This window comes from Cryptomeria japonica, chromosome 1 (assembly GCF_030272615.1).
Source record: "Cryptomeria japonica chromosome 1, Sugi_1.0, whole genome shotgun sequence".
Taxonomy (NCBI): domain Eukaryota; kingdom Viridiplantae; phylum Streptophyta; class Pinopsida; order Cupressales; family Cupressaceae; genus Cryptomeria; species Cryptomeria japonica.
In genome coordinates, this window is record NC_081405.1 from 12,289,871 (window position 1) to 12,361,959 (window position 72,089).

Consider the following 72,089-nt stretch of genomic DNA (forward strand, 5'->3'; position numbering starts at 1 on the left):
AGCACAATTCTTATGGCTGGCCAAGACAATAGTTGTTGATCCCACATGGGGTTTTACCCCCGAGGCTACGCTATTCAGAGCGGATACTTAGATGCTTGACCTCACTGGCTCCACCCTCGACACTCACTTCTCGGGTCAGCCAAGCATCAGTCCCCACGAAAACTCCCTGTGGTGAACTTTGTATCTCTACTAAGAACCATATGTGTGTGGGCCGCTACCAGAGGTCCGACCTCCTGCCTCAACAACTAGAAGGATTTGGGCTTCTAAAACAAAAAGGTGCTAGTAAGGGCATCCGCTCGTGTGGCCATACATGCGGCACTTTCAGCTCTGTAAATACAGAAGGCTCCCAGCCAGTAGGGGTTACGCCCTACAACTGATCAAATAAATTTGATCAAATGAGTTTATGGGGAGACATAGTGTTGGTATGAACTAATCAGCACACGTTATTCATAGTTTTCACCATGAATACAGTTATTTATAGTGGTTTGGAAGAAGATGGCTTTTCTTTTGCTACCACTTGGGTCATTCTCTTCTCACTAGTAGTCCTAATGACCACACGGGAAGACAGGCCCTATAAAGATTAAACAAAAAGAGCCTATTGCTCAAAACACAAAAGAAAATGATTCAATTTTAGTGCACCAATTGAAGTGTTTGCTAGTCTTTGAAAACAAAGCACACAATAAAAATCCAAAAACCCTTGCCAAGGTCCTGCAACAAAGATTTGTTAGTAGTTTGGATTGTTTGAAATAATCACCCCTTCCTGCAAGCACACAAGCTATGTAAATTTTAAACCCAAAAGACTTTGTGAAAATAGGGGCCTTCAACAAAACGATTTTGCTTTCAAAACAAGCTGCACCAATTTCATTAGCTAGATCTGAAAATGTTAGCTCAAAATAAACCGAATCTGAAACCTTGAATGCAAAACCCAAAACCAAATCAATAAACCCAAAAAAAAAAAGAAACCAGTGCACACAGACGCGGTTACCTTCGACACAGACGTGACTTCCTGACGCAGACGCGGTTCTGTGAGACACAGACACGGCTCCAGAACCCAGACGCGACTTCTGGACACAAACGAGTCTAAAAACACCATAGATGCGACTGAGGAACACAAAACTACAAAATAAAATACTGTCGATAACATAGACACGATTCCTGATGTCGCAGACGTGCTAGAAAATCAAAAACGCGATCCGAAAGTACGCAGACGCGAAAATATCAAAATGCTGTCAAAAATGTCAGATCTGCAACTTCAAAACACAAAATCTGCAACAAGGATGTTAAATGCAAAAAGGGACAAGAGTCCCACCGGGCGTGCCAAAATGTATATGGTGTAAATGGATAACAATAATAACGATATTGAAAGGCCAAATGAATTCAACCACAAAACCCTAGCCTAACAACAACAAAGATCCACCATAACATATGAAGATTATCTAAGACAATGCGAATCAAATGAAATCACAAAGATTACACCATCACATGTCCAATAGGGTTTGGATTTCCATTCTTCTTATCTCCATTGATCTTACTTGATATATTTGCTCTCAGATTTTATGTGCACAAGAGCTCAACAAAGAACGGAATGTGGTTGCAAGTAGGATCGCATATGCCAAGTAGTCAATTGATCAAATAGTCAGGTAGTTAGGATGATTGATTAGGGTTTGATAATGAAGGAAGCATCTCCTTATATAGAAAACACTATAAGAAATGGAGGGATAAGATTGAGAGGTGTAAAAGGAGGTCGGCTATGATTAGAGGGTAGGTAAAGGAAATAATAAAATAATGAAAGGGGTAGGTAGTGTATGAATTAAGAGATGAATGACATGTGTCATGGGTAGAAAAGGTTAATGAATTAATTAAATAAATAAAGATTCATTTAATTAATAGTAGAAGTGAGATCAATTAAATAAATAAGATATTTATTTAATTTAGGAAAAGGATAATTTAAATAAATAAGATATTTATTTAATTTAGGAAAAGGATAATTTAAATAAATAAAGGTATTTATTTAAATGAGAAATAAGGTTAGAAGAAGATAAATGAATTAATTAAATAAATAAATATTTATTTAATTAATAGAAGAATTAAGCTTAGATAATTAAATTTATTTAATTAGACTGGACAATTTTGGGTGTCTACACAAACAAATCCTTGTTTGTGAGCATGCTTCTTGATCTCCAATTTTGGTGGAATGAAAGATAATATTGAATTTCTCAAGCCTTTTGGATGCTTCGAAACCACCAAAAAAAAGCTACTTTGATCATTGAAATGTTGTAGTGACTTGGATAAAAAAAGAAAACTAAGTCTAAACTTTAGAAGTTAGTTTTTTCTTGTCAAGTTGTTTTCAATTTTCAAATCATCCATGGATGCAAGAGGAGTATATTTTGTTATGACAAGATAAAAAAAACTTAGAATCTTTTGAAACCATTGAAACATGGGGACCCCTTCCCCCCCTCCAAAATCCCTATTTTTTCAGGATGCAATACTGAGGGGAAACATCCCCTTGCCACACCACTTAGGGACTCCAAGGAGTCTCTTGACCATCTTGAGGATGCCTATGAGTCTCCCATGGCCCCTAATTAGAAACTCCAATTCTAAACAAAAATGGTGAAATTATTGTGAAAATGTCATCCGTATTAAAGGTTTGGCAATGCCCCCCTAACCTTGATGGGGGCTCTACCCCAAACCCCCCACAAGGGGCACTACCCATTGACCCCAAACCTCTACCCACCATTCTTATTTTTAATGCAATCGTTTCCATTTTTTTTATGTTGACTAGTTTAAACACTTAGTATGCCAAAGTTTCATCTGCAATTCTTATACTTATTCTTAGTTTGTTCCCAAAGTTCCAAAACTCTACCACCATTATTAATGTTCAAATTTCAATGCAATCATTGACATATTTTTAATGTTTATTGTAAAATTTACATAGTGTGGCAAAGTTTTATTTACAGTTGTTATACTTATTCTATACACATCCTTTTATAATTAATTTTTTAAGTTGTATATATATTTGCATCCCACCCCGCCCCCTTCGTCATCCCCCTGTTGTCCCCAAACTTAAGCCCTTGGTATGTTAAGATATGAAAGCTCACAATAGTTTCATTTGATATGTTAATTGAGGAAAAACCTACAATATATAGCTTCCAAGATTCCAAATCCATGAGGATCATGAAGAGGTAGAAAACCAAAAAAAGAAATTACTTATCCAAGTTTCCAAATTTGTGACAAGGAAAAAGTAGAATCTCAATCAAAGAAGGAGAATGTGCAACTCATTATCTTATTCTACCTAAGTAAAAATATTACCTAATTAAGCTTTTTAATAGTGGAATATCACACTTAGGATAAAACATATCCAAAGTAAATAAAATATTACATTGATAGGCTTCTTTGGTTTCTCTAAAAGTGGTGCCTTATGAATTATGTTCTTGGATACTAAAGTTTCCAAATTCTAGGCACTCTTGATAGCTTCTCGTAGAGATTATGATTCGAAGGCTTTAACCAAATCTTTCAATGGTTTCTATTGATGTGTTTTTTATGCACTATGCAACACAAAATAAAATACTAAGTATTCTATCCTCTCTTGAACAAAATCCTCCCAAGTGCTAAACTACGTGATCAAATGGGATGACTCCAAGATTCCAATAGTCAGGTCTTGACTTTATATTGCAGATAGACTCAATGATTGTGATGTGATATCTGTTGGAATCACAAGGGGGACTTACGTTGCTTGGGTCAAGACCTATCTATTCTCATGTTTCATGATTGATTTACACTCCATGATTTAGGTCATCCTTGAGCAACATCTCAACTTAGCCAAATTTTGTTTTTTGTACCCTAATTCTTTAATTTTGACCCCTTACTAGCATTTCCTTAGGTTTTATTGGAATTCTTGCTTCTCTAGCATGGGCACATTTCTAGGGTTCATTCACACAAATTGCTCTTGATGAGCAAGCTAGTATCATGACCATGACTTAAACAAAATTTTAACTTAGTCAAATTATCTCCTCCAAACTTCTATGAGTTCATCGCCTTCATTATTCATCATTTGGATGTCTTTTGTCATTGGAAGGTAATTCTTGACCACCATACCTCAATCTTGACCTATGCTACCCTAAAACCCTAGAACCTAGTCATGTTTACAATTGAGATCTTGGTGACTTGATCACTTAATACAGCTTAATCATGCAGGTCTCGTCTAACTCCGACTCCAACACTTAAGCAAATCAACCCTAGAAACCAAGTACTTTGGGAAATATCTTGCAACTTGACAACATGGGTAATGATGGAGGAATGGAAGGTGAGACCTATAGAGGTGAGAGAGAGAGAGAGAGAGAGGGTGAGAGGAAGAGATAATGACCTAGAGAGGGTAGAGAAAGAGAAGTAGAGAGGGAGAGAAGAAGAGAGGGATGGAGAAAGAGACCTAGAGAGGGGAGAGAGAAGAGAGATAGTAGAGAGGGATAGAGAAGAGAGATAGAAGAGAGATACCAATGTCAATCTTTTTCTATAAAAAAAAAAATTCTGAAAAATTGGTCTATCGTCGGAATTCTGACTCCAAAGGGTAAAATTCCGACAGAGGAGTGTCGTCGGATGCACAGCATCCTCATCAGAACTCTCCTGGAGGTCACCATATGATGGCCTCCAGGAGAGTTCCAATGAGGATGATGTGCATCCGATGGCACTCCTCTGTCAGAATTTACGACAGCCTCCAGGAGAGTTCCGAGCACTTCTCTGTCGGAATTTTACCCTTTGGAGTCGGAATTCTGACAATAGGCCGAGATCGCGACAGTATTCTTTCGGGGTATGAGCATCCATGGTAGTCGTCAGAAAGGTTGGAGGTGATGTCAGAATTGCGATGACCACAAGGATAGTCAGAACTTCTGACACAAATTTTTCGACGACTTTTTTTGTCGGTAGTGCAACGAAATTGTGTCGGAATTCCGACGATTTGCCGTCGAAATTTTGACCCGAATGTACTAGTGACATATCAACATGTGTTATTTTGATAAACTTACCAAGGGGTCTTCTCTTCATTTTCCTCTATCGAAATAGCTTGCTCTATCTAGATAACATTTTTTATTTGTCCTGATCTTGTATGTAATCCCGATAGTGTCTGCATCGCCATAGGGTATCCTAATAGGAGGATGTTAGAATATTTTAGTTCTATGACCATTGTAAGAATTTGTCATTCCACCTTCAATAGTTATTTTGATAGGTATCCTCGATTTTCTAGTCGCCATAGATATTCTAATACAATGATATCAAAGTAGTTTACTCTACTGGCATAACACAAACTTGTTACACTGCTTTTATTAGCTATTTCGATATGTGTCTCTGCTTTGGTATTCAACATTGTTATCCCGATCTGGAAAAACACAAAAGAGACTCCTCATGACCCGACATCAGCCTAACTTATGTCGATCGCACATACTGATGCCTAGCTTCTTCATCAAACGAGTTATCCCAATATCAACACTTGTTTCTCTGCATCCTCTTGGCATCCCTGCAGTACTTGTTGACATCAATGACAATAATGCCAACACAATATTGATATGATTAGTGAAGATCTCCTGAAGGTGTATTAGGAATTTGTTGTCAAGGGTTCTCTTGGTCCAAATATAAACAAGGGGGTTATAAAGATTCTTTCTAAAGAGGGGGATAAATCATTGATAAAGAATTGGAGGCCAATTACTCTCCTGAATGTTTTGTACAAGTTCCTTGCCAAGATTATGGCCCTCAGACTTGTGGATATTTTGCCTAGATTTATAAGCTCTACATAGATAGGATTCATTTTCTTATCAAGATGATATGAGATTCCCAAAAATTCCATTTCAATCATCTTTGACAAGCATTTCACAATTGTATAAGAGATGTAAAGAACTATAAATAAAAACTGAAAAATAGTGAATAAAATTTAATTATATATTTGTCATGATGGTGTGTGCAGATGAAAGAATCACAAGGGAAGGTGACCTAGATGCACTGTGCAACATGAGAATGACGTCCATGTATAGAATAGAAGCCAATGAGGATGGCTACTTCAACAATGGGTTGACATTCACTAGGAATCCCGTTGTGGGATTCAACCACCTCATGCAATCCATGAGAGGTTGTCAGACGTACGGATGCAAGTAGGAGAATGACAACGCTTGCATGGTTGATAGAATCATTGGATCAAACAATTCCATATGCGAGTGAGATTGGTGAGTATGTGGCATGGTTGATAAAATTTATATATTAAAAAAATCTTATAATTAAAATATTCAGATATAATATTTTTTTAATAGAAAAAATAGACTCAAAAGTGGATAGAAGAAGAACAAAAAATATGATATTACAAAATATAGATAGTAAAGTGCACGCACAAAATGTTAATGTTTATTGTTGTCAACATATGTAAGCACTTTTTATTTTCCTTTCATCATCGCCGTCTATTGTGCATATAGTGTATGCAATATGCATGACTTTCATCCATGTTTGTAACTTGACATGATATGTACTCTCGATTTCTACTTCAAGCTTCTAAGTTTAATTTCACTACCACTTGTTACTACTTATCAAGTTGCCATTAGTTTTATGTTCAAAGTTATTCTATATACTCTAGTCAATTACTACTACCGAGATATTTAGTCGGTATGCACAGTCTAGTCAGTTATTGAAGAAAGTAGTCTCAGAACGTAGTATACACTGATTTGTCTACCGAGTATCATTTCATGTCTTCCGAGCAGCAAAGATGACACACCGAGTGAAACGTGTTACCCAATACATTGAACTTGGACATACATATGAAACCGTGTTACAAGATCGAAGAACATCTAACCGTTATCACATTGGAAATTGCACTTAAAGATTGTGTATGATTTTGAGGTCATCTAACCAATGAAATATCTTGCATGGTTATTCATTCGATAAAACGTATTTGTAAGATCAAAGCAATGAATGGATCACCGACATAAGAGATCTATTTATACAACATGAGTTAAGAAGAAAAAGTGTGTGTGCATAAGTGTAAGAAGACTGTTACAGAGACACAAAGGTCACCGAGAAAGTTTTCAGAGAACAGTCGAAGAACGGAGTAAACAGAAGGGTTTACCAAGTTACTATATGGGTTATCGAGGTATTCTATAATCAAGGTAATCTATTCTGAGCACATAGAATTGCTATAACATTTCAGATGTAAAGTTGCAAATATTTGTAATGATTTATTGTAATATTTTGAAGTTGTAAGAGAAACCTTTAACAGGGTAAAAGACTCTAATCAAGTCTATAAATTGTAAAGCCTCTAACCAGGTGCAGCATTTAAATTAAGTGTTGTAAAATCCTTTAGCAAGGTAGATGATGCCCTCCTAAATGACACAAGATTAGTTCTTGATCAAACAACACAAAACACACAAACCATTAGTGTTAGTCAATCGAAAACTAATCTAAAAAGGCATACCAAAAGAGAGACTAAAAGCATGCAAGCATATTTAACTATCAAAGCAAACATGATGAGGCATCTCCAAATACCTCCTAACATACTCCTAGTTCCTTCTCCCTTGTTCCTCTCCTCTCCAAGTTCCAAAATAGTGTAGCTCTCAGCAGCTTTTTGCACTATGGATGCTTATGGAGGATTGAGATTTATAGAATAGCTCTAAACATGAAATGAAAAGCTATTTTTATGTTAAAATGATGTGTTTTAACCAAAAAGACAATATTTAGTTATGCTATTGCTAAATGCTCTCTAAAATGGCTATAGTCTAAATGCATACAAGTTTTCAGGATCTGGATTATGAAGGAATGGGCTCTATTTATAGGGAAAATGGAGCAATGGATGGCCAGGATTAAAAGGTTTAATCAAGGGTCAAGCTTGAAAGTTGGGGATCCATGTGCACAATTGGCACCAATAAAATAGTGACCAGTGTCAACACAGGATTGGGTTGAAAGAAAGGGGTTGGAGGCATTGAATGCCTGAGAAGACTTCATGGTTATCCAAAGGCTAAGGGTCAAGCCTAAATTAGGATTACCCACTGAATTAGGAGTTAATCCCAGGATAAACCTTTGTGTAAATGATTAAGAGATAATCATGGTCAAAGCATTAATGACCTGATGAGACCCTTGGGTTGGGTAGAGGTTGAGTCAAAACAAATGTTTTAACCATGTGGGAGGGTTGAATTAACCATTAATGGTTATTGGAGACTTTGGGGGATTAAGTGGTTGAAAGTTGGAAGCCTTTAATGGTTTTCAAAGACTTTGGGGTTTTTGGTGGTTGAAGGTTGAAAACCTTCAATGGTTATCCAAGACTTTGGGCCATTTGAGAAGTGACTCCATTTTGCTTAGGAATGTGACAATATTTAGGAAATGGTTTAGGCTAATTAGGAAGGGGTTAGAAGAATCTAGAAGGGGATTAGATTTTGCAAGTGGATTTGGTGGGTGAGGGAAAATAGGATTTTATTAAAATAAAAATTCATTTATTTCAAAATGTGTGCAAGTTGCATTTGTAGGAAAATGCAAGTGGGGTGGGGATAATGATTTAAATAAATGTTTTTATTTAATTTATTTAAAAGAGGAATAGGGGGATTTAATTAAATAAATAGATTTTATTTATTTAATTAATGGGAATTGGATTTAATGAATTAATTAAAATAAATTGAATAATTTATTTAATTAATAGAAGAATGTTTGGGGATGAATTAATTAAATATTAATTTAATTAATTGATGGCTAGTGGATTTTTAATCAAATAAATACGAAATATTCATTTAATTAAAATGGACAGATTTATGTGACTACATTTGCCCCTCTTTGAGACGGTGCAGTTTATCGCGTCGTTTCAAAGAAAGAAAAACTGGTGTGAAGAAATACCCCATAAAATGTAAATTTAATGGGTGGTATGCCCCCTCGAGAGATGGGCCGAAAAATTTCGAAAAATCGGGCGATCTCTCGAAAAAGAATGAAAATTGGCAGGGTGGTGGAATAGAAGAAATTAGGTATACTGGGGAAAAATAGAAGAAATTGGGGGAAACATGGAGAAATGGGGGGCTCGGGAAGTTCACGGGGACCACGGCGATGAGCAGGGCGAAGTTACGGTGACGTCGGGGGGTATAAATGGGGTGAAAGGGGTGAAAATAGGATCATTTGTGACCGCGACCAGTTGAAAACTATAGCTCTGACAGTGACATTTGGAAGAGCAAGGAGGAGCGACGATGCCGTTTCCGATCACCGAGCACCGATTTGAGCGAGTCCGCCTGGTACCAGCGCCCAGCCGACTATGGACCAGCGGTACGCAAATTCGAAAACTTCCTTTTTATGCATTTTTGGTATGTTTTTAGCTAAGTCCAAGTCAAGTCGGAGCAAGAGCGCTGGAACTATGTTTTTAGCGCTTTTGCTCCATAAATGAGCGCTATTGTGCCGCAATAGCGCTTTTGTAGGCTAGTTGTAGCGCTTTTGCAAGCAAGTTTGAGCGCTTTTGATAAATTAGCGCTACGGTAGGGTCAATTGAGCGCTATTGATGTTTAATAGCGCTATTGTATAAAGGTTTTAGCGCTTTTGATTAAATAGCGCTATGGTGTAGTTAATTGAGCGCTATTGACCTAAATAGCGCTATTGTGTAGCTTTTTTAGCGCTTTTGTTTTGATAGCGCTATTGTAGGGCTTTTTGAGCGCTATTGTGCAGAATGAGCGCTTTTGTAGATTTAAATAGCGCTTGTGCTTTAGGATACAAGATGCCCCAGTTTTGGATAAAATAAGACTCCGGATGCCTAATGGTTGATGGATGACGAGGTGAAGTGGGAGTTGTTTTGAACCAGAGCAGCCTGATGAGACTTAGGTCATTTGTTAGGAGAAATGTCTGTTGAAGTCTAGGCGGCCATGATTGCTTACCTGTTGAGACCCGAAGATACTTGATCAAAGTATCTGATGATAGTCTAGGTTTAAACTTAAGAAAGTTTGATAACAAAACAACTGATGGTGTTTGGATGAACGTCTATGTGCAGGAGGATCTGCGCGTGTTGCAGTTACGCGAGCGCCACCCCGCGACACAGGGGTTGCGAGATCGTTTGACTCAGCTAGAGATAGATTGTATTGCGACGACTGGGCTCTATGAGGTGATGCATATGCCCGTGATTCGGATGAATCACGGCCTGATTACAGCTTTAGCAGAGCGATGGCACAGTGAGACATGTATGTTCTATCTGGCTCAGGGCAAGATGACGGTGACTTTGGAGGACGTGTGGCGTATTCTTCGGATTCCGATTCGAGGGCAGCTGGTGACGTATGATCGATCCTGGGGGACAGTGTCTTGCCAGAGGATTTTTGATGAGGACGTATTCATTGATGATGGGTCGATTGCCTGGGAGGATATAGCGACACTATATGAGCCCCTTCCGGCAGTATTGTCAGGGATCGTGGGAGGGCTTCTGTGTCCAGACAGGCGGTCACATGGATTGGCGGTCGGATGGGGATAGGTTATTGAGATGATGGTGACAGAGGGGACCCGATATGCCTGGGGGCCGTGCGTGCTAGCGCACATGTACCAGGAGCTGCACGAGGTAGTGTACCGGGGGAGAGGTTCGCTTGCAGTAGGCATGACGCTGCTGCATGTGTGGGCATGGGAGCATCTACCAGTGACTCGACCAGTGAGTCTGAGATTCTGAGCCGTAGACCAGCCCTATATGTTCATGTATAGTGGTATGATGAGCCAGCCCCACTTGGGGAAGCTAGAGTGGTGGAGGCGAGCATTAGATGACCTAGATGCAGTGATCTGGCGGCCATACTTGGAGTGTGAGCCATGGGAGGATGATGCGGAGGCACTACCTTATGTCTTCATGACCCGATTCCTCATTGGGAGGACCTCTTATCACGTAGAGAGACAGGTGCCAGGACGGGTTATGAGGCAGTTTGGACGGCAGCAGGGTCTGTCGAGCGGATCGGGAGAGTATGCTCGAGTGATTCAAGAGTGGTATGCATGGGGTCCAGTGCTACCGTATGATCAGGCATTGGCAGAGTTCTGGACATTGCAGGCGAGGCCATGGGATCTACGACCGAGGGTCGTTGATGCAGGGGTTATAGCAGAGTATACCCAGTATCGGGCGGCGCACCCGATCCGACGGATATCAGATCCAGCGGAACCGATCCCAGCATTTGAGGATGAGAGGGGACGGGGACGGAGAGGAGGGCGAGGAGGAGGGGATGGAGGAGGAGGTGGAGTAGGAGGAGGAGGAGGAGGAGGAGGTGGAGGAGGAGGTGGAGGAGGAGGAGGTGGAGGTGGAGGAGGTTTGGGGATGCCGAGGCAGCGGAGAGGGAGAGGTGGACTACCTCTGCAGATATCACAGGGACCATTGATGCAGGGAGGAGTGCAGCTGAGTGGGAGGGGGATGGAGAGAGAGATCCCGATGGATACAGGTGCAGGAGAGGGTGGTGCAGGGGAGTGTGGTGCAGGGGAGGGACCTAGTGGAGGGGGTGATACAGGTGCAGCAGCCATGGATATAGGGGAGTGTGGTGCAGGGGATCTGCGGGAGCATATGATAGGTTATTTGTAGACCCGGGTAGAGAGATTAGAGGCGGAGGTAGCAGCTAGAGATGTGCAGCTATTTGCACGTGAGTCAGAGCTGACAGTGGTGCTGCGGGAGAGAGATACTGCGGTGGAGAGATTGGCAGAGCTGCAGGAGAGAGTGCGGACTGGTGCACAGGGGCCTTCAGGAGAGGTTATGAGGGAGATACGGCGAGCACAGGCGGAGATAGAGTACTGGCGGGGGTTATATGAGCAGGTGGTACCGATTAGCCAGCGAGCTCTCAGTTACTCACAGATGCGGCAGGCCAGATCCGAGCGATCACAGAGGATGCAGAGCAGTGGGGGAGTGATGGGTCCTTTGCGGCAGGATAGATCAGGAGATGCAGGAGGGAGTGGGGGTTCGATGAGGCCTCCACGGAGAGATGGATCAGGTGGTGCCGGTACCAGCGGTGGAGCAGGTAGGGGTGGGGCAGGTACAGCATCTGGCCAGAGCGGCATCTGAGAGAGCATTTTTGCATACATGTATTATATCATTGTCTATGTTTTGGACTGTATCTTGGATGGCTCTTGGTAGCCGATTTTGTAGACTTCATTGTACTCTGATATATGAGATGATATATATGAGGAGATCCTATTTTGTGATGATATGCATGTGATGATGTATGGATGTTTATGCATGTTTGTGATTTTATTGCTTTGATGTATATGTGGACATGTATGCATTTGATGAGAGGTTTCTTTTATGCATGTTTTTATGATGAGTTATGATGTGAGATACTGACATATGAATGCAGGTTTAGATGTATTTATTGATGTATTTGATTTGTGATGTAATGCTTTATGTATGGAATGCTATGATGATAATATGCGTATGTTGGATTTTATGAACAGGTTTTTGATGATGTTTCCTTTTGCAATGTAATGATGAGATGATTTAATGCAATGGTTGAATAAATGATTTTATGTATGGATATGCATCTAGATGTGTTTAGATGAATGTAATATGGATAAACAAAATGTAAAGTGCAAGTGTTTATATGATGATATTAAAATGAATGTAGATGAATAAACAAATGTAAAGTACAAATGTTTATATGATAATGCCTAAATGAATGTTTCTAAATGCGTTTTAAATATGTTGGTAAGTGCAAATGATAATGGGATGATATGATAACTAATGGGGATAATAACTGCACCTTAATGTAATGATAATAAATGCAATGTAAATGAATTCTAAAATGAACATAATAAGATGTTTATTAATGAATGAATGAATGCAATGTGTATCTAAATGGATAAATGGATGTGTGTAATAATAAGTTGATAAGATGATAATGGATAATTTACACTGGATGAAATGTTTAGTAAATGTTTTAAAACAATCAAAGACAATTTGATCCCATGAATGGATCTAATTATTGATGATTGATGCAATGATGAAAATGATTTTGTTTAATGAAAACTAATGGCAACAATGAACTTATATGCAATGTTTATGTGTAAAAATGATATGAATGGACGTAATGCAAGATGCACCTAAATGCAAGGATGATATGATTATGAGGAATGCAAGGTTGTTTTAAGACTTTACATAATGCATTGATGATGTATCAGAGTACTCGGTCGTGATTGTATCCAAGATCAGTTTTTATTAGTCATTTTTGCATGTAAAAGCCTACATATGAATGAATGAGTGGATGGGTGATATGCAATGGAATGCAAGATATAAACAGATGAGGTGAAGTGATGATCCATAGTGCTCTATTTTCATCATTGAGCTTTAAAATGTTGGAAGAGAATACAAGCATCTTGACACAATGATTCAAGATGACCTGAGTATTTCTTTCATGGATTTTAATATAGCAAGTTAATACAAACGACGTGATATAAGGGTCAAGTCGACCAGAGTATTGCTTGCGGAACAGACAAGGATTATCTCCTTTCGTGCATGACTTGGATCGTCCTCCTTGATCTTAGGCTGATCAGATCCTGAGACAAGTACATACTGTACTAAGAAAATAAAAACTTTATCCAATTTGGAGGAAGAGGAATCAAAGGATGAGCATTGTACCTTCAACCAAACAGTATATACATAAAGAATAAAGAATATGGATCCTTGATAATGGTTCATGCCCATATGGTCGAGGTATACGCTGTAGTCAGCAAGCCGGAGTGATCTATGACTGCATTTTTGCCTATGATTACATAGCTTAGTGAACTTCCCACGTAGACACCATTAGTACATGCCCCAGAACTTCATCGGAAATAATGCGCAAACGATACAAAACAATGCTAAAAGATTCCGATACAGATAAACAAACAATTGAACTCACAAATCAACCAAGTATTTGATAGCTTAACAGAATTTTCTTGTCAAAGAAAATGTCATCTTGTCTTTTTTTTGGTAAGGAAGGATGCATCCTCGTTGAAAAGACAGTTTGATTGTTGATGTTGATTGTTTTGGTTTGATTGGTAAATGGTCATTGTGTGAGTAGTTTGTCAATGTTTGTTTTGGTATCTGCATGGATGAATATGCACAATGTGTTGCCATGTTTTTGTGTGATTTTTGATGGGTTTTCCGATGTTTTTGGATTTTGAATTGTTTTTGAATGTTTTTGGTATTTTTCTTCAGGAATTTTCTGAATGTTTTTGGTATTTTGTGTTGAGACATTTTTGAATGTTTTTTTTGGATTTTTGTGTTGATTGCCTGAATGAAGAGCGTAATGATATATAAGACAATGTAGAATCCACTTCCATCACTAGGGTAAGGGTATTGCCCCCAGTTTGTAGACCGGACTATGAAAAGGTGGGATGCTAGACGCGTGGAGTACTTTCTTAATTGCAGATCAAATAACAAGCCATAGTTTGGATGGATGGATGTGTGTGTGCATGAATGTGATCGCAACGAGTCTGAAAGATACTGGAGCCATTGCCTTTACGAGTGGCGCCTGTTTGCTAGGTTTTCACCATCGCACTTACCCAAGGTGCCACCGGAGTGGTTGTTCACCGTTTGGATGCATGATTTTGCTTTACTTTTTTGAATGTTTTTGTATTTTCTTTAGGACATTTTCTGAATGTTTTTGGTATTTTTCTGATATGTAGGGGAGCCTGATGCTCTGTACACCTTAGGTATAAAACCGTTTGAGGTGCATGCTATTGATTGGGTCTGCGAGTGGTTCTCCATCGGATGTAGCCAACTGATATGCCCCGGACCCGAATACAGCAGTGACAACATATGGGCCGAGCCAATTTGATTCAAACTTGCCTTGATGTTCTCTGTTTGGTTGGTTGCGAGGATTCTCTCGAAGAACAAGATCACCTACCTCAAATGTACGAGATCTAACTCGGTGATTGTAGCTTCTGCTCATGCACTGCTGATAGGCTTTGAGGTGATTGTATGCAGCTTGTCGTTTCTCATCAAGTAACTCTAAGTCCTGAAGACGGGATACTCTGTAGGTTTCATCATCGATGAGATTATGCAAGGAAACTCGTAATGATGGTATCTCAACCTCAATAGGTAAGATAGCTTCTGCACCATAGACCAATGAATAAGGAGTTGCACCTGTAGGGGTTTGAATGCTAGTTCGATATGCCCATAGCGCTGGATTTAGTTGAACATGCCAATCACGGCCAGCATCATTGACTGTCTTCTTTAGGATCCTTAATATGTTTTTATTAGATGCTTCGGCCTGACCATTGCCTTGTGGGTAATAGGGAGTGGAAAAGCGATGTTGGATATGAAATTTCTCACAAAGCTCACGGACATCCTAATTTTTGAAAGGAAGACCGTTATCTGTGACAATGGACATGGGCACACCATACCGGCAGATGATGTAGTTGAGGATGAATGAGGCGATCTGCTTGCCGGTGACTTGGGTAAGTGGAACAGCTTCGATCCACTTGGTGAAATATTCAGTGGCGGGTAACAATGAATTTATGGCCATTGGATGAAGATGGATGAATCTTACCCACAAGGTCAAGGCCCCATTGACAAAAAGGCCATGGTGTTGTGATTGGTTGCAGTTCCTGTGCTGGTGCATGTATCAGGTCACCGTGAACTTGAAATTTCTTGCATTTTCTGACAAAGTAGTAGGAATCCTTTTCCATAGATGGCCAATAGTATCCAGCTCGCATGATCTTCTTGGCTAGTGATGGACCACTCGAGTGAGTCCCGCAAATTCCTTCATGTACCTCTTCCAAAGCCTTTGTTATCTCATCTTGTTCCAGACATCGGAGGAGAGTACCATCAAGACTACGTCGGTATAGGGTTTCGGCAATAATGGTATATCGAGCGGTTTGGCGAATGAAGGTTTTACGTTGGTTATTTGATTGGTTGGGAGGAAGGGTGTGATCGCGGAGATAGGTGTAGAACTCACCGTACCATGGGGATTCAGAACCGACAAGGCGACATATCATTTCGGATTCGGGGATATCATAAGCGGGAATCCAAAGCTGTTCTACCAAGAACTTGTAACGTGTTGACTTTTGTGGAAGATCTAAGAGAGATGCGATAGTAGCCATAGCATCAGCAGCTCAATTCTGATCTCTTGGTATCTGCTCAAAAGTGATAGTAGTAAATGATGTCTTTAGAGTGTCCACCATTTGCTTGTATGGCATGAGTTTATCATCTTTGGTCTGATATTCATCTGTTGCTTGTCGAATGACCAGTTGGGAGTCGCCATATACTTGTAGTTCTTTTAATTTCCATTGTATGGCTAATCTAAGTCCCGTGATCAAGGCCTCATACTCTGCTATGTTGTTTGTGCATGGAAATGTGAGCCTGTAAGACTTCGGGATGCTATCACCTTGAGGTGTGATAAACAGAATGCCTGCCCCCGAGCCGTGCCTAGTGTATGAACCATCAAAATATAGTTTCCATGGTTGGACTTCTGTGATCATGAATATCTCTTCATCTGGAAAATTGGAAATGAGGGGATGATCACCTATGAGAGGTGCATCGGCCAACTGATCTGCAATGACCTGCCCTTTGATAGCTTTACGGTCCACATACTCAATATCAAATTCACTTAGAATCATTACCCATTTGGCCAAGCGACCTGTCAATGCTGCTTTGCTGAGTAAATACTTGAGTGGATCAATCTTTGCGATGAGTTGTACCTTGTGTGTCAACAGATAGTGCCTCAGTTTAGTGGCTGCCAGGATTACTGCTAGGCAAGCTCGCTCAATAGGTGTGTAATTGAGTTCATAGCCAACCAGTGTGCGAGAGATGTAGTAAACAGCACACTCTTTACCTTCTGCATTATGTTGTGCTAGTAGTACACCCAATGCTATACTTGTTGCTGAGATATAGAGCAATAATGGTCTACTTGGATCTGGTGGCATCAATAATGGTGGATTCATGAGATAGTCTTTGAGTGACTGAAATGCTTGCTGGCATCTGTCATCCCATTGGAAGCGTATGTTCTTGTGTAGCAGGTGTGTGAATGGGTGACACTTATCGGCTAATTGTGCAATGAATCTACGGATGGATTGAAGCCGTCCTTGTAGTGTCCTGAGCTGACTGATATTCTTTGGAGGTGGCATGTCCATTATTGCTTTTACCTTTGCTGGATCAACCTCAATACCTTTGCTTGAGACAATGTATCCTAGAAGCTTCCCGGAGGTCACTCCGAAGACACATTTCTTTGGGTTGAGTCGAACATGATATTGTTCCAGTCTATCAAAGATTTGATCTAAGATATGGAGATGTCCTTCTCTTGTGAGTGATTTTGCTAGTAAATCATCCACATAATCTTCCATCATAGTATGCATCATGTCATGGAAGATGGTGGTCATTGCTCGTTGATAGGTCGCTCCTGCATTCTTTAGACCAAAAGGCATTACATTCCAGCAATATGTGCCCCATGGACATGTGAAGGCTGTCTTATGTTGATCTTCGGGTGCGATCTTTATTTGATTGTATCCTGAAAAGCCATCCATGAGTGAAAGCATGGCATGTCCTGCTGTCAGATCCACTATGATGTCGATATTTGGAAGGGGGAAGTCATCCTTAGGACATGCCTTATTCAGGTCTCTGAAGTCTGTACAAATGCGGATGCCCCCTTTTGGTTTGCCAACAGGCACAATATTGGAGATCCATTCTGCATAATCAATTGGTCTAATGAAACCAACATCCAGGAGTTTCTTGAGTTCTGTTTTGACTAGCACGGCAATCTGAGGATGCATCTTACGAAGCTTCTGCTTGACAGGTTTGGCTCCTTTTGCTACTGTGAGATGATGCATGACTAAATCAGGATCAAGCCCAGGCATGTCTGCATATGACCATGCAAAGTTGATCTGACGCTGTTGGAAGAACTCTATAAATTGAGGCTGTTCCTCTGGAGTGAGAAGAGATGCCAGATGTATGATATGAGGGTTTTCAGGAGTCCCCACATTGTATTCTTTAGTCTCCTCAATGAGAATTGTCGATCGTTCCTGTTGTGTACTAGCAGGGAGAATGTCAAACCCTTCATCCTCAGGCGCCTCAGAGAGGTTTTCACCGTTGGATACGCTCTTTCTTTTTACTTTTGTTGGATCAAACAGTGCCACAGTGTGGTTTTCACTGGAAGATCCATGTTTTAATGTTATATTTTTGCAGCTGAAGGGTTTGGCATCCGCTCCGAAGTATGCTGCGCTATTAAGTTCAATGGCGAATCCAGCTTTGTGATCCCCGCTTGGTAGATTATCCCTTAATTCCAAAAAGTCAATGATAGCCTCATCGTTCTGGAAGATGTCAAGACATGGGGGATTTGGTTGGTTCCATTCAATGAGTTCAGGGTGGATAATGGGCATTACTTCATCGATTAAGTTAAGTGCGTTAGAGGTATCAGTGAGGGTTAAGACAGTGTGGTGAAGGTCGTTGATGGTACTCTCCCTGTCAGAATTAGGCGTAGGATGAGACGTAGGGTCTGTGGAAGATGTTTCCAGCTCAGGTACCCAAGTGGTCTTTATCTGTGCTTCTCCGTAAATAGGAATGTCTTTGCGTGGCGGAGGTGGTGATGTGTCTTCCTCATCTGAAGTGTTAAGTTGCACTGAATCGAATTCCCACTCATGTGAGTCGGTCTCTGAATCACTTTCCAGCATCCGATTGCTATACCATACTGGGATGTCTTTGGAGTTGAACACGGCAGGTGTGATTGGTTTATGTACTTTTGTGGTGATCGGTGCTGTAGGAACCGTGATGGGGTTTAAAGGATTTGTTACTGGAAGTATTGGTAATGGTGACTCAGTGGCTGCCGATGGAACGGCTGGTGCCATAGATGCTGCTGCAGGTTCTGATATAGTTGTTGCTACAAATGGTGTTGCTGATGGGATTACTGGTTCGTTTGGTGGGATGATTGGCATTGTAGATGGTTGCGGTGGAGTTGTGAGCCTCGATGGGGCAATGGCAATATTGCTTGATGGTGCTTTGATTATGAAAGGTGTCCTCTTTACAATAGGTGGGCAAAATGGTTTGCTAGGTTTTCCTTTGAATCTGAGTTTAGGAAGGACTTCTTTTTCAAAGCCTAGGCCTGTATTACCTTTGGGCTTGAACTCTGGCAACAGCGGTTCTTGTCGTCCTTGTTTGCAGGATCCCAAAGCACTTTGACCATCATACCCCATTCTTTGCATAATGAGGAGGCCTTTGCCATACTGTTCTGTAGGAAGCGTAACTCGCGGTTTATCAGTGGTAACGGGGTCTTTATAGATCCAGTCTGCTAGGTCCTCATCTTGTGTTTCTTCCTCTTGACTCTTTCCAAGGATGAAAGGCGTTAAGGCACATGCTGGCGTGATTAGTGGTTGCTGGAGCAACTGCTGTGGTTTACCATGTGTTCTAGGAGAAGTGGGCATTTGTCCCACACAAAAGAGCTGACTCAAGTTGTATTCTCCAGGACCTTCCTCTGCTACTTTCATTTTAAGCTTTTCTTGCTTGGGTATAGGGGTGTTTGAACTGGCAAGAGAGGCGGGATTTACATATGATGTGGAGGAAATGGCTTCCCTATTATTAGGAACAGTAATCTCTGGTTGATGGCTGATATTATGGCAAAATGCAAAGGGATTTGCATCGCCCAGGATTGTGATCTCTGCACCATTATGTGGGAACTTGATACATTGATGGTAGGTAGATGGAACAGCTTGCATGGCATGTATCCAAGGTCTCCCTAATAATAGATTATATGGCAGAGGAAGGTCCAGAACCTGACAAGTGATGTGCTTTACCACAGGGCCCACTCGGATTGGTAGTACCACAGCTCCTTTGGATGAACGCTCTGCATCATCATAGGCCTTGATGGTGATCTTCTTGCGAGGATCCACGGATTCTATTGCATATCCCAATGCTGTGACCAATTGTAGTGTGCAAATGTTTAGGCCTGCTCCATTATCTATCAAGACTTGCTTGATCCTGTGTTGGTTGACAAAGCCTTCAATGTGGAGTGAGGCGTTATGAGGTTGCTGGAAGGAAGAGTTATCACTTTCGGAAAAAGTGAGACAAGGTGATGACTTTAGACTTCCAACCATGGCTTGAAACTGGTCCGTATTTAAGTTTGCAGGGACTGACGCCTCTTGGAGTGCTTGATCCAAGATAGTTTTATGAGATGGTGACAGGCGTAATAGCTCTAAAATGGATATAAGTGCAGGCGTTTTGTCTAATTGTTCCACAAGATTGTACTGCTTTGGGATGGAGGTGGTGCCTTGTGGAGCTGCCTTGATGGTGACCTTGCCACGACGTGTAACAACATTGCAATTTGAGGTGGGATTTTTGAAGGTGATAGTTGCAATTTGTTCACTGGCATCATACAGGTGATTGACAGTGTAGTTATACGCAGCTTGGGTATAATCAGTGGTATCAGGACCTCGTCTGGAAGTGGAAGGACCCCTTTGATCTTGTGATGGAAGTGGATTCTTGAACATCTGATGATCATTATTGGTTGTTTTTGGGTCATGTCCTTCAATTTCAATTTCTCCTCGGTCAATAAGATCCTGAATGAGATCTTTCAATCGATGACAATTACTTGTCTTATGTCCTCTTCCTTGATGGAACTCACAATGTTCAGTATCTCTCCACCATGCCGGTTTGACTTGAGGCTCATAATTTGATAACTTAGGTAGCGTGATCAAATTCTGAGAAATGAGTTGTCGCATCACTGTTTCAATGGGTTCCCCTAAGGGAGTGTATGTGCGTTTTTGTTTTTGTGGACGAGGTCTTGGTTCATCCTGAGATGTGATGTGACCTTGATTAGGAAGAACATTTGTGTTATTTTGAGGTGGAGGATTTTGTCCTGCAAACCGAACCACAGGTTGTGCATTTTGGACAGTCCGAGCATCCACAACCCCATCATTGACGATATTCTTATTCTTGTTCCAGAAGTTCGGTTTATCGCTATTGAAGCGCGGGCGAGGACCATCTTTGGGTTCATTAAAGATTTTGATGAGTCCTTTTTTGATGAGTGCCCGCTCACATTTTATACCCTTGGTGATCATATCGTTAAAAGAATCGGTGTCTTTGACATCCAGGTGAAATTCCATTTCTTCGTTTAAGTTGGAAATGAAAATTTCCACTAGTTCTCGTTCAGGTAACTGAAGAGAACGTCTGCTAGACATTTGACGCCATCGTTGCAGGAATACTGAGAATAATTCACCTGGTTTTTGTTTGGTGTTGCATAGATCAGCCATGGTGATGTCGCGTTCAATATTATAAGAGTAATGAGATAGGAACTTCTGGATGAGTTCCTCAAATGTTCTTATGCCACCTGGTAGTCGGGAAAACCATGATGTGGTTGTTCCTCCCAAGCTTTGGGGAAAAAGGCGCATTAAGTATGTGTCCTCATAAGCTACTTCAAGACAAGCAGAATGAAATTCTCGGACATGATCACGGGGATCTCCCTTTCCTCTATATTTTTCGAATTTTGGTGTTTCGAACCCGCGTGGAAAGGGTGGCATATAAAGATTCCTGTCAAACGGATAGGGACAGATGTCGTTAAGTGAGAATTGATTGGTTTTAACACCACTATGAAGTTGTTGGGCGAGATTCTCAACTTGTTGCCGCAACATCTCTATTTCATTAGGAGGAGGAGGTGGTGGGTTACCTCGAGGGATGTTATATCTGATGGGATCTCTATGCCTTTCCTCCTCATGGCGACTTTGTCTTTCTGATGCTTGTCTTAATTGGGCAAGATCAAAGTCAGAGGGGAGTTTGGCTCCTTCTTGAGCAAGTCGTAAAAAGTGAGCATCCGCATTGCTCCTTAGTATTTCATCGAATAATCTGTTAAAATGAGGGTTATGCTGAACCCTTTCGATTGTTGAAGGAGTGGGAGTACTTGGGTTTTCATCATTCCCATTTCCTCCAAGTGCTTCTTGAAATTCATTGAGGTTGTCCTCTTCTTCCTCAATTTCCATTTCTCGTTGCCTTGATCGTGATCGGGTTTGAGCCATTTTGTTTACAAGTTTGGTTTTGAAGTTGATTGAAGATGATGATGAGTGGTGATGAGATGCAAGATTGATTGGTTGGTGATTTGTGTTGTATGGGGATCTCTAGCACTTTTAAGGTAGATGTAACTGAAATTCCTTTCTTTGAATTGCTTGTTTGTTTTGATGATTTTGGATGTGATAAGGTGTAGAGAAATCTGAGATGTGTTACAGATTTTGACTACCTAGTAATGAGAGGATTCACTCATGAACTAGTTTTAACCTGCGTAGATGTGTCTCTTAGGATGAGCTTATCCTAGATGTAGAAACAATCTAAAAGTGATGTGATGTGTTTTGATTTCAAGCAATATCTAAAAAGGGATCTTGGGACAAGAACCTCTTAATGTTTTAAGAGTTTTTGGGATGGATTGATGATGGAATGATAATGTATGAGTAAGATGATGGATGTTTTGTTTTCAACTTCAATAAAAACTTTGTGTCACAAATGGGACAAACTCTATCTCTTCCCTTTCGGGTGTTGGTGGCACTTCTCGAGCTGTGTTGTAGGTGATACAAATGTTTGGGAAGAATTTGGGGTTAATCTTTCCTCCTTGATTTTTGTGATAACTCAGAGCTCTATATTGCATAAAAGCTCTGCGGTTCAATGATTCTGAATCAAACTCGTTTGTTTTACCTTGAAGGTATAGACGCATGCGATGTAGAAAGACTCTATGTGAGACAAAGATTTGTCTATTGAGATAGAAGAATTTCCTCCTTTTGATTAAAGCTTTTGAGCTTAATGGTCTCTTTTTCAAGGTAATATTCTGATGACACTTCTTCTTTCGCAAGATGTGAAGAATGGTCATAAAAGTTGTGACTCTGTGTTGTTTGTACTTTGTTTTTGGTATTTTTGGTTGTTGACAGATGTTGGATGAGTACTTTGTTTTTGGGATTGATTTTCTGATTTTTCTTTGACAAGAAAACAAAGCAAGCACACAAACACAAGAATGTTGCCTAAAAAAGGCACAAATGAGTATGGGTCTAGATCAACCCAATCCTTGGACTTGTTTTTGACCCTTCCTTTTGATTTATTTTAAGGTATAATTCCAAAGCCTGAAGTCGGCTCAATTTGCTCTAGGTCTGTAAAACGAACACACTTCAAACACTCTTTATCCCTATGGTCAAATGGCCAGTTGTGATAAATTTAGCCCACATCTTGATATTTCTTCGACTTTGGTACTACATACCTTATGAATCCCGCCGTGGCAGGTAAGGATGTGATATACTAAGTATTGCACGAGCATAACAAATAGATGATCCCTATGATGGGGGAGTCACCACTTTTATCAAGCCACAAGTGACTTTTCAAAAAGCTATGTTTCTACTCAAGGAAATATGTATGGTGAGTATCTTGGGAGCAAAACCTTCTATGCTCTTGCACTAAATTATACCTCAAATATCCTCAATCAATAGAACAGGTGGGCTACTACTTAAAAGTGTTTAGTCATGTTCGATGGCTTTGGACATAAGTTCATTCTGCAGTGACTCACTTAAGAGCCTTGTAACTGGTGGTGGGGCCCATTTGTCCTTTCGGCCAGTTACACTGTAGGAACAGCTATACGCAAGGCTACAGCTTTCGCTCTCACCTGATTTCTATAGCGGCTCGAAGGATTTACCGCTCGAGGTCGTTCCCAAGAGTATCGATCCCTTGGCAGGCCTCTCTTAAAAAGATAAAATTTTGAGCGTTACTAACACTTTTCTCTTGCACCTAGGACCACGAGAGCCAAGGGAGAGGATAGTGTGTGTTAGAAGTAGGACCACTCGACTGACTTTTTGTGCACAAGCGTGCCAAACACGTAAAACACTTGTTCCTTTTAATCCAGCATTTGCAAATGTGATCTAACTATTTGGAGATGTTGCTCCAACAGCCATGGTGTTCTTTTTAACTTCAAAGCAATATGTTTTGTAATCTAGAAGTTGAAAGTCCTGGTCAACTTAATGAAAAACACGATTGCATGAAGAAAAATTTGTTTTTGCCAAAATGAAGACAAGTGGATTGTTCTTTTTACTGCACCAAAAATTTGAAGTGTGGATTGTGATTTTTAAGTCCCAATTGATGCAAGAAATAAAGTTTGTTTGGTTTTAAGCACCAAATAAAGTGTGTTTCCTAACTTGCAAGAAAACAAATGTTTGAATTTTGTTGTTCTTTTTACCTTGCAAATAAAGAAAGATGAATTTTGTTTTAAGCACCAAAAACAAATTTGAGGTTCATTTTATGCACTCCAAAATGAGATGTGAGGTTTATTTTAACTTATGCAATAAGGGAAAAATGAATTCTTTTTAGCCAACTTTTTAAAGAAAGTAAAAAGAAAGATTTTTTTAGAGCATCTACTAACTCCTTTCCCTGCACACAAAAAGATTAGAACCTGCACCTGGTCAATAGTCAAAGCGTTAGTGTGGGCTTACACAAGCCTAAATGCTGATTTTGGGTTACAAAGCGAATTGGACAACACTCTATCGCAATAGCGCTATTCTGCTTTTTTTTTACAAAAGCGCTAATTAATACAATAGCGCTAGTCTGCGGTCGCAGAAGCGCTATTTTACACAGTAGCGCTGAAATAATAGAAAAATCCGGAAAGTCAAAAGCGCTAAAATAGTTGCAATAGCACTAGAACTGTGACAAAGGCGCCAGAATGGAATCAGTAGAGCTAAAACTTTTTCATTAGCGCTATTATATGGACAATAGCGCTAAAAGAAAATGTTGCAATAGCGCTAGAACGTGTTCAATAGCGCCGAAGCGCGACCTGTGTGGCAGTTTCAACAAGCAAAAATGTTAATTTTCAAAAACAACAATCAGAAGGTTGCGTGTTCGATTCACGTCGGGTTCACCAAATGATGCCCTCCTAAATGACACAAGATTAGTTCTTGATCAAACAACACAAAACACACAAACCATTAGTGTTAGTCAATCGAAAACTAATCTAAAAAGGCATACCAAAAGAGAGACTAAAAGCATGCAAGCATATTTAACTATCAAAGCAAACATGATGAGGCATCTCCAAATACCTCCTAACATACTCCTAGTTCCTTCTCCCTTGTTCCTCTCCTCTCCAAGTTCCAAAATAGTGTAGCTCTCAGCAGCTTTTTGCACTATGGATGCTTATGGAGGATTGAGATTTATAGAATAGCTCTAAACATGAAATGAAAAGCTATTTTTATGCTAAAATGATGTGTTTTAACCAAAAAGACAATATTTAGTTATGCTATTGCTAAATGCTCTCTAAAATGGCTATAGTCTAAATGCATACAAGTTTTCAGGATCTGGATTATGAAGGAATGGGCTCTATTTATAGGGAAAATGGAGCAATGGATGGCCAGGATTAAAAGGTTTAATCAAGGGTCAAGCTTGAAAGTTGGGGATCCATGTGCACAATTGGCACCAATAAAATAGTGACCAGTGTCAATACAGGATTGGGTTGAAAGAAAGGGGTTGGAGGCATTGAATGCCTGAGAAGACTTCATGGTTATCCAAAGGCTAAGGGTCAAGCCTAAATTAGGATTACCCACTGAATTAGGAGTTAATCCCAGGATAAACCTTTGTGTAAATGATTAAGAGATAATCATGGTCAAAGCATTAATGACCTGATGAGACCCTTGGGTTGGGTAGAGGTTGAGTCAAAACAAATGTTTTAACCATGTGGGAGGGTTGAATTAACCATTAATGGTTATTGGAGACTTTGGGGGATTAAGTGGTTGAAAGTTGGAAGCCTTTAATGGTTTTCAAAGACTTTGGGGTTTTTGGTGGTTGAAGGTTGAAAACCTTCAATGGTTATCCAAGACTTTGGGCCATTTGAGAAGTGACTCCATTTTGCTTAGGAATGTGACAATATTTAGGAAATGGTTTAGGCTAATTAGGAAGGGGTTAGAAGAATCTAGAAGGGGATTAGATTTTGCAAGTGGATTTGGTGGGTGAGGGAAAATAGGATTTTATTAAAATAAAAATTCATTTATTTCAAAATGTGTGCAAGTTGCATTTGTAGGAAAATGCAAGTGGGGTGGGGATAATGATTTAAATAAATGTTTTTATTTAATTTATTTAAAAGAGGAATAGGGGGATTTAATTAAATAAATAGATTTTATTTATTTAATTAATGGGAATTGGATTTAATGAATTAATTAAAATAAATTGAATAATTTATTTAATTAATAGAAGAATGTTTGGGGATGAATTAATTAAATATTAATTTAATTAATTGATGGCTAGTGGATTTTTAATCAAATAAATACGAAATATTCATTTAATTAAAATGGACAGATTTATGTGACTACAGTAGATATAATAGATCTTGTTACTCCTAACAGGGTAAGCTATCAGAAATAGCTAAACATGTAGCTCTAACCGAGAACTCTTTATTATTGCAGTAGTGAAGTTGTGGGTGCCATCCCCACTGCAATTTTTCTCTCTAACCAAGAGTTTCTGCATAACCAAAATATATGTGTTATGGAGTGAATCATGTATGATTGTTATCTATTTGTTTTAGCTTTATATTATGTTACTGCACTATTCGGTTTATGCATAACAGTAAAGTTATTATTGAAGAAATGTTTCGAAGTACTGATTCACCCCTCCCCTCTCAGTACATTAGCTTTCCATATTGGGCCTAACAATTGGTATCAAAGCTTGAATCTTGGAAAAGGGTTTAACTATCTAAAGAGAAAGATCTTATCAATGGAAGGCTATAAACAATCTCAGAGGATTGTATATCTGCAAGAAGAACTGGATCATGCTAATCAAGTGATTGCAGACATGCAAAGGCAAATGCAAAAATCTCTAAAAGTGAGAAGAAAATTATCTGATGATTTACAAGACTCTCAAGAGTTAGTGGAACAAATTGAGACATCATCTAAGAACAACATATCTGAAGAAACTGAAGAAATGATTGGAACATTGAGAGAAAAGAACAAAGCATTGGCTGATCAACTAAAAGCAATGAAAAGAGAACATGAACATTTCAGCACACAGATGACTGAAAATCTTGATGCATTAAGGACAACCAAGGATAAAGTAAGAGATCTACAAAGAGAGAAATAACAACTTGAAGTCTTAGTATCTGATAAAAATGATGAAATCACAAGGTTGACTGGAATTCAGCAAAATTTGTCAGATCAACTAGGTTATGCACATCATGAAGCAATTATGAAGGATAATGAGAATCAAGCATTGAAACTTGAAGTATCAAGGTTGACCGATGAACTTGAAACAGAGAAGAAATCCAAAGAAACACTGAAGAAGAGTTATGAAGCATCAAAGATGTTGGATGAGCAACTGAATACAAGACGACCCAACAAGGATGCAGGACTCGGTTACAAAGGAAAAGACTCTACCGAGAAGGGAATTCGTACTACCGAGAGAGGAGAATCATCAAAGCAAGCTGGAAACAAGAACAACATCAAAAGAAAGAAGCCTATTTGCAACTGTAGACACCCAAAATTGTCCAGTCTAATTAAATAAATATTTTATTTATTTAATTATCTAAGCTTAATTCTTCTATTAATTAAATAAATCTTTATTTATTTAATTAATTCATTTATCCTCTTCTAGCCTTATTTCTCATTTAAATAAATACATTTATTTAGTTAAATTATCCCTTTTTCCTAAATTAAATAAATATCTTATTTATTTAATTGATCTCATTTCTTCTATTAATAAAATAAACCTTTATTTATTTAATTAATTCATTAACCTTTTCTACCCATGACACATGTCATTCATCTCTTAATTCATACACTACCTACCTCTTTCATTTTTTTATTATTTCTTTTACCTACCCTCTAATCATAGCCGACCTCCTTTTACACCTCTCGATCTTATCCCTCCATTTCATATAGTGTCTTCTATATAAGGAGATGCTTCCTTCATTATCAACCCTAATCAATCATTCTAATCAATCTAACTACTTGATCAATTGACTACACTACTCTTTTGAACATAGGCGATCCTACTTGCAACCACATTCTGTTCTTTGTTGAGCTCTTGTGCACATAAAATCTAAGAGCAAATATATCAAGCAAGATCAATGGAGATAGGAAGAATGGAGATCCAAACCCTATTGGACATGTGATGGTATAATCTTTGTGATTTCATTTGATTTGCATTGTCTTAGGTAATCTTCATATGTTATGGTGGATCTTTGTTGTTGTTAGGCTAGGGTTTTGTGGTTGAATTCATTTAGCCTTTCAATATCGTTATTATTGTTATCCATTTTCACCATAAACATTTTGGCACGCCTCGTGGGACATGTATTTTTGTTAGATCTATGTTTTTTGTAGATTTTTCTAACCCTATATTGAAGTTTTGTAAAACAATTTGGAGAATAATCTTGTGCAGCTAGGGTTTTGGACACAAAATCAAGATCTTGGAGAGATTTGATCATATCTCACAAATAGATTGGAAATTTTACACCAAATTTTTTTTGCAGGTTGAAGAAAGTATCAGGAGCTCTCAATCCAAATTTTAGAATTTTTGGAGCACATTTTCATTTTCTATGAATTTTTTATGATTTTGCATAAAAATTAATTTTGAGAGCAAATGAGAGAATTTTTTGGATTTTCTTACATTTTTGGACATCTCTCATAATTATACACAGGATATATTCTTTTTTATTTTAATTTTGATGCAAAATATTTCCCTAAAAATCAGATCTTTAAAAATTAGGGTTTTTCCTTATTTTGATCAAATCTCACAAAAGGCTTTGAATTTTGGAATCAAATTTGTTTTGCAAGTCAAGAAAAGTATTAGAAAGATTCAGTAAAAATTTCAGATTTTGTGGATCACTTGTTCAATTTATATGATTTTTTTATGATTTTTCATAAAAAATTAATTTTGAGAGCAAATTAGAGAATTTTTTAGATTTTCTTACATTTTTAGAAATACCTAAAAATTATACAGGGCATTTGTTCTTTGTGATTTTAAATTTTATGCAAAATCATTCCTTAAAAATCAGATCTTTGAAAATTAGGGTTTTGCATTATTTTACTCATATCTCACAAACTGCTTGGATTTGTTTCAGAAATGTTTTTATACAGGTTTGGAAGACCATTAGGACTCTCCAGTAAAAATTTCAAATTGTTTGGATTGATTTTTCATTTTATATGAATTTTTTATGATTTTTCATAAAAAATTAATTTTTGGAGCAAATTAGAAAAAAATTTGGATTTTCTTACATTTCTGGAAATCTCTTGAAATTTTACAGGTGCTCTTTTTTTATGATGAATCAGATCTTTGAATTGGTCAACAAAATGCATTGTTGAAGGCCCCTATTTCACAAAGTCTTTTGGATCTAAAATTTACCTAACTTGTGTGCTTGCAGGAAGGGGTGATCATTTCAAACAATCCAAACTACTAATAAATCTTTGTTGCAGGTCCTTGGCAAGGGTTTTTGGATTTTTATTGTGTGCCTTATTTTCATAGACTAGCAAAAACTTTAATTGGTGCACTAAAATTGAATCATTGTCTTTTGTGTCTTGAGCAATAGGCTCTTTTTGTTTAATCTTTAGAGGACCTGTCTTCCCGTGTGGTCATTAGGACTACTAGTGAGAAGAGAACGACCCAAGTGGTAGCAAAAGAAAAGTCATCTTCTTCCAAACCACTATAAATAATTGTATTCATGGTGAAAACTATGAATAACGTGTGCTAATTAGTTCATACCGACACTATGTCTCCCCATAAACCCGTTTGATCAAATTTATTTGATCACTTGTAGGGCGTAACCCCTACTAGCTAGGAGCCTTATGTATTTATAGAGTTGAAAGTGTCGCATGTATGGCCACATGAGCGGATGCCCTTACTAGCACCTTTTTGTTTTAGAAGCCAAAATCCTTCTAGTTGTTGAGGCAGGAGGTCGGACCTCTGGTAGCGGCCCACACACATACGGTTCTTAGTAGAGATACAAAGTTTGCCATGGGGAGCTTTCATGTTGACTGATGCTTGGCTGACCCAAGAAGTGAGTGCCGAGGGTGGAGCTAGTGAGGTCAAGCATCTAAGTATCTGCTCTGAATAGCATAGCCTCGGGGGTAAAACCTCATGTGGGATCAACAATTATTGTCTTGGCCAACCATAAGAATTGTGCTTGACTTATTTTGAACAATCAAACATTCAAGACCAAACAACAAAACATTGTGTCTTCAAGTGTATGCAAAACATTTTTACATCAAACAACACACTTTTCTTGGAGTCATTTTGAGTCTAAACACTTGCAAACATTGATTCCTCATCAACATTGTGTCCTCTTGTCACGAAAAACAGTCAAACATTCAGATTTGGTCACAACCAACAACTTCACAAATTGGAAAAATTTTACAGTCCAGCAAACAAGAGCAATCAGTTTCAGAATTCTTGAGCTTCCTAGGTTATTTCTCCAGGTTTTCATCTAGCATTCAACCTGTCTTTGGGTCTCACAAAGTCCATCATTTCTTTACATCTTGCATTAAATTTACATTTGTCTAAACTTGAGTCAAAAGGTCACTTGCTTGTCCTCATTATACTTTGTCAACACACTACATACAACAACATTTTGCTAAGTGGTCCCTCATCAAGGTCTATCACCTTTGGGTCTCATTTGGTCTTACTTAGAGTCAAAGTCAACTTACCTCATCAAGAGAAACTATCCTCTCTTTGGAAGTCACACCTACTCTACTACATACATACTTGGTCTTACATTTTGGACATTGCAAGTACACTTCAAATTCATTTACATTCCATCCAACTCTTGGTCTTCCATATTTTTTCCATGTTTATCTAGTCTCACACATCTTGGTCAATACGTAGTTCATGGTTGAAACCTGTCTTCAAAAATCTAGGAGAGAAACTAAAGAGGCTCAAGAGTCCGCAAACATGAGTTCTTAGGAGTATGACAATGATATCTTTTTCAATTCTGATCATACTACATTACCTGACATGGATGCCTATAGAAACATTCCAAATGTTGAGAACATGGACACTACAAACAACAATGATACACACAATGACAATATGGACAACTTCTCCATACATTCAGCAGATGTGGAAGAATCCATTATGGATCTCCATTTCAATCGATTGGTTGAGGAAATAATGAGGAGGGATAGACAATACTTCTTACAAATGATGGCACAAAGTGGAGCCAAGATACCTCATGATTTTGACATGTCTCAAATAATGGAAAACCGACCTTTGCAACAACCTCACTCCAACATGGATCAAAGTGTTAGTGTAGGTTTTTTTATTTTCCTTATGTTAGGGGATATTTATTTTTCCTACACATATATTATTAAGCTTGCTTAGGTTATTAGGTGTGGTTAATATGAGGACACGTGGCGAAATACATTAGCTACATGTGTAACTCTCCACCTCACATGGGTAGTTGAGTTACACACCCTCTTTTGGCTTGTTGTGCCACCTCTCATAACCACTATTTTGTCATTTCCTAAGTAGGTTATGGGGTAGTTGGGTTTCTCACCCTCTTTTGGCCTTATGTGCCACCTCTTATAACTCCTTTTTTGTTTTCATGTAAGGAGGTTATGCCACATGTTTTGGCATTTACTAAGTAGGTAAAAACCTCCCACCTTTTATGGGGTAGTAGGTAAAACCTCCCACTTTTTATGGAGGTGGGAGTTAATGCACCTCTTGGTTGTATATGCTATTATTTTTCTATATAATAAGCAATATACTCTCACCTTCACAAGTGAAGTGATAGCTCGGTGAGAGTCTTCTCTAAATTCTCTTCTTTATCTCTATTTTTCTCTCATATCAGATTTATCTTCATTCAGCTATTTTGATCTTCGATCATCCGTTGCTTGGAGTTGCATGTGATCTATGACCGACATCAGATCCTGGCTCAATTCTTGCTTCTCACAGAATTTAACACAAAGGAGACCTAGTAGTGGAGGCAATAGAGGACCACATATGGTGCCTGAATCACCATCATCTTTGTTTCAAAAACCAGAGGTCCCACATACACATGGTCAAGCATATGATACTCACCTTTGTAGACCATTATGCAAGTCTTATGCAAAAAGATATGCTCAATCACATACCAATGCTAAGGATCAACCACCAAAGCAATTGGATATTCAAAGGCATGCTCAAAATTTGGACACAAGGAAACCCCGTGTCAAATTTGGGGGCAACACATTAGAACATGACATGCCTATAGAGTATGGTATACATGGACAAAATAGATATTTCATTCCCCAACATGAATCTATACCAAGTGGTCCATATACGCAGCATCACTATAGACCTCCTCCATATGAACATGTGTCTGATCAATATCATCCATATATGCAACATGCTCCTCCTCCAATTGGTGCCTCAAGCATAGGGTATGGTCCAAGAAGTCGATCTCCACCTAAGAACAATTTGGAGCAACAAATCAGGGACTTACAAAAGAAAATGGAGGACATAAATACACCGAAGCCAACATACACAATGAGAGACATATGTCTTTATCCATTTGACAAGAGCATTCCAATGCCTCCTTTTCCTACATACTTTGTGACATCTAAGTTTGATAAGTATAGAGGAAAAGGGGATCCTATGGCACACATAAGACAGTTTTTCATAGCTTGCATTGAGGTAACTTCAGAAGAGACATATTTAATGAGATTATTCCCACAAAGCCTAGGTGATCAAGCTATGGAATGGTTCTCCCAACTTCCACCTGGAATTAAGTCATGGGGTGACTTAGCAGAGGCATTTATTCAACATTTCTCCTACAATATAGAGACAGACATATCAGTCACTACTTTGTGCAACACCAAGCAAAAAGAGGGAGAGTCTTTTGCATCATTTTTACAAAGATAGAGGAATCTAGCTAGCAGATGCTCTTGTGAGATTCCACAAAAACAAATGGTAGAAATGTTCACCCAAAATGTTAACAAAGAGATTGGTTATGACTTAAGGAAAGCTTTTTTGTCCACCTTCAAGGACGTCATTGAAAAAGGCTTAGCAACAGAGAAGGTCCTAATTGAACAAGGAGTAATTAAGATATTCAAGGAAAACAAAGATGACTTTAAAGGAAAAGACAAGCCAAGAGTTTGGAATAAAAAAAAGAACACAGTCAATGATGGTGTTGTTGATGCCAATACAGTGCGACCCAAATTCATTTTTTTCAAATCAAATCAGGTGAATACTCAAACAACTTCTAAATCACGAAGGAAGTACACTCCATTGGGAGAACCACTTGAGTTAGTTTTCAAAAAGCTAGTGGCAAACAAAGTAATCACAGTTCCAGATTTTCCTCCATATGAACCAAAGGTTAAACCAAATTGGTGGAATGATGATGAATATTGTGAATTTCATAAGACAAGAAATTGTCATCGACTGAAGAACATCATACAAGATCTCAGTGATAGGGGTGACATTGAGATTGAAGGGCACTCATCCAGTCAAGAACATGAGATGTTTAAGGAACCATTCCCAAAACATGACAAAGGAAAAGCTAAAGCCACAGATGATCAGACCAACTATACCAGAGCATCTTATAACTATGATTCAACCATCAATCACATCTCGATGGACAATTATGTCTCTACCATTATCATCAAGGACAAAACCCCTGAGAATTCTAACCAGAGACCCAAGATCATTCTAAAAGGCGTTGGATCTTCTTCCGAACCTACCTCTGAATGTCATGTTACAACCCGCCGAGGTAAATTCACTTTGCAAGGTGCTCCAGCTAAAAACACCGCTTCCTCATCAACCAAACCTAAGTATGACCTTGTAGAACAGTTAGGGAAGACACCCGTGCTCATCTCCATTCTTGAGTTCCTATGCATATCCCCCACACATAAATCCATTCTTGATAAAATCTTGAGAGAAACTGTTGTTCCTACTGATCTGAACGTGGACCAGTTTCAAGCCATGGTGGGATACCTTTCCATTCCACACTCCCTTACTTTCACAGAAGCCGATCAAGCCTTCATAAGTCAGCCACATAATGCACCATTACACATTGAATCCTTCATACACAAACATAAAATCAAATGAGTCCTGATAGATGGAAGAGAAGGTCTAAACATTTGTACATTGAGGACTATTAAACAATTGGGATATTCTGATAAAGCTATGAATTCTACAAACAAAATTACCATCAAGGCATATGATGATGAAGAGCGTTCATCCAAAGGCACAGTCACCTTACCTCTCAGAGTTGGACCGGTTACAAAGGATGTGGTTTTTCAAGTCCTTGATCTAGATCTCACATACAACATACTCTTGGGACGTCCTTGGATTCATGAGATGAGCACAATACCATCTACATATCATCGATGTATCAAGTTTCCACACAATGGAGTTGAAGTGACCGTCAAAGCGGATCCAAATCCATTCATATATTGTAACAATCTGCAACCTAGATCAAAAATAACAATCCCAGTCAATCGAGAAGCTATTCCTTCATCAGCATATGTGGATCCAGAATCATTGAAAGCTTCTACATCAAAACAAGCAGAGATAAAAGAAAAGTTCAAGATTAAAGACATGGGATGTGGTGAGTATATCTTTCATGTTGATCAACTCCCACTATCTCCTAAGACATTCAGTCGACAAGAAAAATCTATAAACAATTTGCAATGCCAAGGAATTGGGTGTGAACCACCTAGTGTTGTGGCTACTAAGTCTAAATGCAAATCTCCTCTAGTGGTGCAAGCATCTCTTGATATCAATAGTCCTAAGAGTGGTTCCAGAGAAGAATCTATTGAGAATATTGCCAGCCCTCTTGAGAAATCACATAGCCTTACCATTTCATCCACTCATTCCATTTCCACTCCACTTCCAAACTTGGATCAACAAGAATTACAAAAGCCCTTACTTATTGGGGATCAAAAATCAAGCTTTGAAAAGAAAAATCTAAAAGACAATAATAAAGAAAAGTCCTTTAGTCCAAATCAAAATCAAAAGCTACTGGACTCCACAAAAATCAAAGTCAAGGATAAAAATCCTATGAAGCAAAATGAACAAGAGTTGATCTCCCCTAATACCAAAATAACTAGGGGCAAAAGTTCTAAAATTTCAAGCCAAAAAGCATACTTGTTGATCCTAAGTTTCTATCATGTCATCCTACTTTCACTTCTTTTCATAGTCATAAGCCTTCATAACTCATCCACTTGTTTCACACATCCTTTCCCTTCTGGTGATACATCATGGACCTTTAATAGAGCTTCCTCGAAGGACTTTCTTATCAAGGATGCCCAAACTTCTTTAGGTGACATGCATACGGGCCTATGTAGTCCACACACAAGTAATTCTATCTCAGTTCCTTTATCAAGGAAGACAGACACTCAAGCTACACATCATTTAGTCAAGGAACATCGCAGCTACAATCATAAAGTCAAGCCTCACACATTTGAGGTGGGTGACTTGGTCCTCAGAGAAAATCCTAAAAATCAGCAAGACAGACAGAAGAAGGACAAGTTTGAACCAAATTGGCTTGGTCCTTACATCATTACAACAACATATGGATCTGGTGCATATCAGCTCTCAACTACAGAGGGCGAACCTTTGGAGGATCCTATCAACAGCATGCACCTTCACAGGTTTTACACATAGCTCTTTAGAGTATCCTAATTCAAAAAATACAAAAAAACCAAAAAAATTCAAAAAAAAAAAAAAAATTATTATAAAACAAAAAAAATTGTTACTTGGTGAAAACCTGGCAAACAGGTGCCTTGTGACACAAAAAAACATTGAAAATTTGAAAAAAGTAAACAGAAATAATTTCGTCCAACGGTGAAAACCACTTCGGTGGCACCCTGGGCAAGTACCATGGTGAAAACTGGGTCACCAGCACCATGTGTAGAGACATTGCTCCTCCCTCCTTCAGGATTCTCTTTCATCACTTCACTTTGCACACACTCACGACCAATTCATCCATAATAAACTTACACATTCCCATCATGGCTTGTTACTGATCTACCCAAGATTGGTTAGCCATTCATAATAAAACTCCCTTTTCACCTCCCTTTCCATCCATAATAAATCAGATCCTATCTGTGGCCAAGGAAAATCCTACGTCTAGTGATGGGTGTGGAACTGAGAACATCACATGTTTTTGAGGAGTACAGTTTCTTCCAGCTTCCTTTAGTCTATCCGTGCACAATCCGCAATAAAGCAGCATCTGCATCACCAATCCGCAATAAAGTTCCATCTTCTCCGTAATAAAGTATCAGTTTCATGGATTCAGTCAGTTTCAGATAAGACATAGCAGCAACAATGGGCTTCAACAAAATCAAATCTTTCAACAGACTCAGACAACATATGGTTTTGTGCTATCTATCCATTTTGTGAAAGTAAACATTGTGACCACAATCAAATAAGACTTATACAAATGACAAGAGACACTAAACTTGAGGATTACAGTGGATGTTGGTGTCGAGTCTTGGTTTTCTTTTGATTTTATCTTTTGGTGACATGTCTTTTAGCTTTTTTAGGATGTCTCTGACTAGAGATTCTATCTCCAGGATGTCTTTGACTAGAAAGGCGAGGATGGGGTATCGTCACCTATTTGTATTTGTTGTCTGTGGATTGTCTTTTAGTAATTCTATGACTTGTCCACGGATATGAGGACACTGAGAGTCTCGTGTGAACTGGGGCATTCCTTGTTTGCGACTGTCTTATCTCCATGCAAACGGGTACAATGACTTTCTAGGTCGAACATATGCCTCAATTGTCATAACCTACTTGCCATAATAAAGCTCAATGATGATAACGCACAAGAAGCTCTTTCACTTTCATATCTTCTATCTTTCATCCCCCTTTCTTGATTGACTTCCATCGTCCTTCTCGAGTACGCGTAGCCTACTATCACATGACTGAGTATAATAACATACCAAAAACATTTGCATTTCATGTAGTTGCACCTGCATTACCACATATAAGCATTTCATACATACATATAGATATCACAACTGCATCACATCCTGCACACAACACCTGTTAGCACAATTTACATTTGCATTATCATATTCATCTGCATTACATACATTCACATTTGCATCATGCATACACATATAAAACATAAAAGAACAAAAACATTGCATTTCCTCATGTACATATTTGCATCCATATCATAAGCATCACATAAGAACATCTCATCACATAGGTACACATGCATATAGCTACCACAAAGATGAATCATCTCATATATATATATATATATAAAGTGTCATGATACAATGATTTCAAAATCATATGGCTACAATCACCCATAGGTATCTACATCATCATACAAAAATGGTACAATACTGATACATAGGGAGCCCTCTACGGCTATGATGAATTACATCCCTCAGAGCCGGTTGGCCTCGACGGAGTCTGAGCCCTAGAAGGACCCGCCCCAAGATCATCTCTCCTGGCCCCTGTGTCCTCTGCAACCACCCCTCGTGTCGCCCTATCCGGACAAAGGAACCCACTGATAACTCCTGCCAACACTATTAGTAGTGCTAATCCTGTCCATGTCATGGTATCCCATGCCACGTGTCCCACCCTCATCTCTAGTCCCGGATCCTACAACACTCGTCTAAGGGCATCCCTGTCTCCATCTCGATCGTACGGAATCAGCTCCCCATCGATCGGTATCCACAGAATCCTGTATACATCCTCCAGGGTGACTATCATCTCCCCCATTGGCAAATGGAATGTGCATGTCTCAGAATGCCACCTCTCCACCAGTGCAGTCAGCAATCCCATGTTCGCCCGAAACTCAGGCACATACAGAATATGTCTCAATCCTGTAGCCTCAATCATAGCTTGGTCCTCGGCTATCAACTCAAGTCGCAACCTCTGAGTCGATGGGAATCTCTCCCGTGACTCCAGCATAGGCAAATACTCCTGTAGTCACACAAATCAATCATCTCAGTCCTAGTGACACTCACTGTTCATCACAAAGTGTTGCTTCTATCCTAGTGGTTCTCCCTGTTCATCACAAAGTACTACGTGGTTGGCACTCCCTATTCATCACAAAGTGCTACTCACATTTGCACTCACTGTTCATCACAAAGTGCTGCTCATATTTTAGTACTCCCTGTTCATCACAAAGTACTATATCTTGGTACTCATTGTTCATCACAAAGTGCCTTGATCTATCTTATCCTAGGGCCTGTGCTTGAGTAAATCCTCCTGAGTAGTTTCCTAATTGGCAACGTATATTCTATCATAGAATTGTCAATCCTAGCCCTATTTGTTATCCTAGTCTTCCCTAGAGGACCTGCTTGAGTGTATCCTCTCAGCAGCTTATCCAATCGACAGCATATGTTCATCACAGAACTGCTGATTTGACGTAGAAGACAAAAATTCACATTTTTGGACACAAACGCGCTTTCCTGACATAAACGTACATTTATTACATTACCTAGTATGCATTAATGACAACAATAAATGCATCAAAGTATAAGGAGGTTTTGTGATACTTACTAGCTCTCCTGCCTCTGCTAGCATCTGAAATCGGCGAACGCGATTGAATCTATGAACCATTGCCATCGCTGTTGACTGCTGCTGCTCTATCTCGCTCTGCACTCTGATCTCTTGGATGTGTAGATGACAATGAGGATGTATTTCCCTCGTGGTCTATCTTATAGACTGCCCTAGCCCTCATTTCCCAAGTCAGTCTTCATTATCCCATGACTCTGTCACTTTATTCGGTCAGTCCATTCTAGCCTCTCTTTCTTATCGAGAGATTGTCTGCAATCTTTTCAGACATTTTCATCCAATCTCTTGAGGGGGCATATCATTCCCATCTTGGGGCAACTCTATATCAGTTCATATTATCTTCTTTGAAACAACGCGACAAGCCGCATTGTCTCAAAGAGGGGCAAAATGTAGACACCCAAAATTGTCCAGTCTAATTAAATAAATATTTTATTTATTTAATTATCTAAGCTTAATTCTTCTATTAATTAAATAAATCTTTATTTATTTAATTAATTCATTTATCCTCTTCTAGCCTTATTTCTCATTTAAATAAATACATTTATTTATTTAAATTATCCCTTTTCCTAAATTAAATAAATATCTTATTTATTTAATTGATCTCATTTCTTCTATTAATAAAATAAACCTTTATTTATTTAATAAATTCATTAACCTTTTCTACCCATGACACATGTCATTCATCTCTTAATTCATACACTACCTACCTATTTCATTATTTTCTTATTTCTTTTACCTACCCTCTAATCATAGCCGGCCTCCTTTTACACCTCTCAATCTTATCCCTCCATTTCATATAGTGTCTTCTATATAAGGAGATGCTTCCTTCATTATCAACCCTAATCAATCATTCTAATCAATCTAACTACTTGATCAATTGACTACACTATGCTTTTGAACATAGGCGATCCTATTTGCAACCACATTCCGTTCTTTGTTGAGCTCTTGTGCACATAAAATCTGAGAGCAAATATATCAAGCAAGATCAATGGAGATAGGAAGAATGGAGATCCAAACCCTATTGGACATGTGATGGTATAATCTTTGTGATTTCATTTTATTTGCATTGTCTTAGGTAATCTTCATATGTTATGGTGGATCTTTGTTGTTGTTAGGCTAGGGTTTTGTGGTTGAATTCATTTAGCCTTTCAATATCGTTATTATTGTTATCCATTTTCACCATAAACAACAACTACTATGAAAATCAAGGTCACACTGCCAACATGTGCCAAATCAAAAAAGGTAAGCAACCGAATGTCACTAATTCCAAAGATTATTGTTACAATTGCAATAAATATGGTCACACATCTAATCAATGTAGGACAAAGTCTGATAACAATTATCAGAAGGCAAAATTCAAAGGGTTTTGTAAAAAATGCAATAGATATGGTCATAGTACCGAGAAGTGTTGGTTTAAGCAAAAGAACTATATGTGGTATGCACACGGAGCAAATGCTAGAGGTTACCGAACTCACACAGATCCTTACCGACAATATTCTACAGTACCATGGGATTACAATACAAGGATATGGTGTGAATGTTGTGGAAGATATGGACATATAAGGGCCAACTATTTTATAAGGTTTGGAATGAACAACCGAATATCATGGAGAAATCCTGGTATGGCATGTTTTCATTGTCACAAAGTTGGGCATTTAGCTGGAGATTGCAGAGATCAACCTAGAAAAGACACTGAGGAAATAAAAGAAAAATTAAAGATGATTTGGAAAAAGAAGGAAATTGTGTCAAATGAAGAAAGCACCTTACCTACCAAGTTAGGTGCTCCTATTCCAAATTAATCGGTAAAGGTATGAAGGGACTACATTCTCTCAAGGCTAAATCTTAACAGTTCCTATTTTATTATGTACTTAATTCAAAATCTGCATAATTAAGATGTAATAGTAAGTTTGAAATTCTATCAAAGTCTTTTTAAGCACTATACAGGAAAATTGTCAAGTCGGTGTATACAGGAAACCTGTCTAGTTGGTGAATGAAGGAAGTTTGGTTACTCGGTTAAAGCAGAAAAAGGAAACAAAGTTAAGTGGAACCAAGTGCATTTAATGTTTTTGACCTAACCTGCACAGAGCCCGATAAGGAATAATGTGTACTTAAAAGTATTTTCGCGATCATTTTCACTTACCAAGTTTTCGAGAGAGCAGAGCAAAGTGAATCTAAGGCGATCAAAACCTCCCACAAAGAAAATTCAAGGTATTTACATCAATCTCAACACCTTACTAAGTTGATTTACCGATCGTATCTAGTTTCCATTATCTGCTAAGTATAAAGCAGCAGTCATTTGAAATCCTGAAACCCTAAGGATCCTTTGTTAGCTTTTATCTGAAATCTAAAATGGTACCTAAGATCCAAGATCCCATTGTTGTCAAGAATATAGAGAAGCCCTCACTAAAATACTCTTTGACTCCCAAAGTTGCATCTGAACCGGATGACAAAACTACTTTTTCACTCATTCTGAATAGAGTGTTGTTAGTCAAGGATATGAGATTCTTCACCAAATGTCGTGTTGAAGAACTCGGTCATGTTGAAATAAAAGACACCTATGATGAGCTATGTACCGATGGTAAATTGAACAGCAAGTATGAGCACATCAAGATCAAGGGATTGACTAAAGCCCTAACCTATCCCCATGTGTTCAAACCCCAGTGGGTCAAGTTTGTTCTAAGTAGAGTTCGTGATGATTTCATGTGGCTAGAAGAGCAACCATTTAAGATTACCAAGGAAATCATTCATCTGATTACCGGTTACCCCATTTATGATCATGCCCGAGCCCAAAAGATGATATCACAGAAGGAATTGATCAGTTTAACCACTTGTCATTGATGAAGAACTAAAATTTGCCATTAGAGTTATAGGTTGTTGTTTCTTCCAATCAGCAAGGGAAAACAGTGTACCCTGTATAGCAGTAGACTTGGCATACAAAATTGTGAAAAAGGGAATGAAAATTGATCTATGTGAGGTATTGCTGAAGAACCTGTTTGAGAATCTGAACACCATCAGGAAGCCGAAAAAGAACAACTCGGCTAATACACTAAAGTTTGGATCATTACTTGTATGCATGTTTTTCTATTTTGAAAAATTCTTTCCATCAGTCCATAAAGTTGTTTGGGAACTACACCGACCAATAACCCATCAGATTAATGACTTCATCAAGAAGTTGGTGATAATTTCAATGATATCATGGATGACTACTTCAGTAAATTTCAAGAGAAAATGCATAACAGGTACCGGATTCCACCCCAGCTAGTGGAGAAATACAAAAATGACATATGTTTTGAAGTTGACACTGATTACTATTATGTGAATGTTGTGGAACCGAGAACTCAATCTTTGTCACCTATGGGTTACAAAATTGATCTTGACATCACACAACAGCAAATTGATGCATTTCTTACATTGCCAAGACATGCTACCGAGCTAAGGTATGGAACCTATGAGGAAGTGAAGGAAAAGGTAAAGATGGGCATTGTAGTACCCAAAGCTACAAGAAAGGCAACAAAGATGATAAAGGCATTGTCGGAGAAATTCGGAGAAGACTCTTCCTCTACACCTGTCAAAGGCACCATTGCCATTACCGAAGAGGAATTTGAAGCCCAAGAGGCAGCAATAACACTAAGCACTGAATTGCCTAAGGGAAAAGTGTTGAAGAGAAAAAAACAGGACACATCAAAGGCCTCACTGACTCCACCTCCAAAGAAACCTAACACTAGAGCGTTTGCAGCCTCACCGAGTAAGAAAACAAAGAGTGTTACTGCTCCCAAGGTAACAAATACCTACAAGAAATCTACTCGGAGACTCATTTTGGCAAAAGAGTCCAGTGCTACCAAATCAGAGGATGCAAGCAAATTTCAGATTGTCAAAAGCAAGAAGGTAAATGTATATAGCATTGAAAACTTTTGTGCTAATCTGAAAGAATATGGAGGATTTGGTTCATTTAGATATGTTAAGTATGAAACCAGAAATAATGATGAGAAGAGACAAATTGAAGAAGCTGTCATCTGCACACTTCTAAAATTCCAATTAGCTCCATTGGAACTAGCTAAGTCACTTCCGAATGAACTTTATTTGCATATTGATAATAGGTGGAAGTATGCAATGGACTCAAAGAAACAGATCAGAGAAATAAGTATGGTTCATCTCTTTCCTGACATGTCAGTAGTTGAAATAAAAGAACATCTGACAACCTACAACTCAAAATTTATTGTCAATTAGAGAGCTTTAAAACTGATGAATGGGCTGTATATTGAAGTTGAAAATGAGACAAAAGCAAAGTGGCAGGAAATCTTTAAAATCAAGGATGTTAGTGAGCAAGCTGAAATTGAAATTGTTGATGTCACCGAGCAAGATCCTGATGTTACCAAGCAAGACCCTGCTGACACCATTCAAATAGATGAAGATGTCATGGATACAGAGGCACCGGAATAGGAAATGATAGAAGGCAATGCATATGAAAAACTTGTATCTAGTGAATCAGCCTTGGAACAAGTTCAGCCTTATCCACTGGACAAACAACCTATCTCAACCGAAACCCCTCATGACACAGAGCAAGGCAACAAAGGCCACAAGTCTACAACAGAAGAAGGTACTACTCAAGAATAGACATCTCAAGCACCTTCTAGCACTGAGATTGTTGCAACTGAGACACCAAGTACCGAGACACCAAAGGACTCTACAGAGGCTAAAGAAACCGACCAAAGTGTTGCCTCTACCGAGCAACCTCCCAAGGGTCATCAAGCCTCACAAGCCATTGTCTTAGTTCCATCGATAAAAGGTAAAGAAAAGAAGATGAAAAAGCATAGTTTTAAAGTTGATTTGTCAGAACCAATAGTGTTGCCCAATGTAGACATATCAAAATTAAAGGGGCAAGCACTCATTGATTTTGGTGAACTATGCAAAGCAAAGGCCTAACAAGAGAAGCAAATGGCCATTCAAAAGAAAAATAAGGTAATTCAAAAGGTGAAAGCATTCTTAATAGACATGCTACCTGAAGCTATAGTATCAACAAATGCAGCCATCCACATTCAACTGGATGAACTCCTAACAAAGATAGAGACATCTGGAGTAGATGCATCGGAGTATTTGAGCAAGCTAAAATACAAGGAGCTCACTACAAAAATGATAGAAGAGGTACAAAAAGCTATAGCTATTGGTAAAGTTAAACTTGTCAAATTTATTGCTGAGTTGACTCCTCAACTCAAGCACATTCTTTATTTATTTCAGAAACTCTGCACATTTTCTTTATTCATTAAAGACATTAAAAATAAAATAGAGGCAATTGAGAAAGAGATCACCGATCTCTCAAATAAGTTGACCACAGAGCCAAATTCAATTCAGCATTTTTATACAAAGCTACAACAGCTCATGGCTCAACAATTGGACCTAAGAAATGAAGAACACAAGATCAGGATGGACATAATGACACTTCAGACATTATTCCTTCCTCATCTTTCATCCGTCCAAGAACAGATCAACTGAGCCACCTCCTTATCTACTACACAAGAGGGAAGCACTCTAGATGGCTTAATATCATTATTGGCTGATATTCAAGCACAAAATTCTTTAATGGATAGTGTAAAGAATGAACTCTCTATCACTCTCACCGAAGCACGGACCAAGTACAAATCCATTTTTGACCAGTTACCACCCCCGAATGGTAATTAAGTTTTGATGTTTGTCAAAAAGGGGGAGTGATATGATATAGTATTAGGGGAGTGATACAATATTGGGGGAGTGTAGTATTCAAAGTATCAAACAAAAAGGAGTATAGTATACAGGGGAAGTATATCGAGCAGAGCAAGCAGAGTATCCAAGAGTAGTGAACCGAGCAGTGAACAAGACAGTAAGCAAAGATCACGAGCAACACACAGAACATTGATCTTCAATCATGCAAAATCAGAGTTTTGTACAGTATATCGATAAGGGGAGTATATCTGAATATATTATTTCATTGACTATTGTATATACTGTTAGTTTAGTCAAATTTTGCAAGTATATAGATTATTGAGTTATAACTTTGAAAGTAGTTTTTGTCAAACATCTCAACTAATGTCAAAAGGGGAGATTGTTACTACTTATCAATTTGCCATTAGTTTTATGTTCAAATTTATTCTATATACTCTAGTCGGTTACTACTACCGAGATATTCAGTCAGTATGCACAGTCTAGTCGGTTATTGAAGAAAGTAGTCTCAGAATGTAGTATACACTGAGCTGTCTATCGAGTATCATTTCATGTCTACTAGGCAGCAAAGATGACACACCGAGTTGTTACACACCGAGTGAAACATGTTACCAGATACATTGAACCTAGACATACATATGAAAACGTATTACAAGATCGAGGAACATCTAACCGTTATCACATTGGAAATTGCACTTAAAGATTGTGTATGATTTTGAGGTCATCTAACCAATGAAATATCTTGCATGGTCATTCATTCGATAAAACATATTTGTAAGATTGAAGCAATGAATGGATCACCAACATAAGAGATCTATTTATACATCATGAGTTAAGAAGAAAAAGTGTGTGTGCATAAGTGTAAGAAGACTGTTACAGAGACACAAAGGTCACCGAGAAGGTTTTCAGAGAACAGTCGAAGAATGGAGTAAATAGAAGGGTTTACTGAGTTACTATATGGGTTACTGAGGTATGCTATAAGCAAGGTAATCTATTCTAAGCACATAGAACTGCTATAACATTTTAGATGTAAAGTTGCAGATATTTGTAATGATTATTGTAATATTTTGAAGTTGTAAGAGAAACCTTTAACAGGGTAAAAGACTCTAATCAAGTCTATAAATTGTAAAGCCTCTAACTAGGTGCAGCATTTAGATTAAGTGTTGTAAAATCCTTTAGCAAGGTAGATCTATTAGATCTTGTTACTCCTAACAGGGTAAGCTATCAAAAATAGCTAAACATGTAGCTCTAACCAAGCACTCTTTATTATTGCAATAGTGAAGTTGTGGGTGCCATCCCCACCGCAGTTTTTCTCTCTAACCAAGAGTTTCTGCGTAACCAAAATATATGTGTTATGGAGTGAATCATGTATGATTTTTATCTATTTGTTTTAGCTTTATATTATGTTACTGCACTATTCGGTTTATGCATAACAGTAAAGTTATTATTGAAGAAATGTTTTGAAGTACTGATTCACCCCTCCCCTCTCAGTACATTAGCTTTCCATATGGGGCCTAACACCACTCACTCTACCATGACAAAATCTTGACATTAATGTATTTGTGAAAATAGAACTTTAAGAAAAAAATTACATTTCTAACAATATTTAATTTTGAAGCAGTCACCAGTGAGGAGGGACCTCAAGGAGATCAATCCAAACCAATCAACAAGAGTCAACACAATGGAAACACACATATATGATGGAGGCAATGCAGAATAGATAGTTTTATTGCATGAAACTTAATTAAATTCAACTGGTAACAACCAGATTACAACATACCACCACACAGGCCTAGTAGGATAGGTCACACCGAAACCTTGAAACGAAAGATCTATCTTCTAGGCATAGTCTATCTATCTAATACTTCTTGATCTTCTAATTGATTACATTCTAAAGCATGATTACAAATATATATATATATATATATATATATATATATATAAATCCAAAGGATCCAGTTGGCCAAAAAGGATCAAAACCCGAAGAACAAGACCTAATGTGTAAAATGAACAAGGTCGGCCTTCGCCAAGAGATTCCCCCAAAAAATCCAAAGGATGAAACATAGAACATCAGCCACAGACAAAGAAACATTGAGATCAATGTCCAAGGCTCCACAACCTTTGGAATGGGTTCCTGTAGATCACCAAAATAGGTCTCAGGCAACCGGTAACAAAGGAACAACCGATAACAAGAAATTGTCAAGGAAATCGGTACTTTTCTCTTGTCGGAAAGTGATCCAAAAGAGATGCGGTTTGAAAGCAAGAAAGATGATCAAGTCTTCAAGTATAATTCAAATCCATAGGATCCGATGAGCCAAAACCGAGACACACAGAAAGGAAAACTAAAACTACAAACAAAAAGCAAAATAGAAAAGAAAACATGTTTGGTTGATGCAGGATTGTTGTGAACCGAGGATGCTCCTGCATCAGACATCGAGGTTAATGAAAAAGTGAGCATCTCACTTTGCTGGGGTCAGAGGAAAACCAAGGCAGACTACCTCTTCCTGAGAAATCCAAGATGAATCTTCAACTAGTCTGCTCTTCCACTTCACAAGATATTCTTTGTACTGGCTATTTCGGGTACTATGCCCAATCCTACTGTCCAAAATCTTGTCAATCTGATCTGGTTCCTTGCGAGGCAATTATTTCTCCAAGTCTGCAACACTATCCTCACTGAATTCTAGTTCATGGTACTCATGAAGATCTGCAATGTTGAATATGGGTGAAATACTTAGACTATCTGGTAGCTCCACTTCATATGCATTTCCAAACCTGAACTTCCGCAAAATCTTACTGGGTCCAAACCTCTTCATCTGCAACTTGTTATAAGTTCCAACCAGAAATATCTCTTTTCTCAAGTATACCATCACTTCATCGCAAACTTCAAATTCCTTATGTCTCCTCTTCTCATCTGCCTTCTCCTTATATTTGCTATTCATGTCTTCCAAATGCTATTTATCCTGAATATGCAATGTTGCCATGTGATCTGCAAAATCTTTTGCATCTGAACTCTTTCGATCTTCACTGCTAATGTGTCTCAATTTTGTTATTCCTCTAGGATGCACTCCGGTAACAATCTCAAAAGTTGTTTTTCTGGTACTTTTGTTCACTGAATTGTTATAGGTTAACTCTTCTTGTGCAAGGATCAAATCCCAACTTCCACTTTTATCTCCCACTAAACATCTCAACAAGATTCCCAAACTATGGTTAACTACTTATGTCTTTCCATTAGTCTGTGGATGAAAAGTAGAACTGAACTTCAAATATTTCTTCATCTTCTTCCAAAGTGTTCTCCAAAAATAGCCAACAAAATTAGTATCTCTATCTGAAACTATGCTCTTAGGTAATCCATGCAATCTCACCACTTCCTTGAAAAATAGGTCTTCTACATGCAATGCATCTGATGTCTTCTTACAAGGTATGAAATGAGTCATCTTTGAAAATCTATCCACTACCACAAATATAGAATCATTCCCTCTTGGTGTCTTAGGTAATCCAAGTACAAAATCCATGCTTATATCCTCCCAAGGTCTTACCGGTACTGTCAAAGGTTTATACAATCCCACATTCTGACTACTACCTTTTGCAACTTGACAAACTCTACAACTCTGCACATATCTCTTAACATCCTTATGAATCTGGGGCCAAAAGTACTGCTCACTCACCAATGCAACTATTTTATTAATGCCAAAATGTGCAGCTAAACCTCCACTATGCTTCTCTTTTATCAGGTTCTCTCTCATGGAACTCTTAGGTATGCTTAACTAAACTCCCTTGAATAACATCCCATCTTGAATGAAATAATCTAACCATTTGCTTCTATCAACCATAACTGGTTCTCTACATGGTTTCCAAGGTTCTGCAAAATCCAAGTCTTCATCATACAAGGTCGTCAAATCTTCAAAACCTAATATTGGCACTCTCATCTTTGTCAGCAAATTCCTTCTCCTACTCAAGGCATCAACAACTTTGTTAAATTTCCCAATTCTATTATTTAACACAAAGGTGTAACTCTACAAGAATTCTACCCCTCTCATATGTCTCTGATTCAACTTACTCTGACTATTCAAATACTACAAATCTTGATGACTTGTATACAACACAAACTCCTTAGGCAACAAGTGATGTCTCCATTTCTTCAAGGCTTGAACTATGGCATAAAATTCCTGATCATACACTGAATATCTCTTCTGGGCATCACTTAATTTCTCACTAAAATATGCTATTACTCCCCCTTCTTGACTCAAAACTGCTCCTATTATTGTTCCACTTGCATCACAATCCACTTGAAATACCTTATTGAAATTTGGTAAAGCCAACACAGGCTGCTTAGTTACTTTCTGCTTCAACAATTCAAAACTTTGGTTTTCTTTGGTGATCCACTTGAAATCCTTCTGATCTCCTCTCATGGTTTTAGTCATAGGGTTACAAACTAAACTGAAATTTTTGATAAACTTCTGGTAAAAACTATCCAATCCATGAAATGATCTTACCTCTCCAATGCTTTCCGGTGTAGGCCACTCAACAATGGCTTTCACTTTCTTAGGGTCCATCTCCAAACCATCCTCAAATATCACAAAGCCCAAAGAGACTAACTCATCCTTCATGAAAGTGCACTTCTTGATATTAATTAGCAACTTCTCTTCTCTCAACCTCTACAAAACTTGTCTTAACTGCAACAAATGCTCCTCTTTTATCTTACTAAAAATCAAAATGTCATCCAAATACACAATAAAAAATTTACCCAAGAATTTCTTCAATACCTCATTCATCAACCTCATGAAAGTACTTCATGCATTAGTCAATCCAAAAAGGATCACTAACCATTCATAGAGTCCTTCATTTGTATTAAATGTTGTCTTCCACTCATCGCCTTCTCTGATCCTGATCTAATGACATCCACTCTTCAAATCTATCTTTGTAAATTATTTTGCTCCACTCAAATAGTCCATTATGTCATCCATCTTAGGCAAAGGAAACCGGTATTTCACTATGATCTTGTTTATTGCTCTTGAATCGGTACACATCCTCCATTCTCCATTCTTCTTAGATGCTAATACAACTGGTACTACACAAGGGCTCAGACTTTCCCTGATCAAACCTTTCTTCAATAGCTCATGTACTTGTCTATTCAGTTCTTCATTCTTTATCAGTGTCAACCGATGTGCAACTTTGTATGGTAAACTAGCTCTGAGAACTAAGTCCATGCAATGACTAATACTTATGACAAGTGGCAATCCATCAGGTACATTATCTGAAATGATGTCCTCATATTCTGCCAGCAAATCTCTTGTCTTTTTTGGGTGACCTCCTTTCGGTTTTGGTCTCTCATTCTTCTTAGGAATTAAGGCAAAAAACACATTCTCATGTCTTAGTCCATCCATGAACTTCCTTCCATCTACTAAACAGATTCTCGTATTCGTACAGAATTAATTCTTCAAAGGTTCCTCCAAAGCTAACAAGGTTTGCTTCAACCCATTGGCCACAATAGTGTATGTATTCTTCCTCCCATCATGTATTGTCTATCTATCAAAATTCCAGGGTCTTCCCAACAAAATACGATAAATATTCATAGGCATAATATTACACAAAACTTCATCATGATAATTCCCAATTTTCAATTGTACCAAACATTGTTCACTTACTAACAGCTTATGTTCATCCTAAATCCATGCTATTTGATAAGGCCTAGGGTGTTTCAATCTCTCCAATTTCAACTTATTCACCATCTCTTCTGAAACAAGATTATCTGAACTACCACTATCAATAACAACTTTACAACACTTACCAGATACCTTACATCTAATCTTCAATAGGTTCTTCCTCTGCAAGGGTTCTTCATCTCCTCTGGTATAACACAAAACTCTCCTCATCATCAACAATTCTCCATCTTTTGGTTTATTGTCTGATTTGGTGCGGTCCTCTTCCACCACTATTGTTATTTTGTTAGCCTCTGTCTTCTTACATTCAAATGCATGGTGTCCTTCTCCTCCACACTTAAAGCAGGTTCCTCTAAATGTCCTCTTGTCTTGTCTTCCAAAGTTCTCATTCCGATAACAATCCGGTTCTCTTCTCTAATAGAAATTTATATCATCCTTCTGGTATGAATTACCTTCTTTTCTTACTTCCTTGTCCTTGTTCTGATCTATATTGGTTCCTCTTTCTCTAGTATATCCTCTTCCTCCTTGAAATATTCCTCTAGTAAACCTTCCACCTCTACCTCTCTGTCTATGCTCATGTGTTTTGTTCAATTTCTTTTCAGCCTTTATTGCATACTGGTAAGCCTCTTCAATGCTCTCTAATTTGATCATAATGAGTTCCTCTTGTATAGACATCTACAATCTATTCAAATATCTTGCAATATGTTCAGCTTCATCATCAACATGTATGGATCTACTATCCAGCTTGTAAAATGCTTCAGTGTACTCCTTCACACTAGATTCCTTTTGTCTCAGATTCTGCAACTTCCAGAAAAAATCCACTTGATAATTCATTGGGACAAACTTTGATTTTAACTTAGCAATCATCTTATCCCATGTCTTAATCTTTTCTTTACCTCTTCTTTATCTATCAACTTGCAAGTGCTCCCACCAAAGAGATGGATGACCTTTCAACCGGGTGCAGGCATACTTCACCTTCCTCTCTTTTGTAGTGTTTTCAAAATCAAAATACTTCTCCATCTCTGAGATCCAATCCATTAATTCATCTGAATCTAACTTTCCATCATATTTCAGTGGGGTAAAATGAGGTTTATTGTTTTCCCTGCTCAAAACCCTTAAAAAACCTTTCTTCCTCCGGATCAACTGCCGGTAGGTTCACTTGTTATGTCGAGGCTTCTTCTCCTTTATCTTCGTTCATATCCTCAATATGTCGGCCTATTTTATGGGTTGTCTCCGTGGATTCTAACTGGGCTACTATTCCTCGCAACATCTCCATTACAGCAAGGTCTGCATTCCCACACGCTCCACTATTCCTAGTTCCTCTTTGCACCATTGATTCATGCTATTCCTCTGCAATTTCAAGTTGGATCTGCAATCCGCCACCCTACAACAAAATTTTAGGACACGCAACCTCCGAAACGAACTTCACTTTGATACCACTTGAAGTAGTCACCAGTGAGGAGGGACCTCAAGGAGATCAATCCAAACCAATCAACAAGAGTAAACACAACGGAAACACACAGATATGATGCAGGCAATGGAGAACAGATAGTTTTATTGCATGAAATTTAATTACATCCAACCAGTAACAACTAGGTTACAACATGTCGGCACATAGGCCTGATAGGATAGGTCACATCGGGACCTTGAAACGAAAGATCTATCTTCTAGGCACAATCCATCTATCTAATACTTCTTGATCTTCTAATTGATTACATTATAAATCATGATTACAAATATATATATATATATATATATATATATATATTTATATATATATATATATATATTTATATATATATATATATATATATATCCAAAGGATCCAGTCAGCCAAAAAGGATCAAAACCCGAAGAACAAGACCTAACATGCAAAATGAACAAGGTCAGCCTTCGCCAAGAGATTCCTCTGGAAAATCCAAAGGATGAAATGTAGAAGTTTGGCCACATGCCAAGAAACATCAAGATCAATGTCCAAGGCTCCACAATATTTGGAATGGGTTCCGGTAGATCACCAGAATAGGTCTTAGGCAACCGATAACAAAGGAACAACTGGTAAAAAAGAAATTGTCAAGGAAACCGGTAGCAATATCTTGTCAGAAAGTGATACAAAAGAGAAGCGGTTTAAAAGAAAGAAAGATGATCAAGTCTTCAAGTAGAATCCAATTCCACAGGATCCGGTGAGCCAAAATGAGGACACACAGAAAGGAAAACTGAAACTGAAAACAGAAAGAAAAATAGAAAAGAAAATGTTTTTGGTTGATGCAAGATTGTTGTGAACCGGGGATGCTCCTGCATCAAATTTATTTTAATTAATTATTTTATAAAAGATAAAAGTAAACAAATAAATCTTTTTATATATCTTACACTTTTACAACTTTGCTTTATGGTATTTTTTTGCATAAATGTGAAAAATATGTTATTGTAGTCTCAAGTTTGACATATTTTGCACACTATTATTTTGATGTGAAATTGATTAAGTGTTTTGGATTTGTTTTGTATGACTAATCATCGCCCGACATTACTCAAGTACATGGGTGCTAGTGAAGTTGCATGAGATTCCTATCAAATTTAATTGTTGATGCCAAAGTTGTAGGAACTCACTCCTACAGTGCATGTAATGTTGTCAAAGCATTAGAAAAAACAAATTATTGTAAAAGTGTGAGCTTTTCTCCTTGGCAGTCGTTGACTTGGAAAGATGTTATTTTTATTTGGTTTCTATCTACATTATTAATGACAAAGTGGAAAGCAAAAAATATTATATATATCATTATTCAAATAACAAAGATGTGTTGTTTTGTTGATCAATTGAAGCTGGAAAGATTTGATTCTTGATTGTGGCTCCTCACCATGCAATAGAGTTGTTTGGGAAATTATGAACATTTACAACACTAGAATTGGAATTTGCTCCATATATGTTGCCAATGATTACAAAGAGAGAACCAAGTTGTGGTGATAGATGTGTTCTCTTCCAGACGTCCCCAGGAACCTTGGGGGTGTAGACACCTAAAAATATCTCATCAATCATGCATTAATTATTCATCTTTATTAGTTAAATAATTATTTAATTATTTAATTAAGCTAATTATTCATTCTTCTCAAATTAATGTTAATCATCATTTCATCATATTCTAGTCATTCTATTGCGTCTTAATCATCTAATCATTTAACCTCATCCTAATATTAATTATTTAATTAATTATGATTTAATTCCTTTAATTAAATAATATTTATTATTTAATTAAAATTAAATTTCTAAATAATTAAATAATTTCATTAAATTATTTAATTAGTTAATTTATTCTTCTAATTCAAATTCCAAATTCCCAAATTCTAATTTTGTCTAATTTCAATATTCTTCAAAGGGCAAAAGCATTGAGTTGTGTCACACTTCAGGCTAATAGGGGGTAGTTCGGTCGGGCTCAGTCTGACCGGACTACCCCTGAGCCACTGTAAGGAAGTTAAGTAGCGGAACAACTTCCTACACTAACCTTGAGAGGAGGGTAATGCAAAAACTTTTACAAATCCTCACAACAGTTGCAAAAAACAAAAACATATATAATAACATTCAAACCATAACACAGTGATTTACGTGGGTGAAACCCTTTCAGGAGAAAAATCCCACACTCCAAAAGCCGCCCAATAAATTATTCAACAATCAAAAATAGATTAGAATATTCTTGCAAAGAAAGATCTTCACGGGAGTACCACTAATCAGAGATTCAGAGGTAACTCAATAGCCATAAGACTCTTACACACAACCTCTATCTCACTCACCTCATATAGAGGAGAGACAATACAAGAAACCGCCAAACGGTATTATAAACCCACGGGCTAAAACCACCCAATAAGGTGTAGCCGATGTTATCTCCCTTGTAAACTCCCTATGACGTGTTAAAACACACATCAACATGTGTCCCTCCCTTTTACAACTCATTTATGTGATCGATGTATTATTACAAAACCACAGGCTAAAACCACCCAATAAGGTGTAGCCGATGTTATCTCCCTTCTAAATGCCCTATGAACGTGTTAAAAGACGCATCAACACATGTCCCTCCCTTTTACATCTCATTTATCATTTATGTGATCGATGTATTATTGCTATTATTGCAAAACCACGGGCTAAAACCACCCAATAAGGTGTAGCCAATGTTATCTCCCTTCTAAATGCCCTATGACATGTTAAAACACACATCAACACGTGTCCCTCCCTTTTACAGCTCATTTATGTGATTGATGTATTTTATATTTCCTATTTCAGGAGTACAAACTTCCAAAGGCCATAACTTGAGAACCGTGTCTCCAATTGATGAACCATTTGAAGTGTTGGAAAGCTCGTGAAGTTCTCTATTGCCTCATAAACTGCAATGCCTTTTAAATCCACTTTTCAGGGCATTTAGGGGCCTCTAAAATTCTCAAAATCAAATTTAAACCTTTCATTGAACCCCTCCAAAACGAAAAATTTAATATCTTCAAAACTAGTTGTGATCTTGCGACGTAACTTTACCAGAATGCTTATCTAGCCAACTAGAAGCTTCAAAGAGAGTTTTGTACCATTTTGTGCCCAAATAAAAACTTACTATAAATAGTAGCCTTATGTAAATGTAAGGTTGAGACACCATTTTCCTGACAAATCTCCCACTTGTCGAACACCTTGCAAGAGAAAAGGGAGTATCAACACAATAAATTAATTGCTAGGGGTCATGAGGCCCATAGACTTTGAACACCATTTGAACTTCTATGTGCTCACAACCTTACTTAAAGCATCTGCAACATTCATCAAAGTTTCTACCTTAACTAGCTTCACCCTACCATCTTCGACCATATCTCTGACAAAATGATACTGAACATCAATGTTCTTGGTCCAAGCATGAAATGTTGGGTTCTTAGCTAGGCAGATCACACTCTAACTATCACAATAAACTGTCACGGCCCCTTATTTTATTCCAATGTCTGAAAATAGTCTCTTAAGCCAAATGGCTTCTTTACAAGCATGAGTAGCTATCATATACTCCACTTTAGTAGTGGGCAAAGAAACCACAACCTGTCGCTTACTCATCCAACTAATTGCACCACCAAATAAAGTAAACGCATAAGCACTGGTGGATCTTCTACTATCAATATCGCATGCCCAGTCTAAATCCACATAACCATGACTATCAAGAGAAATCACGTCTCGAACTGAACTACCATGATAACACAAAAAATACTCTGAGGTACCCTTCAACTAGTTGAAGACTCTTTTGACTGCATCTCAATGAACTCTACTAGGATTAGACATATATCTAGACAAAACTCCCACTACTTGGGAAATGTCTTTTCTATTATAGACCATAGCATACATCAAACTTCCAACTACACTTTGGTAAGGCACTCTGCTCATATTTTCCATCTCCAATGGAGATGTAGGACAATCTGCAGTAGATAGTTTCGTTCCAACTGTAAAAGGAACACACAATGGTCTACAATCATGTATGTTGAACCTCTGTAACACTGAATTCACATACTTATTCTATCCTAGCCATAGTTTTCTATTCACTCTATCTCTTCTAATTTACATCCCAAGGATGTGTTTCGTTGCACCAAGATCTTTCATTTCAAATTTAGTAGTGAACTGAGACTTTGGTTCTGAAATCATACCTTTCCCTTTACCAATGAATAACATATCATCAACATTCAATGAAATGTAATAAATAACCATTATAACAAAAGAGACAATGACCGGGAGTGGGAGCAAGAGTCATGCGAGTGCGGGAGCTAGGGTTTCGATTGTTACTGAGGAAGGGGAGGAATCAGACAAGGATGACGATGATTGCTTGGGAGCCTTGGCAATGGGTATCGCTGCCTAGCTTGACCTAGATGATTCGCGATGCCCCCTTCGCTCCATCTTTTCAATGGATCGGCTTCTAGGGTCTCTCGCTGAGGCGGTTGTTTGGGCTGCTGCTGCTGCAAGCTTATTGGTTCAGAGCCAATGGGGATTTCTTCTGGCGGCTCTCTCTTCCTCTCCTGTCTGCTGGGTCGGCCTTGTTAGGCCGTTTTGCTCTACTTTGGCTTGTGTCCCTTCTTTGCACCCTTACCCCTGTTGGGTTGGAGGATTTTGTGCTTGCAGTGCTTCTTTTTTCATTTTCCTTCTCTCGAGCTAGGATTTGTGGAGCTCTTTTGATGCCCTTTGGGTGGAAATGCCTAGGTTTTGGGCAGTTTATCGGCACTCTTCTTCTCTCTATGTGCCTATTAAGAAGGTTTTATCTCCTATAGAGGTCGAGATATCTTTCGCAGAAGGAGTTGGATGCTCCTATTCTAAGGTGGCTTTGCTGAGCAGAGGTTGTTCAAGTATTGGGTTGCAGTTGGTGTGGTCTCTCCTTCTGAAGAATTTTTTTTCTCTCCCTATTGAGGTGGGGTTTGTTTCTTTGTTGTTGCAGTTTGGTTACACTTTTGGTGGTCTTGTTTCTTCTATGTGGGCCCTCGATGCTTCCACTATTGGTTTCCTTTTGAGGTTTTTTTCTCTTACTACTCAGTCCCATGGTTCTCTTCTTGAGGCATTGTGCCCTCCTATGGAGGTGGAGTGGTTGCTCGGTGTTTGGGTGGTTAAGGGGAATTTTGGTGTTTCCTCTCCTAGTTTGGAGGACCTCTCTCTTGAGGCTGGTAATTTTTTGGTTGCTGGATATTTTCTCTCAAGCTCTTTTATGTCTTCTCCTATTGAGGTGGAGAATGTGGTAGTGCTTGTTTGGATGGATTCTTTCCTGATTGGGCCTTTGTTTCAGCTCAAGGTGGTTGAGGGTACCACTTCAAAGGGTTTTGAAGTGGTACTGGGAGCCATTTCAAAAGCTAGTTTTAAGGTTAGGGAATCCTTTCAAAATCCCTTTATCTCTAGGCATCTTGTTTTATTTTCCTTGTCTTTTATTATCTGGTTGGTTGCTGATAGTTTTCGAGGGCCCAATCCAAATTGTGGTTGTTTTTGGTTATGGGTTAGTCATGAGTTTTGTTGTCTGAAGTCTCTATCTCAGGTCAAGGGAGATGGAAACATCCCTATTGTTTGGCTGAGGGTGCATTCTAACCCTCATCATAGTTTGAATTTTTAGCCTAGTTGGTGTAGCCAACTTTATTTATATTGATTATATCTTAAGTGTTTGGCTGGTTCTTCTTGTTGGTGTTTGTTGGCTTTTGTCGGCTCATCTTTGTTTGGGCTACTGGTTTTCTTGGTTAATTTTCTTTGGTAGCGTTGTTCTATGGGTTCCAAATCTTGGTAAAATCTGAGGGTTTCGGGTCCCTCCAAAACCTGTTGTAAGGGGTTTCGGGTCCCCTAAAAGCCTGTTTTTCCCATAACCAAAAACTTACAATGCAATGTACAGGAAATAATCACCATTAGATTTATAATAAACACAGTGATCTGATTTAGAATGCTCAAAACCCAAACTCAACACATATGTATCAAATTTTTGGTACCACATCCTAGGACTTTGTTTGAGGCCATACAAAGATTTCTTTAATTTACAAACCAAATTACTTTTTCCTTTCACCACATAGTGCTCTGGTTGTGTCACATAATATCCTCCTCCAAATCACCATGAAGGAAAGCAGTTTTCACATCCATTTTCTCAACCTCTAAATCATAAGTAGCAGCAATAGAAAGCAAAAACCTAATGGATGTCATTTTGGCAAGAGGAGAAAATATCTCACCATAATCAACACCCTCAACCTGAGAGTAACCTTTTGCAACCAACCTTGTTTTATACTTCTCAATGCTTCCATTTGAACCAATCTTTTTCTTGAACACCCATTTGCAACCAACAGGCTTTGTCCTTCAAGTAATGGTACAGATCCACACAATAGTTATAGAAAACAGAAACAGATATAATAGCATTCAAACCATAACACAGTGATTTACGTGTGGAAAACCCTTTTGGGAGAAAAACCCCACCATCCAAAAACCGCCCAATATATTATTCAGAAAATAAAAAATAGATTACAATATACTTGCAAAGCAAGCTCTTCATAGGAATACCACTAATTAGAGATTCAGAGGTAACTCAATAGCCATAAGGCTCTTACACACAACCTCTATCTCACACACCTCATATAAAGGAGATACAATACAAGAAATTGTCAAACGATATTACAAAACCATGGGCTAAAACCACCCAATAAGATGTAGCCGACCTTATCTCCCTTCTAGATACCCTATGATGTGTTAAAACACACATCAACATGTGTTCCTCCTTTTTATAGCTCATTTATGTGTTTGATGTATTTTATATTTCCTATTTCAGGAGTACAAACTTTCGGAGGCCATAACTTGAGAACCATGTGTCTGATTGACGACCCGTTTGAAGTGTCAAAAAGCTCACGAAGTGCTCTATTTCCTCATAAACAACTACACCATTTACGCCCACTTTTTAAGGTATTTCGAGGCCTCTAAAATCCTCAAAATCAAATTTAAACCTTTCATTGGACCCCTCCAAAATGGAAAATTTAATATTTTCAAAACTAGTTGTGATCTTGCTACATAACTTTACCCGAATGCTTATCTATCCAACCAGAAGCTTCGGGGATAATTTCACACCATTTAGTGCCCAAATGAAAACTTACTATAAATAGTAACCTTATGTAAATGAAAGGTTGAGAAACCATTTTCCCAATAGCCATGTGCTTGTTGGATTGTGGGCATTGACAAAACCGGTCAATCTAGAGAACCAGTATATGTGCTAAGGTTTGTCATTGATGTCCAACACTTACCGATGAAGACACTAATCGATGAATTCGTATAGGTAGAGTGGTGTTTCTTTTCAGTAAGAAAAATTGATGACTTAGAGTACATGGAAACAACATTGGTATTGAATGATCAAAGGTTCATTCAGCTCAAGGAAAGATAAATTAAGTCAACCAATTTATCATTCAAGAAGATTGGTCACTTTGGTGATGGTGAAGTCACAAAAGGTGACTCAAGCAAGAAAACTTGTTTGTTCTGACAAACCGGTAACTCATTGGTAAATAGGGGAAGAGACTTGGTGCTAGTACAACAAACCAACATTCAAAGGATGAACCGGTAATATAGAAGTGCACTGGCATACCGGTACACCGGTATGATAGAAGGAAGATAGGTGATCACCATAAATCTCAGAGCGGTGATCGGTTATGCAGTTATGGTGGAAAAGGATGAGTTGGTGAGCTTGTGTCTACATAGAATCATATGTCGGTAAGGTCAACTTTTAGTTATCATGCACTCAAGCATGATTACATGTGGATTTTCTGGTTCGCACTTATTTGGTTGAACACGGCTTAGAAGTTTCTATCTTTGGGAGGTGCAATGGCAGAATTGGGTGAACACTTGGAGAAATTTTTGTAAGGAATGCATAGAAAGAGTGGGATATTTTGAATTTGAAATCTTCCTAAATCCATAATTGGTTTGATTGAGGGGATGCCTGAAGGTGTCAACGGAAATTGTATAAAATGTTCTTGAAGTTCATTCAGAAAGTTTTGATCGTAAAACTTGCAACAAGGAGAATTTGTTGAAGGCGATCCAAAGTGAAAAGAAGAGAGAGATGAAGTGCTAAAAGGTATTAGCATAGTAGAGTGTGTTTGAGGTAGATTGACTAAGTGTAGATTCGAGAGATAGTGAACCGGCAGAGTACAGAGCCGAAGATCAGAGGACCGGCAGAGTGTAGAGTCGAAGGTCAGGGGATCGGCAGAGTGCGGAGCTGAAGGTTTGAGGATCGGTAGAGTGTAGGGCCAAGGGATAGGTGACTAGCTGAGTGAAGAGTCGAAGGTGTAAGAAGGAAACTGGTTATGTGCAGAAAAGACACAACCGGTGTGTATTGACTGTGATACATATTAAGATCTGATCAAGCTATCAGTAGCTAATTCAGCAGATCATCCATTTGTTTCTTTCTAACAACTGTAACATAAATCACTTAACCAAGTGGACTTTAATAGGTTCCTATTGTAAAATCCCTTAACTGGGTGACATCTTAACTGATGTTCTAAGTCCTCTAACCTGACTACCTTTAACAGGGTAAAGGCACTAACCGGCCTTGATCAAAATCCCTTAATTGGGTGGCACCTAACAATGTCTTTGTAATCTCCTAACAGGGTGTACTTCAGAAGAGTACAAATTTTGTGAGTTCCTTCTCACACCGTGGTTTTCTCCCTTTTTGGGTTTCCACGAGATAACTCCTTGGTGTCACTATCAACTTTTCATGCTTGCATTATTTACTTCAGTGATTAAGTATATTGTTGGATTTTAGATGAATGCAGTTTTAAGATAAAAGCTAAATTATAAAAATTTGATTAAGTGTTGACTCACCCCTCCCCTCTCAGCACTGGTTGGGACTAACAGTGGCACCGTGTGGCGCCGAAATGGCATCAGTGGTTCGGTCGAACTATCGGTTATATAAACTGATTTTTTGGTGATCGGCCCTCATTTGCAACCTAAGGAGCTTGGATTTTCAACCAAACTAGAAAAGGAGCTTCGTGCCAACCCTTGGTTTTTCTAGGTATGTACATTTTTTTCCTTTTTTTGTTTTGTTTTGTTTTGTTTTTGTAGTTTAAAAAATAAATATATTTATTGTTATATTTTTTTTTATTCTTTAGTTTATCAATTTTTTGAAGAATTTAAAATGAAAGCATTAGAAAAATGTTAAAAATAAATTAATCCTCGAAAATTTTGAAAACCAATACTATGAAACCATTAGAAAAATATGCCCAAATTACTATTAAATAATGACAAAAAAAATTAATTTCCTCATTACCCTTACTATTAAACCATAAAAAATTGTAATCAATACATTACACATAGCAAAGAAAATCCTTGTACTCATACAAAGACACAGACACTTACACCCACAGCCATACTCACATGTACACATACACCTGCACATGCACATGCACATACACATACACATACACCTTCTGGTTCCTCATTAGCCATGCAACTTCTTTCCATTCCCTGCTTACATTCATAATCACTTTGGTAATGAAGGAAAACCAACCGGTAAGCAGAAGAATTGTCCCGAAACACAGAAACAGTCAACTGGGAGCGATAACTGACCAAAAAAGAATCCAAATAGATTGAAAATATGGAATTAAGCATATGAACCACCCTGAAAACCAAGCAACTACCAGTACCAACCAGTAAAAACATAGAAAACTGCACACTGAACTAAACAAGAACTAAATTGAAAGGAAATATTTTTGGTTGATGCAAGATTGCTCATGGATCGAGGATGCTCCTGCATCAGACACCCCGGGTAGGAAAATATGTTCCATGAGAGGAAACTCATGAACATCTAAAAGGATTTGGGATAAAGACCCCATGCTCATTTCTGATCCAAAAATCTTCCTTATCTTCCAATCTCTTCTTTAGCTCCTTCGAGACCTCAATCGGCTTCTCTAACCTTTGACTCTCTTTGTTTCTCTTCCTTTTCTTCAAATTTGCACATTGTCTCTATTTACTGATCTCTTTATTCTGCAACTTTGATTTGTTTCTACCACAAGACTTCATCTGGTTTATCACCATAAGCTCTTTGTCATCTGGTTCTATCTGTGCATCAGGCTTATTTATCAGATCTTTCTGCAAACTCATGTCACCTTCTGGTATTACCTCTGCAACTTGTTTCTCAGTACTGCAACTTTTCTCAGGACTCAGATTCTTCACCTTCTTCTCTTTCTCCTTAAAAGAAGTCAATGTGAACTTATGCCCATCCTTCTCAATAGTGACTAGGTTTCTTCTATAGTCATAAATAGCTCCTTTATCAAACTATCAAGGTCTTCCCAACAACACATGACAAGCACTCATAGATACAACATCACACAAAACATCATCCCTAAAAGGCCCAATATTGAAATTCACCAAACATTGTTCCTTTATTTCTATCTTTTGATCATCTTGTAACCAATTTACCTTGTAAGGACAAGGATGCTCAAGCCTCTTCAATCCAAGCTTTACTACCATCTCTTCAGATACCAAATTATCAGTACTTCCACTATCCACAATAACCTTGCAACACTTACCATCTGATTTGCACATAGTCTGAAAAAGACTCTTTCTTTGAGCAGATCCGGTATCCTCACTTCTCTGCTCCATCATGACTCTTCTGAACATAAGGGATTCTTCTTGCTCCGGTATATAGTTAGGTTTAATAACTTCACCTTCTGGTTCCTCATTAGCCATGCAACTTCTTTCCATTCCCTGCTTACATTCATAAAATCTATGTCTAGTTTCTCCACACTTGAAACATTTGCAAGGAAATTCTCTATTGGTACTGTCAGTGCCTTTCCTCCGTGTTTTTTGTTTTGGTTCCTTACTCCACTTAGGTTTTGATTCTTCCTCAGCAATTTGCTTCTCTGTACTCATCTGTCCCTTGAATCTCTCCTTCCCTTTAGGGTTGTTCGGTTGTCTTCTTCTCTTCTTCTCCTCAGCCTTCAAAGCATACTGGTAAGCTTCTTCAATTGTGGAAACCCTCAACATACTCATCTCATCTTGGATGTTAAATGCAAGTCCATTTATGTACCTTGCCACCTTTTCTCTATCCATCTCTTTATGTCCAGATCTAATCATTACCTTGTAGAATTCCTCAGTGTACTCTTTCACAGTTATGTTTCTCTATTTCAAGTTCTGCAACTTCTTGAACAATTCTAACTCATAGTCTCCCAATATGAACTTGGCCTTCAATCTTGCAACCATCTGTCTCCACTGGGTGATCTTCATTTCGCCATTCTCTACTATGTCTTTCTGCATTTATTTCCACCATAAAACAACATGCCCTTTCAACTTAGTCTGTGCCAACTAGACTCTCTGCAGGTCCTTGACATCCTCAAACTCAAAGTAATCCTCCAACTCTCTGATCCAATCAATCAGATCCTTCGGGTTCAGCATTCCAAAAAAATTTGAAACTTTGACTTTATGAACTTTACTCACTTGTGCCACTGCTCTCAGGAATATTTCATCTCTTCCATTTTCCGGTCCTTCAGCTTCTTCCGCTTCAAGCTCTTCACCAACTTCTTCATACTCATCCTCAGATTCAGGTTTCTCTGCAAACTAGCCAATGCATTCTGGATTTCATTCCTCACTTAATTCTTGAAGTCCTCCATCATCTGCTCTACCCTCCAGGGGTTTATCCTTATAGGCGACATGTCCTCTTCTGCTCTAGTGAACTGCCTCAACTCGACGATCTGACTACCAGTTTCAATTACCTCCCCTCGATGATCTATTGAACACACACGGAGCTTGCCTCCAATCGATGATTTGTCCACCCAAAGGAATGCCTCAATGTTCACAAACAACTCTTCCACCAGCCAATTCATAACCAGCTCTGATACCGCTTGATGCAGCCATAATCAGTGAAACCCTCAAAAGAGAATTGATCGGCTTGTGCAGCAAGAGTAACACAACGAAAGCAACAAGAAAACATAGCAAGATTATAGAAAGAGATCATATTATTGCTTTAGAACTTCCGACAACCAACCATTTATCATCATACAATCATCATAGAACATTTGGTAGTTAACCGGTTACATACAGGCTTCAAGCCAAATACAATCCAATTGGGACTCTAAGAATCAACCGGATCACTAAATGCGAATCAAAATCCTCATTCTCATTTCTACTTCCTCTTTCCTCACAAATGATTACATAATACCCTATATATACCCACCAGAATATATACAGGTCGGCCTCAAAAGATTACATTTACCAATGCAGGAAAATGAAACGTGTAACTAGGTCGGCTCTAAGAATGAAATAAATCTTTCCGAAAAATAACAACCAAGAAGTGTGATTTGGTAGGAAGGTCAGCCACACGCCAAGGAACATCGAACAAGACCCAAAATAGATCCACATGCCAAGAACCGCTCTAATAATGAAGGAAAACCGACTGGTAAGCACAAGAACTTTCATGGAACCCAGAAACAGTCAACCGAGAGCAATAACTGACCGGAAAAGAATCCAAATGGACTGAAAATATGGAATTAAGCACATGAACCAGCTTGGAAACCGAAAATAGGATCTATAATGAAAAGAAAGCAACTACCTATACCAACTAGTAAGAACACAAAAACTGCACACTGAACTAAACAAGAGCTAAATTGAAAGGAAATATTTTTAGTTGATGCAAGATTGCTCATAGACTAGGAATGCTCCTGCATCAATATGTATCTATATGTACATATGTGTATGTGTGTATGTGTGTGTGTATGTGTATGTGTATGTGTATGTGTATGTGTATGTGTATGTGTATGTGTATGTGTATGTGTATGTGTATGTGTGTGTGTGTATGTATGTATGTATGCATGCATGCATGTATGTATGTATGTGTGCGTGTATGTATGTATGTATGTATATGTGTGTATGTATGTAATGTATATGTATGTGTATGTGTATGTGTATGTATGTATATGTGTTTGTGTATGTATGTGTGTATGTGTGTATGTGTGTATGTATGTATGTATATGTGTGTGTATGTGTATGTGTATGTGCTTGTGTGTGTGTATGTGTATGTGTATGTGTATGTGTATGTGTATGTGTATGTGTATGTGTATGTGTATGTGTTTGTATGTGTATGTGTATGTGCATGTGTATACACATACACATACATACACACACACATACACATACATACACACACATATACACATACATATACATACACAGATATATACATATATGTACAAATACACATATGTACATACATACATACACATACATACACATACACACATACACATACACATACACATACACATACATACACACACACATACACATACATACACACACATATACACATACATATACATACACACATATATACATATATGTACAGATACACATATGTACATACATACACATACGCATACACATACACATACACATACACATACACATGGGTATATGTATGTGTCTGTGCATATGCATGTGTAGGTGTAGGTGCAAGTGCAAGTGTAAGTGCAAGTGCAGGTGTATGTGTATGTGTGAGTATGTGTGTGCATGTGAATGTGTATGTGTATGTGTATGTGTATGTGTATGTGTATGTGTATGTGTATGTGTATGTGTATGTGTGTATGTATGTGTACATGTGTATATGTGTATGTGTATGTGTATGTGTATGTGTATGTATGTATGTATGTATGTATGTATGTATGTATGTATGTGTGTGTATGTGTTTGTATGTATATGTGTGTATGTATGTGTACATGTGTGTATGTGTATGTGTATGTGTATGTGTATGTGTATGTGTATGTGTATGTGTATGTGTATGTGTATGTGTATGTGTATGTGTATGTGTATGTGTATGTGTATGTGTATGTGTATGTGTATGTGTGTATGTGCATGTATGTATGTGTCCATGTATATGTATGTATGTATGTATGTATGTGTTTCTATGTATATGTGTATGTAGGTGTATGTGTATGTGTATTTAATTTTAATGTTTCTTTAAAGTAAATTGTATCAAATGTTTCAATTACTTCAAATTACTTTAAATTATAAATTTTGTATCATTTTCAAATATGTTTGAGTTAGTTTAAAATAGTTTTCATAATTACTTTGAGTTATTTTAAAATAGTTTTGAATAATTAGTTTTAAAATTCTTTGCTTTTATAACTATACATGCAGATATTTTCCACATGGTCGATCATGATCCATCTGATGATAGTGTGCATCATGAGGGTAACCAGACATCTACATAGTTTGGTCAAATACCTTCCCATGACTATGATGTTTGGGCTTGACTTTTTGCCGAAACCATTGACTCTTTACATCATGCCATAACTCATCTTGACAATACACTATTGAATGTCCCTAACCATCCAAATAGGGAAAGGGAAAAGAGCATTAGGGATGAGTTGTTGAACATGGTTGACAATGTGCATACATATAATCCATATGATGATACCTCTATTGACTCTTTTTATACCACCCCTTCTTGTAGTGTGATCAGCACGGTGAGATGGAAAACCATCTCAGAGACTGTATCTTCCATGTAGGTACATACCATGTTCCCCCATTATTAGGGGATTCAACGTAAGATTAGGGGATATTTAGTGACCAAATCCACTGATCTGATTGTGGCACCATCATCTATCCCAGATGGTTGGAAGCTCATCATATATGGCCACAAAAGGATGAGTTGCCACTTTATTTATGCAAACAATTGTTTGCAGAGTTTCGCATGGCCATGGACGTAGATTACACATCTATACTAGTGAATGTTGGGAAAGGCAGGGGGAGGTTAAGTGATAAATATAGATGACCTGATGCACCAGCACTCGTTAATAAACAGGCATTATGGGCATTAGTTAGTCCAAACCTGTTGGTCCTGCCAATACGTTTGGAATTATCACAGGCATCAGATGATGCTAGGCAACACATCTTCTCCATCATTACACACATTGCGACTCAGGTCATATAGATGTCATCTGATCATGTTGGGAGATATTTGTTGTGGTCACAAACTACCATTCTGTAGTTTATAGATGTGACATCAAGAAGTGCCACTAATCCTTACGCCCGTGTCGACATACCATCTCCACTTGGCGTTGCATGGTTGACAAGGGTTGATTCTTTGTAGTGGATGAGTGCATTGTTGTCTAGTGATTTATTGGATTCTTATACATTTATTTCTTCTTATCTTTGGATCCCACTTGAGGAGGTACCGGCATGGGTGCGAGGACATGTACATGGAGGTGGATCTAGGAGCCATGGTGGTAGAGCATCTCAGGGTGATATGGAGAGAGAGGAGGGAATTCCAGTTCATCCTACAACCCCTCCTCCACATACATCAGTTGATCCCACACCTCCTCCTCATCCTACACCACTTGATACAACACCTAAGCCTCCATGACATACACCGTTGTCGCTTGTTACTTTTACACCTCCTGCTCAGGGTCATGGTCACTACACTAGTTTGCTTGTTGACTTGGATGATGTTGATCTAGATATAGGTGTTGACCATGTGTCCTTCCATTCATCTGAGGTCAGCAGGACCGGGAAAGCCTTCGAGTCTCATGAGGTACACATTGTTTTTTCTATAGGGTCATAGTATTTAATTGATTTTAAATAGTGGATTTCAACTTCAAAATTGTTAACACAATTTTAATTTTGAATTATATATAGTGTCCTATTACATTGGATACATTAGGAGATTTGTAGCCTCCTTTTGCTCCTACATGTGGTCACAGCTGGGTATTTTAAGATTTAAATAGATGTACCTATCTTGAGAGCTCATTTCAATTCAAAGACATGCATGTTAATGATTTTTTAACACACACACATGATCCAGGTATGTGGACCACATTTGAGTTCTTCATCTCGGATTCCTATGGCGCATGCACGCTCTAATGGTGTAGATGATGGATCATGCCAGGTAAAATTTGCATGTACTAATTTTAAAGTAAAATTTGCATACTTATGGTGAGATAATATGTATTTCCACCATGTGCTTATATATATGCGTTCTTAGGTGTACATGTACTTTCTTGTGTAGAGACAACATTCAGGACATGGATCAGTGGAGGGCCCACCGACATAGTTTATGATCCTTTTTTGATGATATTATATGTAAAGTGCACCTTTTTTTTACATATATGTTGCAGATATGCATGTGATGTTTTATTTGACACTTGTATGTTGTTTCATGCATGTATCTGATACTTGTATGTTTTATTTGACACTTTGTTTATCTGACATGTGATGATGTTCTATTTGACACTTGTATGTTGTTTCATGCATGTATATGACACTTGTATGTTTTATTTGAAACTTTATTTATCTGACATGTGATGTTGTTTTATTTAATTTCATTGTTTTGTTTATTACATGTTTTATGAGCCCGTGATATATTTTTATAATTAGTTCAAGTTACATAGAATTGATCATGTTATTCTAGATGACAAATCTTGATATTTACTTATTATTCATGTATGCATGTCAATATTTTTAAGAGTAATAAATTAAATAATTTTAATTTATTTGATGAATAGAATATTATATTTGTAACTTTACTTTTTGGAAAATGATGATATTATTGACATAAACACATCTTATAAATGTAGATATAATTCAAATTTATTAATGTTTTTCACTTAAAATGAATATCAAACATTTGACATTAAATTTGAATTACTATATATAAATTGTTATTTCAATATTTATATAAGATCATTAATAACTTAAATAGAAATAAAATAATCAATTATCATAAGGAATTCGATCATCTTTTGAAATTATGTCAATGATTAATTAAGTTAATTTATTGAAATTCCAAAAGTGAAAATAGTAAGGAATTAAATAAATATAGTAATTTATTAATTTTTTGATGATGTGCTTGATGAACTTGAATATATAAAATTTTAAGTTATTTATTTAAGGTGGAACTTTAGGGGAAATGTTAATTGCTCAAAGAAAAGGTTTTGTTTGATTGATTTACTCAATCAATGTTAGAAGAGATATTAGATAGATTAATTATAAATTAAAACTTATTTAATTATCATTAGAATGATAATTAAGACAATTTAACTATTGAATGTATGATTAGTAAAAAAGGGCATATGGGAAGTAATGTAAAGAAGAAATTGAATGAAAGTTTAAATAGAGAAAAAAGTAAAGATATCATAGGGGATATATATAGGTAATTTTTCACTCTTTGAGACTATGTAAGGATCAATTTATGAACAAATTGAGCAAATTTTGATTTCAAAGTAGTTGCAACAAATTAACTCAAATGTACATGTGGGCATATGTATATATTGCAGAAAATAACTCGAATGTACATGTGTACATATGTATATATGTATGACGATCCAAAAAAATAGCTTGAATGTACACACGTACATATGTATGACAATCCAAAAAAATAAGTCAAATGTACATCTGTACATATGTATATATGTATGACAATCCAAAAAAAATAACTCGAATGTGCATACATATATGAATATATATACATGTATCGTGGTCAAAAAAATAAGAGTTCGCTTGTACTAATAAGTTAAGTGAGCTCATGGTACATAAAATTTGGATCATCTATGTCTTTTACTATCTCTAATATCCTTTCATGATCTTCGATAGGCAACCTCCACTTTTGGGGGCCACGACCTCTTTTTGGTAAAGTTTCTAAATGTAATATTGTTTCTATAACTAAGTGACTATAATGCAAAACTTTTTGGTCAGGCATGTATTCAATAAATGTAACACCATTGTTATCTATCTTGGTTTGTTGATAATAAGTACCTTCAACAATGACTGATCTAGTGGGATATTATTGCCCATCAGCATCATCCACTATTTCTAACAATTTACATTTTGGTTTTATGAATCTTAGTAGGTAATAGTCAACACCTTCTACATTGTTCGGATCTGCAACCACGACAAAAATATCGCATGTACACCACAAATTATAAATAATTAAATTATAAAGTGTATGGTAGAATGTATAAAGAATTAAAATTTATTAAACAAAGTACATCAAAATATGTAAGGATATTTAAATAAAATGCAAGTGTACCTGGCACAACTAAATCAAACACACATTCATAATCAACTGAATATAGAGGATTATGAATATCTACAATGTCGTTGTCTTCATAAGGAGGCATTGGAACTAATTGTTCCATGTCCCATTGTGAAACATATCCATCTCTAATGTTTTGACATTGCTGAATGTTTGTGTTGTTTTCAATGCAATCAACATTAAAACATGATTTTTCTCTTACCTGAATCACAAGAGGTTTGTTAAGTTATGTAGACATGACTTATTTTCTTGATGCAATTTCAATAAAAAAACAAGTTCTAAGTTGTCTTACCTAAACCACAAGAGGTTTTCTATATCCTATAGTCATCACTTGATGCAAACTTTTAATACCATTAATTGTTTGGCAATTATAAGGATCGGATCGATCAATATCTTTAACTTCCCAAAAATAGTGTTTGTTGTATGTCATGTCACAAGAACCAAAATGATTTTTTCACCATTTACTATCTCACTTGAATCTCGTATGCTATTACCTACACATTAACTCATTTTAGCAATTTAACTCTGACCCATAAGATACATACTCAAGTAAATAGAGATTTATTGAACGAAGTATACGTTGATCATGTACCTCCAAGTTCATGTTGATCATTTATACGTTGTTCGTATACCTCCAAGATACATACTCAAATATACATTGATCATGTATCTCCAAGTTCATGTTGGCGAAGTGCATGCTTCATGCATGTTCCTGCTCCATCATGCTCTCCTTTTCCATGTCCACTCTCAAAAAAGTTCCACAAAAACTTTAGACCACGCTTAACATGTTGTTGTGATAACCAATTGAACGCTTTTGTAGATTTAAATTTGTTGGTGTAAATAAATATTCATTATGGATATTATTACACTTTACTTAAGTTAACTTAGGATAATGCATTTCTTTGTAGTTTGGATTTGAGACACTTAGGGAAGTGTGCACATAGGGATAGAGCTTGTAGGAGAAATTCCACCTTTTTGTGGTCTTATTTTGCTGTTACACTCCACATTCGGTGGGTCATCCACCTCTTGTGGAATATTATATTATTTCTCCTACCTACCCCTAGTATTTCTTACCTACCCTTGTTTATCATTGAGCCACATGTCATGATTGTGTGCTCATGCATCCATATGGCCTTACTTATATAAGAAGGTCTATATTCATTGTATTGGTGAATCTAGTTGATCATTTTCATATTGATGAGAATACAGTTTGTTCTTGTCATTCTTTTGTCTCTATTTTAATACTTTTCATTGTGCCCTTGATCTTGGCAAAATCTCACATGGTATCAGAGCCATTGGGGCTTCATTGATTGGTTTTTGGAGACATCGTGGAAGGCTTCTATTTTTGGATCTGAGGAACTGCGCTTTTTCGAGGCATCTTGGAGTGTTTTTGACCTCACCATTGCGTCCAGGAGGCCGTTTCCATAAAAATCGAGTATAAATTCGACCTATTTTGGCAAAAATCGATTTTTGGGTCTGGAGGAAATTTCTGCCCAATTCGGGCGGTACGGTACGGAATTTTCGGATTTTTTTCAAAAAATATATATATATATATTTTTTCTGAAAATTATTTTCCAGTTTTAAAAAAATAAAAATTGAAAATTATTTTTGGGATTCGTACCTTCTGTCTAGTCAGTTTCTGCCCAGTTAGCAGCGCACAGTCAACACCCAGTCAGCATTTTCTTTGGAAATTTTTAGACCCCTCTCCGTTGAGTAGTTTGGATTTTTGAGTCAACTTTGGAGGCCCATAACTTGCTCAATTTTGCTCCTTTTTGCATGCAATTTTTTTTTATTTGGGCTAATTTTTCGTGCTCTTCACAGTGGTGTGGTTATTTTATGGTTTTCGTGCATAGAATTTTCAGATTCTCTCAGCTATACCTGTTCAATCCTCAATTCTGCAACTTCAAAGGCCTCGTTTGAGCTCATACGACATCTTTTTCAGGTGCCATTTTTTTTTTGAAAGTGCATGCTTTTTCATCTACTTTCATAATCTATGATCAGATTTCAGAGATTTTAAGTAGAAACTGTACTTTCAGATATTGGTCTTATTTGGCCTATTTGGTACTTGTAAATTGTTTGGATCTTAGTTTAGATCTCTTGCATTATTAGTTTGAGTCTCTTTTGGCCTTATTGAGGCAGTTGTAAAATTGAAATCAGAAGTTCACTTTGCCATTTTTTGCAAGTGGCCCATTGTAAATGCACTAAGTATAAAGTGCCAAATCATCACTTTTGGGGGAGTTCTTTGATTGAGTGAATTTGAGGGGGTGTCTTGTGTGATTGTGCCTCTCTTTCCTTGTGCTCTTTCATTTTTGTTCCAATGAGTCCTCATAAATTTCCACCTTTAACTCCATATAATTATGCATCATGAAAAATTAAAGTATGGAGCAAATTAATGGAAAAAGGTCTCACGCATTACATAGATGGAACAATAGCAGCACCACCTAATCATAAGGCCGATCCTAATGCTCAATTAGAATGGCTCACTAAGAATTGCATGGCTCTTGGAACTTTGCGCAAGTATTTATCAAATGACCTCATCTTTCATATTGAAAAGTGTACTACAATCAAAGATGCTTGGGATATGTTTCAGAAATTGTATGGTCAAGTTGATGAAATCAGAGGTTATAAGATTGACAATGAGCTCACCAACTTGGATCCCAAGAGTTTTGATACAATCCGAGATTATGTCACCAAAGCAAATGAGCTAAGAGAAAAGCTTAAGGATTGTAGAATTGACAAAAAGGATGCTCAGTTGATATTCAACTTGTTGGACAAGCTTGCACCAGAATATGCAGCATTTGTGTCTAGCTTCCAAACCCATCTTTTGACTGTGGGGAGTTCCTATGTTATGTCTTCATTTGATGCCTTCATAGAAATGTTGATATT